The sequence below is a fragment of the Carassius carassius genome, chromosome 34, assembly GCF_963082965.1.
Source record: "Carassius carassius chromosome 34, fCarCar2.1, whole genome shotgun sequence".
NCBI classification, from domain to species: domain Eukaryota; kingdom Metazoa; phylum Chordata; class Actinopteri; order Cypriniformes; family Cyprinidae; genus Carassius; species Carassius carassius.
The window spans coordinates 17,304,350-17,365,297 of NC_081788.1; the positions used below are offsets into that span (position 1 = coordinate 17,304,350).

Below are 60,948 nucleotides of genomic sequence, written 5' to 3' on the forward strand. Positions count from 1 at the left end.
GTAATTACTAACGACTAGTTTAATAGATTATAATAAGTATAGGAATATGTTCCAGTAGAACCTATCGAATGAATAATATTATTGATCAAATGTCATATAAGTCAGTAGTCTACTCACTATTAGATGAAATCCTAGTATATATTAATAAATACTAATTGCTACAAATACTAATTTTACAGCATAAATGTGACATTTGCGTGCCATACTAATACCTGCTTTCGGTTTAAACAGTTTGACGTAGCTTCATTTTTCTCGAGTTTGCCCTGTAAGAGATAAGTGAGTCAGATAGAGATAGACAGAGAAGCCCTTGATCGATAATATCAGTGACCGGATGAGAGGAGCCATGGCGCAGCAGTAGAGAGATGATGAACGGCGAAAGTGTCTGTCCGGCTGCTCCAGACTCCAGAGGGGAGAAGTCTGCGATATAGCGGCGGCTGAGGTGAAAAGTTAGCGGAACAGCATTCCACATTCCAAAGCATGGCTTGGAGCACGTCATCCCGACACAAATGCCCGTGTTTCCAGCTCCAGCTCCAGTGCCTCAATTCGGATGATCTTGAATAGGTGTTGGTAGTAGCGACTGTGAGCCAGCAGGTGGATGTCGCCTCGCCCAATCAGAGCGCCGGTTTCACGGAGCACAGCAGCGTCAGTCGGAGTTTGAGCAGCGTTGTGCGTCTGTGCGCTCCTCCCTTCACTCTCGCCCAGACAGAGGCGAAGGGGTCGCCGAGAGGAGGGGTGGGGGAGCGGACATACCCCCTCCACCGGAGCCGTGGCGACCAATGGCAGGCGAGCAGAGAGAAAAGAAAGGACATCATACCTGAGCACGAGACCAACCTCCGTGCGCGAGGGGGATTTCCCCCCCTCAGATGTTACAGAAGCGCGCGTGTTAATAAAGGGCTGTGGCCGCTGAATAGGACCTTTTTAAACCCTCTTTTCAAATACCGCCAGAAAGCAGTTTCTTTCTGCTTCTAATAGTACGGGAGAGATATTGGGAGTGGAAGAGACAAAAAATATGCGTATGTGTGTGTGTGGCTACTCTTTCTTCATCTTCAGCTCCTTCATTCTAATGAACACCTCACCAGGACATCCTGCACTTGCTCTGTCTCTCTCTCCATCTTTGCTTTCTCCACTCTATGCATGTGTGGTTCCCATTTGAAGGCCTACTTTGTCAGGCGTCCGTTCCTGTTGGTTGTCCTAACAACACACTGTAGACTCAGACCCTTGAGACAAAAGACGGCTCCAAGTGTACTGAGAGAAGAAGAAGAAGGGGGGAAAACCTTTCCACAGCCATTTGGAGGGTTCACTGCCCCCCTCCTCTTTTCTAGCACATTCCACAATGTTTCCTCGTGCCCTCTCTCCCCTTGCCCTTCCACTGCTGTCTCCCCCGAGCCGAGCCAGGCACATCACTGTGGAGAGGAGAGGGAGGGAGAAATGGGGTCGAAGGCGTTTTTGGAGGCAGAGGGTTTCTTTTCTTCAGGCGATAACTTAGCCATTTGAGGCAAATGTCAAATGATGTCACTCTTCTTCCATCCGCCGTTGTTTTCTGTTGTTTTGCATTGTACCCACAGAAATAAATAAACAAATAATTATGTTGGCAAAGAGGCAGGAAGAGGCTGCCTTGTACTTCCACTACCAACTGGGAGAAACCTGATGCTTTTTTGAAATGAGTGGTTTTGTGGACTTTCGTTGTTGGCAAAGAAAGAAAGAAGAAAGAGAATTGCTGAGAAAAGCTTAAAGTAAATGAATGGTAAAATGCATCTTCCTAAAATCAGGAATTTTATTAGGAATCCTAAAGAACTAATTTAATTCAGCTAATTAAATCAATTAGCACCACAAAGATTAACCAAAATTATTAACCAAAAAATTACAATTCTGCCATTCTCATCTTTCATGTCATTCCAAACCTGTATGACTTTCTTTCTTCTGGAGATCACAAAAAGATACATTTTGAAGAATTTTGGCAACCAAACAGTCTTTGTGACCACTGACTCCTACACACACACACACACACACACACACACACACACACACACACACACACACACACACACACACAAAAATAATTTCCTAGGTCTGGAACAACAATAAGGTGAGTAAATTTAGACAATTTTCATTTTGGGGTGAATCAAAGTAAAACACAAGAAGACAAGAAAACCACACAAAAAATGTATTGGTGTCAAAAATAACAACGGCATAAATAAAGTCTGCAAACAGCAAAACATAATCCTATAATACTAACTACATAATTTATTCATACTGCAATGTATGCTGGGAGCTAGCAAACTCTAAACAAATTAGCAACATTATCCAATAAGAAACTATTTGTGCAGACAACTCTGTTAGGCTAGTTGGATCAACATTTGTTGGTCTAATATATTTTACACAGATAAAGTAAAGTATTAAAGTATTAATAAAGTCATTCTTTATTATCTGCAGCCTGCAAGTCAGAAAGTCCATGTGGATAAATGTCATTCCTTTTTATCATAACGCCAATAGAGCTCACAACAAATCTTCTTAGACTACTTATGATTATTTTAATTAAGTAAACAGAACCTAAAGAGGTAATGTATAATTTGTGCTAATATTAGATATAACTTTGAATGAACATTTAATTTGGTAAGAAGCTATAAGTTCATTTCAGCCTCAGAGTAAAAATTTAAATGGGAAATTAAAAATATAAAATTTGAAATAAAGACATGTTGTGACATAAATTTTAATTGTGAGATAAAAAAAACAATTACAAGATAATACTATTACAATTATGAGGTATACAATCATACAGTGAAATACTTAGTCACATTAAGATTTTTTTTTTGCCATTTTAATATATATTTTTAAATTGTTAAAAAATAAATGATCTCTGTGACATATTTGTGTGAAACATCACACACTTATCCACCCAAGAGACACTCCATAAAGACTACAGGATAAAAGAGCCCAGACACAATTGTGCATCTCTTTAAGGAAAATAGTGAGAATGATTAAAGTGGCTTCATGCTTGAATGCCCCTAAAATCATTCTACCAAAGAATGCAGGTGTTTGAAACATTAAGTATTCAAACAAATCTGAAGAAATGCAAGTGGAAGCAATTGCTGGGAAGAACAAGCTTCTGTAATAGTTGTATTTACAGAGTGCTGATCAGTAATTTGGTATCTGCCGGTTTACCAGGCAGAATAGTTTGGTTTCTCTTGTGGAAAACACTACCTGAGGTTCGCAGCTGAAAGTTGGGCACACCTGCATGTGCGATTAGATGGAGGGATTGTGTGAACAGCAGCGTCGGCCGTTGGAACAAAAAGAGGTACAGGAAAATCATGAGAGTCATCTGGTCTGCAGCGAGGCTCCCCGTCAGAATTCCACGCTCAGCTCTCTGGACGCCGCACCAGCACAACCACACAATGAACTGCATAATCAACTGGGATTTACCTAACAAAGAACAGCCGCCACACATGGGCACACATACACGCACACACCAGGAACAGACACGTATGGCACCTGAAATACACTCGCTCAAACACAGACACACAAACACACAGGCACAGCTGAAATAAGCATCTACTCACAGTTTTAAAACCACTGAATCAGCAGCTAAACCAGTGCCAGTAGTAAGTGAGAACACAACCACACGCGTCTAAATAACACACTCACAGACTTTAATTAGTGACTGGTGTGATACAACCCGAATTCCGGAAAAGTTGGGACGTTTTTTAAATTTTATTAAAATGAAAACTAAAGGAATTTCAAATCACATGAGCCAATATTTTATTCACAATAGAACATAGATAACGTAGCAAATGTTTAAACTGAGAAATTTTACACTTTTATCCACTTAATTAGCTCATTTAAAATGTAATGCCTGCTACAGGTCTCAAAAAAGTTGGCACGGGGGCAACAAATGGCTAAAAAAGCAAGCAGTTTTGAAAAGATTCAGCTGGGAGAACATCTAGTGATTAATTAAATTAATTGATATCAGGTCTGTAACATGATTAGCTATAAAAGCTTTGTCTTAGAGAAGCAGAGTCTCTCAGAAGTAAAGATGGGCAGAGGCTCTCCAATCTGTGAAAGACTGCGTAAAAAAATTGTGGAAAACTTTAAAAACAATGTTCCTCAACGTCAAATTGCAAAGGCTTTGCAAATCTCATCATCTACAGTGCATAACATCATCAAAAGATTCAGAGAAACTGGAGAAATCTCTGTACGAAAGGGACAAGGCCGGAGACCTTTATTGGATGCCCGTGGTCTTCGGGCTCTCAGACGACACTGCATCACTCATCGGCATGATTGTGTCAATGACATTACTAAATGGGCCCAAGAATACTTTCAGAAACCACTGTCGGTAAACACAATCCGCCGTGCCATCAGCAGATGCCAACTAAAGCTCTATCATGCAAAAAGGAAGCCATATGTGAACATTGTCCAGAAGCGCCGTCGTGTCCTGTGGGCCAAGGCTCATTTAAAATGGACTATTTCAAAGTGGAATAGTGTTTTATGGTCAGACGAGTCCAAATTTGACATTCTTGTTGGAAATCACGGACGCCGTGTCCTCCGGGCTAAAGAGGAGGGAGACCTTCCAGCATGTTATCAGCGTTCAGTTCAAAAGCCAGCATCTCTGATGGTATGGGGGTGCATAAGTGCATACGGTATGGGCAGCTTGCATGTTTTGGAAGGCTCTGTGAATGCTGAAAGGTATATAAAGGTTTTAGAGCAACATATGCTTCCCTCCAAACAACGTCTATTTCAGGGAAGGCCTTGTTTATTTCAGCAGGACAATGCAAAACCACATACTGCAGCTATAACAACAGCATGGCTTCGTCGTAGAAGAGTCCGGGTGCTAACCTGGCCTGCCTGCAGTCCAGATCTTTCACCTATAGAGAACATTTGGCGCATCATTAAACGAAAAATACGTCAAAGATGACCACGAACTCTTCAGCAGCTGGAAATCTATATAAGGCAAGAATGGGACCAAATTCCAACAGCAAAACTCCAGCAACTCATAGCCTCAATGCCCAGACGTCTTCAAACTGTTTTGAAAAGAAAAGGAGATGCTACACCATGGTAAACACGCCCCGTCCCAACTATTTTGAGACCTGTAGAAGAAATCAAAATTTAAATGAGCTCATTTTGTGCATAAAATTGTAAACTTTCTCAGTTTAAACATTTGCTATGTTATCTATGTTCTATTGTGAATAAAATATTGGCTCATGTGATTTGAAAGTCTTTTAGTTTTCATTTTATTAAAATTTAAAAAACGTCCCAACTTTTCCGGAATTCGGGTTGTATATTTAGGTAATTATAGGTATAGAGATCTGTGTATATTTGTGATATGGATGGCTGGGTAAATTGAGCACAGTGTATGTGTGTGTGTGTGATGTGAATGGCTGGCTGAGTTGTGTGTATATGTGAGCATGAGGTATGAGTCTGATAGGGGGTCCAACGGCTCTTTGATCATGACAGCCTGCAGAAGAGAAGTTCTGACTGAGCTTTGCAACCCCTCCCATCTCCAGCACATACACAGAGACTCTAATCTAGACAATATTTTCAGTACTTTTAACTTTAAATCAGCCATTTCATGTTTTAGTAATCAATCCCAACCTTTAGGGTGATATATGGATGAAAGTAAGCACCAGGGCACGTTTATTTAGAGCGAGAGGAGTATGACTAACATCAGCTGCAGATTTCTGTTAGAGGTTTTCTGTCAAGGTTGAGTTCCTAAGACCATCCCCTCATTCACTCAAGGGTGACATTTCTGTTTCTTATCTTTTTATCTTTTTGTCTCCTCTGTCTACACGGACCCTGTTAAACCAGTAGATATTGCAATTCCAGTTCAAGGAATTGGTGAGGTCAGTAAGATTTTGATCCAATTGCAAATATACAAAGCCCCATACATACCATCAAGAGAGAAAAAAACTAAATATTAAAGGGTTACTCCACCCCAAAATTAAAATTTTGTCATTAATCACTTACCCCCACGTCGTTCCAAACCCGTAAAAACTTCGTTCATCTTAGGAACACAATTTAACATATTTTGGATGAAAACCAGGAGGATTGTGGCTGTTCCATTGACTGCCAGGTAAGTTACACTGTCAAGGTCCAGAAAAGCATGAAAGATATCGTCAGAAAAGTTCATCTGCCATCAGTGGTTCAACAGTAACGTTATGAAGCGACGAGAATACATTTTGCACACGAAGAAAACAAAAATAACAACTTTATTCAACAATTTGTCTCCTCTGTGTCTCTCTGCATCACCATAGCACCATTCTGGAGAATATCCACTGAACACAAACAGAGTACGCTGGATATTCTCTAAAATGGCGCCACGGTTATAGGGAGAGACAATGAGGAGATGAATTCACTTGAATGTATGTCACAGTATGAAGAAACGGATCTGTCACTACTTCCATTGCGCATCTTGTTTTCAACACAATGCATTGCCACTTTTTCCCCACACTTTGAGCTCTGAAAATGGTCAGGATGTGTCTCTGTGGATAACCCTTCATTCTGGACTTACATTAGTCTTTAACGATCCCCTCCAGGATAACTTCCTTCTGTCTCACTCCTCAATTAAAGGAAGCTTCACTGCCAATTCACCTACTGGATAAAGTGTTGTCAAAGCTTTTGACAACAGCAGCAATGTGTAAAAGTGCCCATAGAATCCGCCAATAACATTAACAAGGTCATAATGCAACAATAAGTAATCACTAGTTATTATAACAGTGTGGTTAATACTGCTGCAAAAATAACAGTTGAATGGTGAGAGGTAATCAATACCATTCAAGGCCTTAGGCCACTGTCAACTATGTACATCTCTCTCCAACTCTCTCTGACCAGGTTATGGGGTAGCGGTGTGTGTGGATGTGAGTGTGTTAGTCACTGCGTGTGTTTTTGCGTGAGACAGGCAGCTCTTGCCGCTGAGTGGTTGTCATGGCAACAGCAGGGAGATGGAATGCGGTAAATATCTCAATTTCCCAATCAACCACACTTAAACACACACACACACACACACACACACACACATACTGTTGGTCTTTTGGGAGAAAGGTCAGAACATGCCAGGAGACCGGAAAAGGCAGAGAGGAGTAGGCAGTAAGTGTAGCAGTGGTCTACATTAAACAGTTTTGGTTTTTTTCTTTTCTTTTCATTCTTTTGAGCACACTGAACCTGCACAAGTTTGAACAACTAAAATGAAGCTTGAAATTTTAATAACAACAAAACTGTCTGAGAACATAAACCTCAGCACCTAACCTTCAGTCAGCTCTGATACTCGCTGGAAGAGCTACTGGAACAAGCCTGCTATAGTGCCGAAGGCATTTATTTAAAAAAAATCTAATTATGAAGCCAAACTAAAAACAACGCAAAACAGTGCACTGAGAAAAGCAGGGGAAAGCAAACATGCTCGATGACATGAATTCCAACCTTTTTTCTAATTTGATTTGTTGAAATGAGCCATTAAATCTTAAACATCATAGGTGAAGTATTTAAGTTTGGTCTAAGCTCGGGCATCCAGGCACTAGAGAGTTACTGATTGGACCAAATGTGTTGGTTAAGTACTTCCTAACCATTGTTGGTGATGTTAGCAGGCTGTGTACAATTAAGCAGCTGTGTTGCCAGTGTGTGCATGTTATTAGTCGCTAATGACTGAATTGGGGGTTGAAATCTGCTACTGGTAGTATCAGCAGAGAGCTTTATGATTAGGTTTATGAAATCCTGGAACATAATTAAAGACACTCAATCAAACTTTAGAGATTTTGCTAATTCCATTCCAAGCAATGAACAGCAGATGATTCCTACGCTGATCATACATGAGTTGCTTATCCAATTTTCTATGCTATAGACATCCCACATCCAAAATCACCTCTAAAAAAATCTGTCATGATGCAACCTTGATACACACTACTAAGACTTAATATACAGTACAGACCAAACGTTTTGAAACATTACTATTTTTAATGTTTTTGAAAGAAGTTTCTTCTGCTCATCAAGCCTGCATTTATTTGATCACAAATACAGAAAAAACAGTAATATTGTGAAATATTATTACAACTTAAAATAATAGTTTTCTATTTGAATATACTTTAAAAAAATAATTTATTCCTGTGATGAAAAAAGCAGAATTTTCAGCATCATTACACCAGCCTTCAGTGTCACATGTAACATCCAGTCTATCACATGATCTTTTAGAAATCATTCTAATATTCTGATTTATTATGAGTGTTCTGCTGTCTAATATATTTGATGAATAAAAGGTTAAAAAGAACTGCATTTATTTAAAAAAAAAAAAAAATTCTAATAATATATATTATATATATATATATTTTATATTTTCTTTACTATCACTTTTTATCAATTTAACACATCCTTGCTGAATAAAAGTATTGATTTTATTTAAAAAAAAAAGAAAGAAAAAAAAATTACTGACCCCAAATTACTGACCAGTAGTGTATATTGTTATTACAAAATATATTTATATTTTAAAAACATAGCTTCTTTTTTTTTTACTTTTTATTCATCAAAGTATCCTAAAAAAGTATCACATGTTCTGAAAAAATATTAAGCAGCAGAACTGTTTCCAACTTTGATAATGAATCATCATATTAGAATGATTTCTAAAGGATCATGTGATAATGATCCTAAAAATTCAGCTTTGCATCACAGAAATAAATTATAATTTAAAGTATAATAAATTTAAAAACAATTATTTTAAATTGTAATAATATATCACAATATTAAATTTTTTTTCTGTATTTTTGATCAAATAAATGCAGGCTTGATGAGCAGAAGAAACTTCTTTCAAAAACATTAAAAATAGTAATGTTTCCAAACTTTTGGTCTGTATATATATATATATAAGAGTATATATATATCAAAGAGTTTTCTTTATTTTCATGACTATGAAAATTGTAGAGTCACACTGATGGCATCAAGGGCTATTTGACGAAGAAGGAGAGTGATGGGGTGCTGCGCCAGATGACCTGGCCTCCCCAGTCACCGGACCTGAACCCAATCGAGATGGTTTAAGGGTGAGCTGGACCGCAGACAGAAGGCAAAAGGGCCAACAAGTGCTAAGCATCTCTCGGGGAACTCCTTCAAGACTGTTGGAAGACCATATTAGGTGACTACCTCTTGAAGCTCATCAAGAGAATGCCAAGAGTGTGCAAAGCAGTAATCAAAGCAAAAGGTGGCTACTTTGAAGAACCTAGAATATGACATATTTTCAGTTGTTTCACACTTTGTTGTTATGTATATAATTCCACATGTGTTAATTCATAGTTTTGATGCCTTCAGTGTGAAGCTACAATTTTCATAGTCATGAAAATAAAGAAAACTCTTTGAATGAGAAGGTGTCCAAACTTTTGGTCTGTGCTGTACATCTATATATATATATATATATATATATATATATATGTATAGAATTCTATTAAGCAAGGATTCATTAAACTGATAAAAGTTAACAATAAAAACATTTACAATGTTACAAAACATTTCAATTTCAAGTTAATTCTGTTCTCTGTTCATCAAAATGTATAATAGTTTCCACAAAAATATTAAGCAACACAATTATTTTTTTATTTTGACAGCTGCAAATCAGCATATTAGAATGATTTCTAAAGGATCACGTGACATTGAAGAATTGAAGACTGGAGTAATGGCCACTAAAAATTCAGTTTTCCCATCAAAATCCAAAATATATATTATATTATATTATATTATATTATATTATATTATATTATATTATATTATATTATATTATATTATATTATATTATATTATATTATATCATATTATTACAGTTCTTTTAAACAATATTACTATTTTTATTGTATTTTTTATTAAATACACTTATGGTGAGCATAAAAGACTATTTCAAATGCTCCAGCTCTGAGACTTTTTAGTTTGTTTAAGGTTATTTTGCATATTTTGCAATTATTAATTCTTCTAATCAGAAAAGTTGGCAAAAAAAGGAACTACCTGTAATCATGCCACCAAAATCTTTTAATTAAATGTGACAAGATGAAAGTGCAAGAGATAAACATACGGAAGGAGAGGGAAGGATGAACGCGATTTAAACAGGTGGAGGGAAAAACATGAAAAAAAAGAAAACAAATGAAAAGGTAAGAAAAGAAAAGAGAAAAAGCGTCACTGGTCACCTGGAGATCCCTGGCCTGGCCTGAGCCATGGGTAGGTGGTAGCAGTTGTCATGGAGAGGGGCTCTGGTTGCCATGGTAACAGCTGGGCCGGGGGTCAGCAGCTAAGGGAATGTGTTTGCACACAGAAGTGCATGCTGGGAGGAGAATCCTGCTGGGTGTGTGTTTAAGTGAGTGAGTTTGAAAGAGAGAGAGAACGTTCTTAGTGTCCCTTCAGAGCTGAAATACCCCTGTGTTGCCATAACAAAGAGGAGAAATTAGTTTGGGGCTGTGAGGTAATTGTTCAGGCATTTTGCGAAGTTCTTTTTGAGGTCCTAGATGAAATAATTTGTTTGATGAAATGGGAGGCAGGGGGCTGTTTACGAGGTATAGCAATAAAACAGCTCAAAATCTTCAGTTCAAATCCAAAACCTGTTACATATGACAAATATACACTAACATGACCCCAGTAAACAAAAGAACATTATAAGATTGATCTTCCTGAATGAGACCAGAATCTCTGCACACTCCAACTCTAGAGACCCTTAAATCGAAAGGCCATTTCTGTACCCACACAAACCTAAACTGGAGTTCACGAGTCACAGAGTGATTTCAGCAAGCCCGCACACATGGATGAAATCACGGATGAATGTTTCTTGATGTCTGTGGGTAGAATAATACTGGTTCAGGTGAACACATTCAGTACATTTAGTAATAAACGTTTTTTGTTTTTTTAGGCACTTGAATGGGACCAATGTTTTGAGGATTTCCATTCAAAATTGTGAAGTCAGTAAGATTTTTTTGCTTTTTTTTTAAAGAAATTCATATTTTACTTCAGCAAGGATGTGTTAAATTGATCAAAAGTGACAGTAAAGATATTTACAATGTTACAAAATATTTATATTTTAAATAAATATGTTGTTGTCTATTCATCAAATAAACCTGAAAAAAGTACAAGGTTGCTCAAATGTTTCTTCAGCACCATATTAGCATATTACAATGATCTCTGAAAGATCATGTGTCACTAAATACACAGCCATAACAGGAACAGATAACATTTTAAAACACATTAAAACAGAAATTGTAAAAAAAAAAAAAAAAAATACTATTTCAGTCCTTCTACATCAAAACATTTAATTCTGTTACTTTATATTTTTTTGCTGTTATTTGTGAAACGTGCTTGCAATTTTTCAAAGTAAAATATACTATTTTTGTGTGTAAGGGACTTCTTTCAAAAAGATAAATTATTGTATTGTAGTGTATGTAATTGTTGTAAAAGCACATTAATTCTTCTGTTAAGCTATCCACCTTGTTTTGACATTGGCCATTTGTAAATTTAATGTGTCTGGCTTCTTCAGATGTCATTAGCTTCCAGTAATTTTTAGCTTTACAAAACTACTCATTATTCTGATTGAAACTGCAAGCTGGTATTTTTTTACCATATTTTTACCATATTATTTTAATGTATTGTCTTAATTATAAACACTGGTTTGTAGAGTATATGGTACAGTTTTACTGTTTACTGCACTTTGATATGATATTCTTCTCGTTATTTCCCTATACCGACCAGCTAATGAAGCGAAAGTCTCACACATTTACAGAAAACAAGCTTACGTCCACATTGAAAAATAAGGTGGATAGCTGTTTAAATATATACCGTAAGTTTGTGATTTTGGGGGATTTCACGCTGTTGACATGGCAATGAAGTTGCAAAATTGCATATAACTTTACACGGAAAGGGTAAATTATTTTTTTTTTTACAGTAACACCTATTTACATCTTCTGGCTATACTTGAAACAGTGAGAGCTTAAACGGTTGGCCCCATTGACTTCCATTGTAAGTGTCTCAGTGTAACCTAGAAAAGGTTGGATAAGTTAAAATAAATTTTGTGGTCATCAGCATGAAGCCACAACTTATGCTTAATTTATACTGAACCCAGAATATTACTTTAATGTGCATTTAACTTACATGCTGAAACACTTTCCAAACTCCACCCACACTTATATTCAAAGCCATCAAGTTCACTGAGTTAAGCACACAGAAACACACACAAGCACATTCAAATGTTGCTCCCAGAGCCAAACTGTCTGCAAGAGATGCAGTGAGATGGAAAACTTTAATCGCATTAAAAGAAAAACCTTCTCCTTTCACTTGGAAATTCCTCAGATTCCCCCTTTCTCTCCCACCCTCATCCTTCTCCCTCTATTTTCCCAGTTGTCTCTCTTTCCGGCCTGCCCCCTCCTCCTCCTCCTCCTCCAGCACTTACAGCCACTTCTGTTGCTCCTGAACCCCCCCCAACCCCATCTGTTCCACCCGTGGAGGAATTACAATCTGCTCCCGTCTCTCTCCCTGTTTCGCCCCATCTCCCTCACTGTCTCTCTCTCGTTCTCTTTCTCTCTTTCTTTTCATCCTGCTCCTGTGATTCTGTTCCTCCTCTTTCAGAAAGCAGACAGATCAAAGGCTCTGCCACTCCTCTCTCCTCCAGGAGGCTTTGTCCCCATCTCTCTGTCACTCGCTCTTTGTGGACCTCTTTCCAGTTTCATGCCACATTCAAACTCTCCTTTTGTCATCTGGGTCCGAAACACATTTACACACGGACACACAAATACACACCGTCACACACTACAGGGATAAACCACCTGAAGAGTGAGAGGGACTATCAAAGTCTTAGTGACTTGGGGGATTTTGTACCTTAGGGGTCCTGAGGAAAGTTCACAGTTTAGGCTCTTAATCATACAAAAACAACTTCAGCAAGGTTTCATGATTCAGCTAGAGCTGAAATATGATTTTGTTGTTGTTGTCTTAATCTGAAGTCTTTCAGTAGTACTAGTGATAATTATAAATCACATGCTTACTAAATGATAGGAACATAACTAAACTCACAGACAAAAATACACAACACACTGGATCATTAACAAGCAATGGTAGCTGAGAGCCTGTCATTTCCTTACAACTCAAATAATAATCACAAGAGGGCAGTGCTGCACAATTTTAAAGGGATAGTTCACAAAACAACAACAAAAAACGTTTAATCACTCAATTTGTTACAAAACTGTATGATTTTTTTTCTGTGGAACAAAAAATAAGTGGTTCCATGCAACTATAAGAAACATGAAGAAACGGTTTCAAAACAATGCTGTCCCTTTGCTTTTGAAGTACACCACACTATAACATTAAAATATCTTTAGATAGCATTGAAATAAAATATCCAAAAGTATTATTTATTATACCCTTCCCCTCACCCTCACAGAAACCTTTCAACTTTTAAAGTAAAACATGATTTATGAGCCTTTCAAACTAAAAAAAGTGGTGAATTGATCACCTAGTTTTTCATTGAACTTCATAAACAGAAGCTCTATTATTGCTAACATTCTAGACACAAAATTCTAGTAGCTAACCATATTTAATCAAATACATTATTTAACATCACACCACTCACGCATTTTCCTGGTATGACACACATCCACATTAAAAACATTTAATGGAAAGCAACCACACAATCAAAATACTGATTAATACTGAGAAAGGTGTCTTGTTTGCTTTTTTTCATACCTGATACAATGATCAGGCATTTTTCTATCTACACTCATAATAGATGCCCACTGCCCACATAACAAATTGATGTAAAATACAAGTAAAAAATAGGTTTAAAATATCTTCATGTTTACTGCCTAGCAAGGAAACAGCAAAAACACATGAGCAGTGACTGTTTGAAAAGCAGGACTAAGAATAAATTGGAGTTAGAGGTGTTTGCAGTGGCTCAGTGAGGTGACCGAGGTCAATTCCAAGCCTCCACACCTGTTTCCATCTGCATAGACAGAAAGAGAAGGAAATAACAAGTGAGCTATATTTTCGACATATTCACATCCTTGAGTTCATGAGTACAATTTCATTGTCATAACTTAAGGCGAGTTTGTGTGTTCTGATCATCTGACTTCACAATCACTTTTCATATCATCAGTGTTCAGTCTAACTGTATATCAAGCACGATGACATGAAGGTCAATCTTAACAAAACCAACACTACACAGAGAGAGAGAGAGAGAGAGAGAGAGAGAGAGAGAGATGTTAAACCTGCTTTCACAAAACTGGATGTCCATGTACAAACCATCAACACACACACACACACACACACACATCCTTAACCCCCATCCACTGTCTGGGCCGGACTCATCTGAGCCGTTGCCATGGTGATGGACCTGGAGAGCAGGCATCACCTCAGATACCTCAAACAGATAATCTCAACTAAGCATATGCACAAACAACCTTGACCAGGTAAGACATCCACATGCATATGACACGAACATACACCTGATAACAGAACAACGTACTGTACTGAATATAAGCACAAGGGAATCTACAATTAGAGGCCAGTTCAGATGTTAAAACAGAGAATAGACAAAGCCGACCAGAAGTCATATTTTCACTTCAGATGTTACAAATGCTACAGTAAAGCTACCTGTAATGCTACCTGTAGAGTTCAGTGACTCATACAAGATCATATTTCAAAGATGCTGCTTAATATTCTTTGTTGAAATTGCACTATTTTCTTTTTCATTATTCTTTAATGAATAGAAGAACATTACAACATTTATTTAAAATATAAATATTTTATAATATTGAAAATGTTTATATTTCTTTCAAACACACACACACACACACACACACACACACACACACACACACACACACACACACAAACATTTAATTAATTCTTCATAAATGCTCAAGAACATTTCAACTTGGACATAACAAAAACAAACCTGGAATGACACCAGCCACAAAAACCAAATCCTTCTTTTATCTTATTTGTAATACCACCAGAGACTATAGAAAAGAACTGGATTATGCCAGATTATGTCTGGATGATATAATTGTGAATAATCTTGCCAGTGATCCTTTTCAGGAAATGGGATCAGACATCAGACAAATTGCCAGAGAAATGAAATAGACAGGAATGGGAGAGAAACCAGCGGAGATCAAGGAAAAAGGGATTTAAAGGGATTTAAAAGTAAAAAAGATATGAAAGGTATAGTTTGACAATGAGGGTCATTCATGAAACTTAAATGTTCCGTTTCATTACAGGTATGATGTTGAATTAAATAAAAACAGGAAGGAAAGAAACAGTCAATGCATTTGATAGTAGACATTGTCTCTTTCTTTTTAAAATTTTGTAAATTTGTGTCACTGTGACAGTTTTGTGCTTGTGTGTGCTGGGATGGATGTGTGTGTGTGGGTGCGTGTTTATGAATTAGGTGTGTTTGGTAGAAGGGAGTGGTGGATTAAGGGATTACAGTGAGTCTAATCATGTGATTGTCATGGTCCGTGGTGACCCTACTTACTAACAGATTACCCTGGTGAAGATGAGGTAGACTGATTTCTTCTCTATTTCCTCCTTCTGTCATTTCATCCATCCTTTTGTCAGGACGGGGTTCCATCTCATCCCTCATGGTTGGGCTGAAGTCTCTCACTTCTGTGGCTTCCTGTACTGAGCCAGGAGACACGAACGCACGAACCTGCACATAAACACTCATTTCTTATTATTCCCCATTCAGAAGAGCTCTCTTCATCTTGACCTTTCTTTCTGGATTTTTTTACCTGATCCAATGCAGAGGTGAGTAAGACAATCCAGCACTCCGATCCATCTCCTTAAGCACCTGATGAGGGAAACCTAACTATCAGTTAAACGACTGTGTTTTACTCCAAATGCTATAAATGAGATGGAAATCGGCATTTTGAAAGCTAAGTCGATTCCCAGCCACTTTCTCGAAAGCAGGAACTGGCCTAAAACTATCACACCCAAAAACAAAAGCTTACTTTGACATAGCCAAGTTTAACCGGATGGGAAACAACAAAACTTTTAAATGTGCCAGAATGATAACAGCTTTCAGGTTCTTCTGTTTCAATTTCAGAGAGCCTATTCAGAGAAAGGCACTCATTTGACTCAGAAAGGTGTCTTTGTGTTCAGCTCATTACACATATATAACTGGCTCTCCTCTGTATGTGTCGCAGCTATTATCTAGCATGGCTAAGTGGCAGAAATCACTTCAGAGTGAGCACTCCAGCATAAAAACGGGTACATGTTACATTTAGTATTGTTTCTCCCACATATGGAGAGCCACAAATCTGTCAACTCTACCGTACAGCAGTTATTGTTAAACCATAATAAATTAATAATATAGAATTAGTACAGCTTATTGATAACTGTAGCTATTGTGGTATAAACTATTGTTAGTTTCCATGGAGAAGGTTTCTTTTTTTAAGATGAAAAGGATGGATAGTTTAGGGATGGTTACAGCAGGCAGGCAGTATTTTCAAGGAATACACGAACAGCTTGATAAACTTCGTCAACCATTAATAAATTGTAACTTCCGAATAACGAAGTGAATTAGTATGCTGCGGCAGTATTTGTATTTTTTTTTTTCAAAATACATAGGTAAAGAGATCGTTAAATTGGTTTGTGACTTGTGAGCTGCAGACTCGTATTAATACACTTTAAAGATCGTTTAGCGCTGAATTTGGGCAGCACTAATTAATCCTGTTAGCGATTCATTATCCTAGAGTGTCTCCTCTGACGTAGCGTCGCAGCTCCGTCTTTTCAGTTGGTAAACAAGACTTGTGATCATTTTTTTTTAATTATGTCTGTCACAAATAGCTGTTGAAAATTTCGCCAAAAAAAAAAAAAAAATCTAAATTATATACAAATAATATCTAAAATGTGTTTAGGAAAAATATATACAATACATACACATTAATTGACCTTCTGTGACAACATGCTTGTCATGAGAACGCAGTTCAACATTTTGGATTAAAATTTATACCTTAAGTTATAATTAATGAGATAGAGATTTTGTGATAATTAGCCCTGGGCCTGGGCTCTCCTAAATTTAAAAGAGTGTGGGATGGAATATTTCTGTCCACAAGTTCAGTTGTTTAACCCGAAAGCTGCTTGATGCTTAATAAAACTGTGCAAATGAAGTAATTGCTGGATTGCCCCATGTTTCATTACAGACACAAACACACCAAAAATAAACCAATAAATTCCTGAGAAATTCCTATAAGATGTCTCTATGTCTTTATCTCCAGAAATTATCCCTCTCCAAGGAGGCTTTTGTGTGAGTTTTGGAGTGAGGGTCCCTGAAACTTCTTGTTCAGCTCCATGGCTGGAAGAAGACACACGTTCATCCTCCTCTCCCTTTCTCTTCTATTCCTCCTCCTCTGTCTCTTCACCCGTCCATGTGTCTGCGGTCCTGCCCGGTCCCCTCTTCTCGCTGGCCAGCCTTTCCTGGTGTTATGGGGGGTTCCAGACAAAGACTGTTTGGGTCGGCCGGACCCATCTGCATTTGGGATGGAGTGGGAAGGCCGTGTGGCAACATTTTATGAGGACACGCTAGGACTTTACCCATATTTCACTGCACAGGATCGTCCTGTCAACGGTGGCCTACCACAACACACCAGCCTTGACATTCACCTCCAGAGAGTGGAGGGCGACCTGACGGCCTCGTTACCCCAAGCAGGAGCACCTGGTTTAGGAGTGCTGCGCTGGCAGGAGTGGGCGCCTCAGTGGAACAGGAACAGGGGAATTAAAAATAAGTATCTTGTGGAATCGAGGGCACTTCTTCGGGGATTTTTTCCAGACTGGAGCACAGAGGAAGTGGAGAAATGGTCTCAGGTGATGACAATCATGACATATTATGATATTTGAATGACTATCATTCTGCATTATATTGTATAAATCTATCTTATGATTTAATTTCTTGTCAGGTTGACTTTGAAGCAGCAGCACAGTCCATAATGATGGAAACCCTGCGGGAGGTGAAGAGACTCCGCCCACAAAGATTATGGGGAATAGCCCCATATCCTAACTGCTATAACTTTGACTCCACCCAGATAGCATTAGCCAATTACACGGGAAGGTGCCCTGCGGCAGAAATGGCCCTTAATGATGAGCTGATGTGGCTGTGGAAGCGAAGCGGTGCCCTCTATCCAGCCCTCTTGCTGGAGAAGCTGCCAGAGGGAACTAAAGGGGCATGGCTTTACGCAACCAATCAGATCAGAGAGGCTTTACGAGTGGCGGCTCTTGCAGGGACTACCTTTGATCTTCCTGTGTTTCCACTAATCAAGATTGTGTACACCTCCTCCAACTCCTTTCTCTCAGAGGTAATGAACAATAGGTTGCCATCTGCTGAGTTTAACAAAACCAATGGTTACCAAAGACACTATAAGCAGATATTTAAAGAAAATATAACATACAGTATCACACGAGTAACCACTCTATATCAACATCTTTTCAACTGTTAATGGAGATTTCTGACGACAGTGTTATTCAGTGCATTTTTTGGTTGCGTCTTACAAGGTGTTGTTGAAATTAAAAAATAACATCAATGTTTACAGCCACGTTTCAGTCTTTTTCAATATAAAAGTTCACAAACGGTGAAAAGGTTCCCATTGTGATATGGGGTGAATATCTGGAAAAATTACCTTTCACCAAATCAAATTTGAGGACCAGAAAGAACTGTTGTATTAAGTATAATATAATATGAGGGTGCACCTTATAAGGACTTTGTTGTTACTCAGTACAACCTCCTAATTATGTCTGTATTGTACATGTATCAGATTGATCTGGTGAACACAATTGGAGAGAGTGCTGCTATGGGAGCATCTGGAGTCATTATATGGGAAAAATCCTTAGCAGTTAAAACACAGGTAATCATTCAATCATTTTCATATTGACACTACCATGCAAAAGTTTGAGATCAGTAAGAATTTTATTTATTTATTTTGTTGAAAAACTTTTATTCTGCAAGGACACATTAAATTGATTGAAACTGATAATAAAGATATTTATAGTGTTACAAAGATTTCTATTTTAAATACACTGTTCTTTTGAATTCCTGTTTGACTGATATTATTTACATCTGCATATGTGTCTCCTACAGAAATCCTGCTCAGAGTTCAGCTCGTATGTTCGTCAGGTTCTTGGCCCATATGCTGTTAATGTGACCACTGCAGGACGTCTCTGTGGAGTCTCGTTGTGTCAGGGCCGTGGACGGTGCGTGCGTAAGAAACCTGAGGACCCCACATACCTGCATCTTCCTTCAGCCCACTTTATGCTTCTCCCAAATGGGGCAGAAGGTGTCCGGGCCATGGGAGATCTTCCCACTGCTTACATAGACCTCTGGAAGAAGGACTTCCGCTGCCAGTGGTTCGAAGCCTTGGAGGGTACAGCAGCAGATCAAGAATCTGGCGTGGTGCTGGAAAACCGAGGGAAAATAACATCACAAGCAGTAAAAACGGTGGTTGGGATAAGCCAGAGTCAGAGTACAGTGGTTCCAATGATTCCAGTGACAGCAGTGCCTACCAAGCAGCCAGTGGACAGTGGAAATTCTGTACTTATTACACCCACCATCTTTCTCTCCTCACTGGTTCTTCATTATGTTTGACGAGTAGAGAGCTGGAGTGTAAAGGAACTTTTGTGAACCTCAGTTGGCCTTGATTTTGATTTTTGATCACTAATTGCTAAAAGAATTTTAATATAAACACCCAAAGGAATATCTCTGAGAATAGCTTCTGTGAAAGACAATCTCAGAGATTTAAATTCACAATCTGAAGACGACTGAATAAACAGATATGTTCCGCATCACCTGCACTTGAAAATGAACTGCATAACTTATATTGGGTACAGTTTTTTAAAGGGATAGTGCTATCATTGATCCTCCACTATGAAATTGTTCTGTTGAACACAAAAGAAGATATTTTGAAGAATATTGGTAACTAAAGTTGAATGTAGACACTGACTTCCATAGGACGGGGAAAAAACTCTGCACCATCAACTGTTTGGTTACCAACTTTCTTCAATATTTTTTGCATTCAACAGAAAAAACTCATACAGGTTTGGAACAAGTGGAGGGTGAGTACCCTATCCCTTTTATCTTCATACAAAATGACCCTGAATGGTTTTTGAAACAAAATGATCTACCTTCTAGAATATTTTTTTCCCCTGACATTTTGGTGTTATATCTTTTACTTGGATGTTATTAAAGGGGAGCGATTCTTCTCTATAACCACTTTATATATTATGTCAAACCTGCGTAAGACTTGTGACGGGACCGTGATAGCACAATCATAAAATGTCCTGAATGCAGTTGGGCCGGGGTGTAACTGGCCTCTATCTGTCTAAACTAAAATCTTATCAAATGTTTAGTTTCCGTTTGAAAGAAATCAGCCAAGTTTACACTTTATCTGAGCAGTCTGTCCCAAACAAAACCATCCTCCATAATGAAAATGTAAAGCCTTTCCAAACATTCTGTGACAGATATGAATAACTAGTAAGCAAATCTGCTGGTTTGTTAAATTAACAAATACCAACTAGAGGAGGATAAGAACAACTATAATGTCCAAATAAAAAACAATTAAAAAAAGTGTCCATCTATGCATTTACATATCTGTGAATTCATTATTGATTTTAAGGGGAGACAAAGCAAAAAAAAAAATTCCTCCAGTGTAAATGAATCCAGCTAAGGCCAAACACTCTCTCTCTGTCAGTCACTTACACACACAAACAATATGCTCCATAATTTCACTGATGGTGGTATAATTTCACCTGATCAATAGTGCCAATCGAGCAATGAACAAATTCACCTTAAATGTAATGAGAAGAGGCACACAAATCAAGTATCATTCTAGCAAATTTATTTTGTTATATTATATAATTTAAAATATACATTGATGACAGATTGTTGGACAAATCTGGGTTACAGTTAGCAAGACAGAGATAAAGAAAGACGTTTCAAACAGGAACAAACAGAGAAAGGTAAAGATCATAAACTTTCATCCATCCTGAAATTTTTCAAAATCTTTCCTGACCTTCCTCATATTTGTGAGGTTCTTGTGATGAATACTTGCAGACAACAAAAGAATGAATCAAATTACAGGACATTTTTCATGACTCTCAATAGAGTTCCATCAAGAGTCCAATATTTGTAGGCAATTATGGTGCTTGTGTTAGGAATAGTTCATCCAACAACAAAAAAAACAACTAAATTCTGCCATTATTTACTCACCACAAAATAAGATATTTTGAAGAATGTCCTGACCACTCTTTTCCATGCAATTAATGAATGTAGATTATGAATGTAGACTGAAGATTTCAAGCTTCAAAAAAGACGCAAGTGCATCACAACAGTAGTTCATATGATGTGCGCACAACTCTTCCAAAATCATACAATATCTTTGTGTGAGAAACAGATTGAAAAGTCATTACTCATGATTTATGGTGATTGTATGAACATGAGCATCAAGCACAGTCTTCAAAAAAAATAAAAATCTTCTTTTGCACTCCATGGAAGAGAAAGTCATAGAGGTTTCCAACAATATGAGGGTGAGTAAATGATTTCAGAATTTGTTTTCAGGTGAACTATCCATTTAACAATGGTCGCTGTGAAAAGAAGAACTGATCTGGGATGCATAGCATCCATGCTGCAGAAACAAAGACGTCCGGGAGGAACAAGTATACACAGAGCATGGCTTCCATACTGGCAAATATTGGTGTTAAACTACTCTATGTTTTAAATTTGAGGCCATTACAGATGGAGTATTTAACACCAATGATATTTTGAAATACCCGCCAAAAGTTCCAATCACACACACTAACTTCATAAACAGGCAACAGTAAAACCAATCAGTCGTCCAAGAGCCACCAACAACAAAGAGTGCTTCCTGTAGTCACGTGGAAGATGCTGGACGGCATGAATCAAAGGGAGGAGTTAATTTTGTCGTGCGAACGCTCCAGAGGGAAGGAGCCAAGACAAAAGGAGGTGATTAAAGATGTGGTCTCCGAAGAGAAGGGTGAAAACCAAGCTGTCTCTAAGGGGACGAGAACTTCAAGAGCATTGCTAGTAAACATTATAATTAGCAAAATGCTTCCATTGCACTGAGTGTAGCAGAATGAATGCAGAAGGCGGAGCCACTGCTTTTCTCCAAGGGATGGAGTCTTCATTCGGACAGGGGGTGTGGTTTGTTGCCATAGTTACTTGCAGACGGTCTCTAGGGCATCAAGGGTTCGTTTGATGTCTCTGATCTGAGCAGCAAGAGCATGTATAGGTTGCATGGAGCGATCTAGCTCCTCACACCGGGCCATGAGTGTGTACATTCCCTGGAAACACATATACAAGCACACACAGATCAAAATAGAAAATAAAATCTAAATGAAAACTCGCCTGACTAAATAAATGTAAGTCACTCTCATCTCACCTTTATACTCATGTCTACTGACTCTCCCAAACTGTCCACAGAATCTCTGTATGTCTGGATATAACCCACACTCAAAGCAGTCATCTGGAGAGACACGTTATTTAAATTTATGTTCAAAGCAATATGTGCACTTCACGGTCCGAATAAATTAATATATGGAATGAGTGGTTGCATGCATAAAAAGTGAAGCCAAAAAGTTAGTTCTGAAAAAAGGAACAGCACCATTTGTTTGCAGAATGCTTGGTATTTTGAAATGCGGCTTCAGTGTCCAAATATTTTTTTGGGGTGGCTGTATATGAATCAGGGTAATACTCACATTCTGTATAGTTCCATTGAGGCTTCGCAGCATCAGTTCTACACTCTGAGCCACATCCTGTGTGTGTTTGTGCAGGTCTACCAGCACTGACGGGTCAATGGGCGGAATATCAGCAGGCCGAAGCAAAGAGCCAAGACCACGCACCACAGGCCCAGAACAGTCCGCTGTAGTAGTCACACACAGATCAAATATTACTGATACATGACTTAACAAATCAAAAATATTTTTTTGACACCCCAGGTACTCACAATCCGTGTCCAGACTTAGCCGCGAGCTCATTTTAATCTTCTGTTCAAGATTTTTGGCGATGAAGTGCGTGAGATCTCCATCATGGCTGACAGTTCCCTCCAATTCGAGGGCACTGGATATGGTAGCTCTGCGACCTTCCACCTGGCCGCCTCTAGCCCCGCCTCCTCGTCCCCCGCCCCCACACGCCCCACTGATCTCATCCAGACTCTTACTGTCCTGCATGCCGCGTACGACTCGCTCTCGCTCTGGTACTGACCGCACACGCACCTCTGCCATCACGTGAGCCGGGCACGGAGAATCGGCCAGGTCTGGCAGCAGAGGGGGTGTGGCCTGGTTGGGAGGAGGGGCCGGAACAAGGGGAGGGGCCTCATCAGGAGAAATGGAAGCATTTGGCTGGACTTCGTCAAATGAATCAATATCAGCCCATTCCTCAGGTTGAGAGCAAGTGGAAGGGTGTTCAGCTGAGAGCAGACCAACTGGCTGTAATTTGTGCAGATCAGATAATTCAAGATAAGCAGCAACAGATATTTGAGTCACACAAATTGGACATAATGTTAAATTATTTTACTATTAATTAATCAATTAAATTAAATGTATTAATTTATTGGAATTATTGTAACAAATGTAAGATTTTATTATCAATTATTGTCCTCATTATGCTAATTTGGGCGTTTTTTTTTTTTTTTTTTCCCAAAAGAAATCATGGAAAGTTTCCAGATGTTTTCTGCATCTTTGCAACCCTACCAATAATATTAAGTAAAGTAATTAATGTATTATAAATTAGTATTTAATCAAAAGAGAACCAGCGCACATCCCTGATTTAACACCTTACCTGTACAGAAATTAGGGTTTCCTTTTTTGGCTTGATCTCTCTCTTGTTGACATTGTTCACCTCTCCATCACTTGTCTTTCTCTCATCCTCCTCCCCTCTCCATTCTTCCAGTTCTTTTTTATAGTGGCTGTGTATTAGTTCATTCTCACAGGAGTGCGTGTCCTTGAGTGAGCTGTCTTCAGTTAGAATATGTGCACATTGGTGGTGCTGAACCAGTGACTCAGTAGGTGTGGACTCGGAGCGATCTGTGTGTGTGTCTCTACATGAGTCCATGTGGTGAAGTGTGTGTTTGAGAGTCTCTGACAGGGCAGGTGACCCATCGTGAGCCTCAGCCCCATCCCTGAGCTTTAACCCCTGGGTGGTGAATCCATGAGGTTCTGACCAATCTGAAGCTTTGGGACAGTCAGATGTGTCCACACCATTGTTCGCTTCTTGCGCATCCTGCCCGGTCACAGAAGAGCTGCTCATCCCTTCATCTGCTGCAGCAAAACAAATCTTCATCATCATCATCATTATCATTGAAGATGTACAGCTAAAGGTAAATGTGATGCAAGTCATAAATTATTATTAAAATGTGTAAAATAAATTAATGTTTATAATTTATATTTCATGCCTGAGTTTGCATGATATTATATAGTAAATTCACCGTACAAAAGAGTTATTTCATTTGAATATATATATATTTTTTTTGCATTTTTGAGTAAATCTGTTTATTCCCCCAAAAGGAAGAATAAAATAAAACATGGCATTGCAAATGATCTGTTATAGCATCATGAAATGTTTCCACTCAAACTACACCATGAGAAAACACTGCATATCTAATCAATTTAAGACAGCATTATTTTAACATCATTAAGATAATATTATAGTTTTTAATAATATTAAGTTTTTACCATTATATTTTAGGTTTTGGTAATTTTGCCTCTGTCGTTTTTATTTTTATTTTGTACTATTTCTATTTAGTTTTTGTGAATTATATTTATTTATTTAGTTTTTTAATTTTAGTACAAGCTAAACTAAATGAAAATGAGAAATAGTTGCCTTGTAAGCTGAAAAAAATAACCGATTTTTTATTATATTTTATTTCAGTCAACAAAACAATAAAGCCACAAAAAAAGTTATGGTTTTACTATCAGTTAACTAAAATAAAATAAATGATTTAAAATAACTCATTCGTTTATTCTTTCTTTTATTTAAAATAACATTTTTTTTAAGTTTAAAAATTAAAAAATTAAAAGCAAAAGCTCGGTGATCATGAACGCTCTTGCAGGTTTCACTTCACATATGGAAACACTCTTGAGGCATTATGCACTGACTCGATCCGTTTCCTGAGTCTGTTTTGACAGCTGTCAGTTCGTTCGTTGCTAATCAGTTTAGTGGTATATTTACTTACTGACACTAAAACCTCAAAAGATTTTACCTAGTGACGAAGTGTCTCTCTGTAAGTGTCTTCAGAGAAACTGAAATCATACGAAGCTTAAATCTCCAACACCAATGATTCGCGGGTCTCAAAATACATCAAGTACAAGCGACGACCATTTCACAAACATTGAACATCACAACCAGACAAATCAGACGCAGATCAGCCGAACAATAAATATGTAAATAAAGGATCAAGGAAGCGACGGTGGTCACCTGACGTTAGCTTCAGGATAAGCATTAGCTGTAAATCAGGCCTCTGAATTCGCAGCCTTTATGCGAGATATCAGCAAAAATCCGCAGCCTTGTGGCTACTACTGTTTGAGTTTGGGCTGATTTGTCATGTTTCAGATGCGTGTAATGCAATAGTGGATTTGAGAAGTTAATTATTTACCTGTAGCTCTTCACCCAGGAAGAAAGTTGCCAACTGAGTAGTGATGGGTCGTTCGCGAATGAGTCGATTCTAAGAGCCGGCTCTTGTAGGTGAACGACGGGAGCTGGCTCGCATATCTGAAGAGCCGACTCTATTAAAAAAAAGATATAGCCTATAGAAATTAAATCATTATGTAATAATTAAATAATGGATGCATTTTATTTTATTTAAAACAATTGACTAATTCAAAGAACAAAAAAAATATTATATTTCGACTGTCTGATCAGCCTCACATTCTGTTCCTGTCAATCATACATGAGGTGTCAACCAATTATACGGCATGAGGGAGGGGCCGAGCCATCACACACACACACACACACACACACACACACACACACAGTGTCAAACTCGGTGGAGAGGAGAGGAAAAACACAACAGCTTTTGAAAACAAAACAAAATCAGGAAAATGAGTCGGAAGCACAGCAGCATTTGGAATAATTTTAATGATCATTAGCCCCTCGATCGAAAGTAAGGCAGCTTGCATTTCTGAATGCAAATCTCTCATAAAATAAAAATATGATCAGCATTGTGTGTGTGTGTGTGTGTTCATGCTAGTTATACAAAACATAACTAGTGAGATAGTTCATGCTGACTATATAACATGCCAAAAAAGAGGGACCAGTTTAATCCTTTCAGTTATTTATTTTTCTTTTTTAAATATGGGTTTTTATTATGTTGTTCAGATTCAGATTGTATTTGTTTTGTAATGTTGTTTCTTTACATTCAAAAGTTGTAATTTAAATGCAAATGTTTAATAGTATTCTTTTTTCATAACAAATCAATGCATTTTTAAAGAAGTTGTGAGAAATTGTGAAATTTCATTTAATAATTTAATTAGAATTGTTTTCACACCTATCATAGTCAAAACAGTATTGTTTTTTAAAGAGCCGTTTGTGAGCCAAAAGAGCCGGCTCTTTTCAGTGATCTGAGTCAAACGAGCTGGCTCACGAAAAAGAGCCGAAATGCCCATCACTACAACTTAGTCCGCACTAAATATTTGTCGTACGGAAATACAACGTTGACGTTATAGTTCCGCATAACATACAGAAATAAATCTCATGACATAAAACTCATGTGAAAAATTTAATGTAAACGCATTCATTTATTTAATCATACCTTTTAGTGTAGTTTATCAGAGGATTGTGTTATAGAATTAATAAATAATAAACCTGTGGTTAATTATTCACTTATTTGCACGAAGAGAGATGTCTAGACAGCCTGTCCAGGTCCAGACAGACAAGTAGTACACAGATTGCACCACAGAGGGCGCTAGACGCCGCCGATTGATTTTACTGGCGTGACTCTGCTCTCTCCCGCGTCCTGAGCAGGAGGCTGTGTGTATTTTTACCCTGCTGCCATTTTATAGGCTGGAATTAAAGTAATTGTCAACCTAGTTCAGCTTTGACCTGTTACAAAACGCTGTCCAAAACTAAAACCTCTAAGAACCTGTTATTATCCAAAAAACCACCCCCTGTAATAAAGCCCTCTAAAGTAGAGCCAGAGTAATGCTGTGAGTCACTGACCTACTCTCTTGACATCTTTAGGGGACTGTAGTCAACATGAAACATTAACAAGTCATTTTACAACAGTAATTTCATATATTTCTAAGTGGAACAATGTATTCAACATTAAAAGTGTACTGTAGGGACTGTAGGGTGGGACAGTTTTACATCACCTTTGCCGAGGCTTTTTCACCACGATGTGGAGTCTGAAGATCAATTTCACCTTTGGTAGTATCTCTTGATGTATCTAAATGGTAAATATGATGTTATTTGCAAATAACTGCCGTGTGACCTTCATTACATTATTACATTAAATGACAGAATTAACTATTGGCTTTTTAGAAAGGCTAAAGCAGTAGCCTAAAACATATCTAAATAGCATTTTGCTATTGGTTAACATTTACATTTTACAAAATATTTTATGCGGCGTGGCCTAGGTGACATCACATTTTTACGTTTTGGTATAATTTGTGCGGAGTGATTGTGCTATTTAAGATCAGGAAATTCTCTTAATACAGTAAATTCAATAAAGTCTTGATTTCTTGTCAGTATTCCACAACAGCAAGACAGACATTTTCCTTAATACAAAATAATATCTCTCTTTCCTTGTGTTTCTCCTCTAGTCTATCCCCTTCACTTTGTTATTTGCATCGCCGATCTCATTTACTCACATATAGGCTCTCCAATATTTGGTATTCACTTCTGGGAGTGTTTTAAGTGGCAGCTGTATCCAAGGAAACCCGCCTAGTCATTTTCCCAGTGTCCTGTCATTTATATAGGATGCAATATAATGTACTCATGGAATTCAAATGCTTGTCACACAGCAAGAAGTACCAAGAGAAAATTCCAGCACATGTCTGTCCATGTGAGAGTGTTTCTGTTTATATTATACAGACCAAAAACAAAAACTGTTTGATTATTATGATATATCAGTGATCATTTTCTGCTTTAAGCAGGTCGGTTTCATGGCTCGGATTAAAGTTCGAGATGTGTTAGATGTTGGGATGTTGTATTATACTAATGCAATAATTTTTTCTGGTACTGTATAAAGCAGTATATGTGAATTTTATTAATATTACAGAATGGAACACATTAAGTAGTGCAATGTTGAATTCAGTTATTATTCTCAAAATTCCATGACAGTCTTCCAAAACACTTTATTCAAGGTTCAAAGTCCATTAATGAAAACCAGATTTACAGTTTTAGGTAAGAAAAAGTCACGCGATTCACAAGATTTAAATTATTGAGAGCATGAAAACATATATTCTTTTTTTTAAATGTATTTTATGACTGTTAACAACATTTACGTTTTGTTTGAGTCTCTCAGTAAACCGATCTGCTCCAACATATACAGTCTGTCTCTGACATGTGGTGTGGGTCTGACAGCATTTTAATCTGCTCCTCTTCTCTCTGTTTTTGTATAGTACTTTAAAGCCTTTATATCCATTTTGCCTAATTTATTTTTCAATTTTCCATCATTCTGAATGGAGGCACTTCAGGGCGGGTGCCAAACCTCTTGGCAGTCGTGCATCTGTCCGTGTGCAGGAGAAAATAGCTGCTGTTTTAGTCCAGTAAAATAACACACCCTTTGTGCCTCTATCGTTCCCCAGAGAAACACAATATTCATCATCCCACGAGACTTTTGGGACTTTTGCTGATTAATTGAAATAAATCTCTCGAAACCTTAATGAGTGGCGTCAGAGACAGAATTACACCTTATTCAAATATGTTTTTAAAATAATATCATGTACAATTTTTACACTTAAAATGCAAGACAATATACACACAAAGCACAAGAACACAAGGAAAATAAATACCATGAAAGATAAATAAGGAAATACATTTCAACAGTCTTTTTAAACAAAGAACATTTTAAGATGCTCCCTAACTTTGGAAGATTTTTCTTTTGTTCATCAGAAGAAAATTTGGGGACACTCTCTTGCCCTAAAAGGTTTGTTAAATATGCTTAACACAGTCCTCAAATAATCAATTAGTTTTTAATATTAAAGTAAACACTTCTTCTTGACCACACCTAATTCAGATCATTCTTGATTCGCTTAGCAACAGTCCTTCACATGATTCAGATAGTTGCTTTGTTCCGAAAACCTAGTGAGCTGCCTCATTGCCATAGGCATCCTTCTACTCATCAATGAACTCGTTAAGAGATTAGAAACACTCTACAATTCTGGCAAGCACACAAATATTCTTGACATGCTATCAAGTTTCCAATTAGCATGACAAAACACACATGAACTTTTTGGGGAAATAATATGTTTTTAATTGCACTACTGTTCAAAAGTTTGGGGTGAGTAAGATTTTTTTTCATGTTTTGAATAAAGTCTTATGCTCACCATCAATTTGATCAAAAATACAGTAAAACAACTAAAATAACTGTTTTCTCTTTTAATATGTTTTTAAAATGTATTTTATTCCTGGGATGGTAAAGCTGAATTTGCAGCAGCCATCACTCCAGTCTTCATTTTCACACAATCCTTCAGAAATCATTCTAATTTGAAAGTGAAAAAAAGTGACATGACATACAGCTAAGTACGGTATGTTACTTGGAATTTGTGCTCTGCATCTAAACCATCCAAAGTGCACACACTTTGTATTGAGGGTGGAGACAGTGCTGTACATTCACTTACCCCACCTACAATTCCTGCCAGCCCAAGACTCAAACTCACAACCTTTGGATTACAAGTCTGAATCGCTAACCATTAGGCCACAGCTTCTCCAATATTTCTTGACCTGGTGCTCAAGGAACATTTCTTATTACTATCAATGTCCAAAAAGGTTGTTCTGAATAATACTTTTGTGGGAACAGTGGTACAATTTTTTGATGAATAGAGTTCAAAAGAACAGCATTCGTTCCTGTCACATTTGATAAATTTAAGGCAATTTTACGCACAACAGATGTATTTTTAAAAATCTTGCTGAGCCCAAACTTTTGAACAATCTATACTGATATACTTCTTTGAATTAATTGAAAGAAATGTAAGTTTATCAACATTTTTCTCTTCTCATCCCCGATCTTGCATGTATATTTTTGAGCGTGTTGCTTGACAATGCTGCCGCATACAGACAGCTCATTAGGATTTGAAACAAAGCAAATCTCTGTTAACATGATGCCATGCATACTTGAATGTACTGTGAATATACTGTCTATTGCAGGTTTTGTTGTATTCTTTTGTTTTGAGCAGCTTTGTAAACACCTGCGATTTGTTCTATGCGCTCCTTGGCAGCCTCTGCGCTGAACTCTGCATTTGGCTCCGGTTCTTCCGCCCCTTTCCTTTCTCCTTCTCTGCCCCTCCTCGGTGCCTGTGCTGGTCTGCTCTCTTTCTGTCTTGTTTGTTATGTTTGTGATTCCCTGATTCCTTGTTGTTGTGACGCTGACTCAGTTCTTTGCAGTGTCGCTCCAGTTTGCCGTGGTTGATCAATGCCATCACATCCTGGTACCATGGCTGAGAGGAGACAAATGTGGGGCTCCACACAATTAAACGAATAGTAACGGCTGTCCAGCGGAATCCATGTTCTTCTAGCTGACAGTGATAAACGCCACCGTGATTGAGCTCAGCCCGGGGAATGAGGATGCCCCTGTCAATGAAAACCAGCTGCTCCCCAGGTGTGACCTGAAAGACAGAAGGTTCAAATTTACAGACATCTCAATATTTGATCATGTTTTGAGTGTGCAGACATTAGTGTGAATGTACCTTATGTTGCTCCAGGCTGTTGTCGCCTATGTCTTTAAACCAGGTGACTGTGGCATGGTGAGATTTGGGTAGGCACTCCAGGTAGGTGCTGTTACCCATGGCCACAACTAATGTCTTCTCCTCTAACTCCACCTGAAGACCAGCTGAATAACAAGAAATAGAATAAGAAAAAATGTAAAGAATTTCAATTACATTTTAAATGAATAATTGTATAGTATTATTAACAACTCTAACAAATATTATTAGAATTACTACTACTATTATCATTACTATTATTATCATTACTACAGTTCTAATTAATTGCTGGCCTAAGTGCACATGAACACAGCATTTTTCACATAATAATATTTTACTACTACGTTTTTTAATGAATTAATTGATGGTCTATGTGCACATACACATGGCATTTCACAAATAATAGTAATATTTTACTATTATTATTATTACAGTTTTAATTAATTGTCGAAACTTCTCATATATTATTATTATTATTATTATTATTATTATTATTGCACTTTTTGATTGTTGGTCTGTGTGCACACAAGACATTTCACACATAATAGTAATATTTGATTATTTCTGTTGCTGAAAATATGATTAATAATCTTTTATTTCTTCTTCTTATTATTATTATTAAAAACAAATTTTTAATTTATTGTGCACAAACATGCCATTTCACACCATGGGCACTGCACAATGCAGGTTTTTCTAAAGGAACAAATGGTAAAAGTTTATTCAACCTTTAATAAGTTTCCAACCAGATTTAACAAGAAATGAATGAAATTAACATGTAAATAAGCACAAAAATGACAGTACTGTCCCAAAGCAGGATATTTAGCAATTGAAATTGCAATAGCAATTGTCTGGTTGTCTGTGTGTCTTACCTCCCTGTTTGACACACTGGTTCAGCGGGTTGCCATCATCGTTAACCTGACGAATGTTTCTTCTACAAATAGGGAAGAATGTTTCAGATCAGATTTATTTCAGATATACCAAATACCAACACGTTTCGGTTTGAGTGTATTGGAAACAGCTGATGAAATGGATTCTATCAAACAAGCTGCCCATACAAGTGTGAGATGTGTGTCACCTGTGTGCAGTTGGCATGTAATGGCTGCAAGAATGACCATCCCAGGTGCAGTATGGGTCTCTAGCAAGACAGCATTCAGCGCAGGCTTGGCCGTACAAATCGCAGTGGAACAGACCCAACTGAATCACACCCTCTGCTGATCCAGCAAACAGCCACTGCTGGAGACCAAACACACACACATACTGATATCAGGCTGTGATCCTGTTTATTGCTTTTCTTCAGTAAGCAGGAGCGCTGGGCCAGAAACACCGAGATCTAAATCACATTCTTATTTCCAGCTCCAGAATTACAGAGCTCTTTCCATCACAGTTCTTCAGGTTTCAGTGAGTGTTTCATGGAAAAATTTGCAAAACAAATAACAATCACAGTTTCATTTTAAATATCTTCCACCCTCTTGCGTTGCCATGGTGACAAGATGGGAAGATTTATATAAAAGTGTGTCAGTGTATCTTACATTTATATTCATGTATGTTATGTGTGCTTCCACTGATAAACATGGTACCTTTTTCTTGGACAGCGTCATGGCAGTGATTGGTGACTTGTTCTGTTGAGTGACAGGAGACGAGCAGTTCATGTTTCAAGTTCAAAAGGTCATCCCAATGAATCTGGAACGTTAAGCTGGAGAAGTTTTACCTTAGAAACCTGCAGCTGTTCCAGAGTAATCTCCTGATTCTGTCTGTTGGCTTTAGGGAGGTGAATCACTTTCAGAACCAGGCCAGAATCTGAATACACACATAAAATACACACAGTATTTAAAACGAACTAAATGGACATCACATAATTTCCATAAAAGTTCAGCAAACCTACAGTTTACTTCAGTATTCACCACAAACACACACCTGTGCCAATGAACAGCACGTCATATTGGCCATCCACCGCCTCCACTTTGTCCACAAGGAGGCGGGTCAGTTTATAAGGCACGCCCACTTTGATGAGCAAAGGATGACCCCCAAGTGGTTTTACCACTTCCTGCATTAAAGGATGTGTGCGGCTAAAGAAGATGACATCATCAGGATATTCCCTTGTTGATTTGAACCCTCCATATGTGCTGCTGGGACACTGAATTTTGACAGGAAGTTCAGTATTATGGTCCAAAAATAATAATTTACATGATTTTTAGAATAACCTTTTTATACTGTACATTATACTGCTTTAATGCCTAATTGGATTTGAACACTCACTGTGCCGGGTCTGGGATAGGGAACTTTGCCTGTATACTCCGTCCACTTGTACTGTCGACCTTCCCTATGAAGGAAATTTCCTTTAAAAGCTCTAATAATGTCTTGCATTCTGTAAACGCACACAGCAGATCCATTCAAGACATTGCTGTTGAGAGAGGAAACAAACGCACATGAAAATAGAAACATATTAATTGATTGAGAGATATAAACAGACAGCATCAACTAGCAATGAAGACGAATTAATCACAATGTATCAAAACAACAGAATTAATCTTATTCGGTTCCCCTTCATGTTTTTGGCCAGACTTAAATCCAATTAAACCAAACTCTGGTGGCACAAATGAAAGTGGCACTTCAGTTCAAGTGTGAAGCTATTCGGCAATTGAATTTGGGTCTGCAGTGAAAGCGACAGTCTGGGAGATTTAACACTCAGTGGAACAGCTTAGCAGAGAGCAATAACACTGTCACTCTTTCCATGCAGCTTTTTCTATATCCATACTTTATTGTGCACTCCACCCTATGCAACCCTCCCCAAAACACACACACACTTTCACAAACAAAGAGGAGGGCATATGCTATTTGAGATGGCTGATGTAAAATTGGTTCAACTTCTAATGTGTTTTAAACATCATGCGTGCATTAATAATATCATCTTAGACCAGCTGGAAAGTATGACTCAGTAATACTGCAATTTTATCCACACCCTCAACCACATAGGCACACACAGAGTTGTCATGATGACAAAAAACAAATAATAAAAAATACAGTACCATTACAGTAGTAAACTTGACTTCTGAAGCCCACAATAGCTTTGTGTGCAGAAATGTAAGTTGTTGTTATTTACTGAAAATAATAATATATTTTTACAATTTGCATATTCAAATTTAATGACTCATGATTTAATACAAGTAACATGTGAGCCAATTACATCAGCATCATCAACAACAAAAAGCTTTGAAGATTCATATTTGAATATACACTACCATGTAAAAGTAACCAAGCCTGCATTTATTTAATAAAAAATCAAATAAAACAGTTGTATTGTAAAGGGTTTTTTTTTTTTTTTTTACAGTTTAAAATCAAAAATAAACTCTCTCACACACACACAATTTATTTGTATATATCAAAGCTTAATTTATTACTCTTTACCATTATTAGAAATCATTCTAATGCTGATCAGATGTCATTTTTGATACTTGCTAAATAACATTAATACAATACATTTTGATTTTAAAGTTTCTAAATGTATTATTCATATCTATCAACATATAACAACTTGAATTTCTTGTCTTTTTGTAAATAGCTTTAGAAGACCTGAGATATAGCACATAAGACATGTGGACAAATATGATGGTGATTTTTGTCACTTTTGGAGCTTGACAATCCCTAGCCACTATTTAGGTTTTTTTTTTTGTTAGTTTGTTTTGTTTTGTTTCTTTGTTTTGTTTTTGTTTTTTATGAAAAAGAGCAACACCAGCATTCTACTAAACATATCTTCTTGTGTTTTTTGTAAAGAAAGTCATATGAGTTTGGAATGACTTAAAGCAGAGTAAATTATGATATTTCAGCTATAATGCATGTCTCCAAATGTGATATATTACAGTCAAATGTTTAAAAATTGATACCAGGTCAGTGTGTAAGACTCACCTGGTTGTGGTGAAGAGCCCATAGATAAGGGGATTCTTTTTTTCCTTTCCAGGCTGAATAAAAATATCCTCTACAGAAAAACAGAAAACAAATTTAGAATTTTAAACATGCTTTGTATGCCTTTTAGTCAATGCTAATGATAATGATTGAGTGTGTATGGTCTCTGGTTTCATATCAAGGCTGTATAAACTCATGAAAACAATTTTTCTGTGGTCACACTCTCTTTCTCATTCAAAAATACATGTGTAACTCAACATGTTTGTTGTTTCATTTCTGTTTCAACCATAGACTGTATAAAACCCATAGGTTTCCGAAAAGAGTTTTTGAAACCAAAAGTAGGCGGAGCCGGCTGTCAAACTTAGCTATATAGACCAAAATAATTTTTTGAACCAGGCTGTAAACATGTTTTTTCTGCTGTAAATTTGAGCATTTTAACATGGGGAGTCTATGGGATTGACTCCCTTTTGCAGCCAGCCTTTAGCGGCCAATTGATGAATTACAGTTTAAGTCACTTCCGTATGTGCTTCACAAGAGAGAGCAGAAGATAGCTGCTTGGTTTAAACACACACACACACACACACACACACACACACACACACACACACACACTGTATATCTTCACAAAGAACTTGTACCGTTGGGGGTAGGCTAGTTCATTTCTGCATTCCAGCCATGTCAGATATAATCAAACGCCTTATCATCTCAAACATGTACGATAAGATGGTGGTTCTCAGATCCATATTTTACAATGGACAATCTGTGATGGCCCAAAACAACATTGTTTTTTTTTACTATAAAAGTAAACAAAAGTGTAACATGTAAATTCAAGGTCATAATTTATATATTTAGCCAGGAGACATTAAACTGATCAAAACTGACAGGAAAGAAGTTTACATTTTTAGAAAAAAATTCATAACTGTTTTCAACACTGATAATAAAAAATGTTACTTGAGCACCAAAACAGCATAGTAGAATGATTTCTGAAAGATCTTGTACTGTATTTTCAATCAAATAAATACAGCTTTGGTGAGCATAGGAGACTTTCTTGAAAAACATTCAAATATCTTAGCGACCCCAATCAAAAATGCAGTGGAGTTTGATCAAACACGCAGCCCTTGGCGACAATAAAAGATACGGGGCACAACCCGCCAGTTAGAAACCACAGTCTTAAACATTCATGCTACCGCAGATACGCTTTTGAAACATGAGACAGATTTACAGACTCTCACAAACTGTTAAAAACTGAGAACATAAACTAGATCAGAACTATGAAATGGGTAAAACCTTAATTACACACCACTCTGGGCTAAATCCACACATATAAACACAGATGCTCTGTTTTCCTCTCTTATTTTACACACAAACCAAAAGAATCCTTTTAATTAAGCATTCACACTCCCTCTTTCCTTCCGAATCCCATTACTATCCCTCATTTCTGCCCAACCCCTCCTCCCTCTCTTTCAGATTGTTTTCACTACCACCCCTTCCCTGTTTCTTGTTCTCTTTCTCTTTTGCGGGGACGCTATAATTGTGTCAATTTCATCCAACAAAAGCTTTTGTTTTCTTTGAGGACAGAGATAGTTTTGTCTGCCCTTCACTTGTTGACACTTCTCTATCCTACCCCTATCTGTCCCTATCCCTCCTAACGTCTAACTCTCCTGCTCTCTGCTCTCCTCCCTCATCCTCATCCCGAGTTAGCCAATAGATTATGTGCAAACAGGATGGGGGTGCCACCGTAGATGTGAAAATGCACACACAGAGATACTGGCGGCCTTCAAAACATTCAGCAGACCACCAATACAAATAGCATAAGCACTGTCTGGCACACTCATTTTAAGATACGTTTTTCATCATGTATAAAAAATGTAAAACATTCAGGGTGAATTAGTTCAATTTGTAACAAAACTTTTAGATGGGGAATAAAATGTATATAACCATAAGAAAATAAATCCTAAAGTACTCAATAGGTGTTAAACATTACACTTTTTAGAGTCATAGAGAGGTATAAAAATATCAGACCAGACACAACACAAATTCAGCTTAGCTTCCAAATTAGAGCCACAGAAACTGGCAGCATCACCTCCGCACACACACACACACACACACACACTCACACTCACACACACTCACACACACACACAGACACACACAGACACACACACACACACACACACATACACACAAACACACAGACACACACACACACACACACACACACACTCACAGTCACACACACACACAGACACACAGACACACACACACACACACACACACACACACACACACACACAGACATTATCTAAACTCATTTACACCAGACCGTGACACATTCTGGAATACTTTCAATCTCACATACCAAAACACAGGCCAGTCTTTTTTTTCTTTTCTTTAAAGACGTAAGCTTCATCTGTTCCATATTTCACAAGAACAGAAATCACATAATTCTAACTCTACTCTTCCAGCAACCTGGCAGTTCTCAACTCGTATCATAAGTCTATGCATGTTTCTTTATACAATCTATAAACTCACAATTCCTGACAAACATTCACTGACTGCAGTGTGGTCTGGCCCTTCAGAACTATGGCAACATGAGGGTCCCTGCTGCAGGCGGAGATTATGGGAGATGTAGTGGTTTAGCGGCCATGGAGCACAATGTAAACAAGACAGAGAAGGGAATTCTTATAGATTACCACCATAGGGCAAAAGTACAGTTAAAATGAGATGCATATTAGCATTAGAGCATGTTTACATTGTAGAATCATCAGAACATTTTTATGGCACAAGTTAAGATGAAAATGTTAATCAATCAAAACAAAGCTGTTTTGCATGTTCTTAATACTTTAGTAGACCAAGAAATAAAAACATTTCACAAGATTCTCTAAAACTTGAACTTAATGCACTGTTGAGAGTCTGTTCGGAGCCGCTTGCAGATTTGATGAAGTTGCAGTCAGATATGGGAGCCATTCTTGATACAAAGTTAATGCTGGCTGTGTTTTATATCGTATTTGGGTGGAATAGTTTAAGGGGACATGCTATTTTCAGTGCAGTTGTCACCGATAACTAAGACGAACATTTCAATATGTATACACTGTAATGTGTATATCTTACAGATATAATATATGAATTTGAGACTACAGTAAAACTTTGGTCAGATTGAGGATTTAAGAATTGTTTATTCTATGCAAGGACTTTGTTTACACAGACTGATTGATAAGAAACTGGTTTCTGTCTGAGTCTGTGTGTGGTGTGTGTGTACTGTATGTGTTTGTGTGTGAGTCTACTGATAAACCTTGTTCCATAAATCAGGGAAGTTTTGGCATATGACACACACACACACACACACACACAAACACACAGAATCAACAGTATAAATGATATTCTAAAAAATGTACAAGGTTATCTCAATGCCTTAGTTAATGTAAGAGATTTGCTCAAACTTTGGGTAATCAAGTGGGAGTGAAATGTTTTTTGTGTGTGGCATTTATATGAAGTTGTTTTTATTACTCACGGAGTTTATCAAAGTGTGTCTGTATGCCGTCAGGTCCTGGTACTGAGCAAACAATACGAGCTTTCTAAAAGGTGCTCCATTTATGAACCAAACTACGCTGACCACCAATATCATTCTAAAAAAGAAAGAAATAGAGATAAACACATGGATGCAGTACCATAATATCAGTTTCCTTCTAGTTTTCGCTAACAAAAACTAACATGATACCATTGTATAATATATACCATGGATGGTTTGCATATTTTTGGACATGTACCATGATAATAACATGTTTTTTTTGCACATGTACTCTGTTAATACTATATATTTTTAACATGTACTGTACGATACTAATATATATATTTTTTGGGATTTGTACATAACTTTTTATTGTAATACAAATGAAGTATATAGGAACACACTATTAGATACCTTGCAGACGCGGGCGATTCTAGAATGGAGGACCTTCCCAGCAGTTCCCTCTGCCTCCTGGGCACGCTCAGTGAAGAACAGGTAGACCTTATCATCCTCCTCATTATCACTCTCTGACATCGCTGCAACATGAACAAATTCAGCGCCTGGAGAGAGCGCGAAAGACAAAAATACAGTTAACTAACACATACATCTGTTACTGTGTAAACAATATAAGCATCTTTAATTGCTGTCAACAACCTGGCGTCTGTATTTTTGTATGTGTGAGTGTAAGTGTTAGAGCTAGCTCAGGAGTATGTGTGCTTGTACATGCACATGTTTCACCTTGCAGCCACGTAGAGTCATATTGTTCAGTACGAATCACATGTCGCTCCCCCAGACTACGAATAAAAGTGGTATCATGACTTAGAAAGTCAGATGAGATGCCAGCGTACAGCTCTCCGTCTGAACAAACATGCACAAATATTTAGATCAGAGTTACACCGGTATGTTTTCACACAAACAGAAAAATGACACACAAACTGTAAACCTGCAGTCTTACCTATGATGGCCGTAGCTGTTCTCTGGTGAGGGTCGTAAGGACATTTTCCCTTCCCTGATTCTGTGTCCTCATACTGCAGCATTTGTTCCTCAGCCTGAAAATCCAATTACATTATTTACAGTTCAAATTATTGATTTTTGCCTATACATAATAATCCTTAAAGGATGTTTTGTTCTGTATGAAACTTTTTTTTTTCAATAAAAATCTATTTTTTTAATTAGTTTAATAAAACATTTGGATATGTAACAATTTGTTTGTTTTTTAATTATTATTTTAGTTATTTTAATAAATTAACATTTAATTTTAATTTATTAGCAATTTATTTATTAGTAATATAATCCTCACAAAAATGTATAATCTGACATATCTATTCTATCACCTGCAAAGCATACTATATTCTAAGTACACAAACACAACAGGAAGAGTTTATGTGAGAGAGGTGCATGCTGGGAAATGTAGTCCTTTACCCTGAGGAAGAGGTTGGTGGGGATGAAGGCACAGCGAGGGTTGAACGCTCCAGTCCCACAGGCGTAAAGATGTGTTTGGTTATACAGCTCTAACACACGCAGGAAGTTTGCACAGTCCGTCTGTGACATGAAAAGGACACTATTACAATGAGGATTGAATTGATTTTGTTTGTGATTAAACACTTCAAGAAAAGCTGTCTAAACAAGCCGTGTTTCATAAAATCATGTTCTACCTGCAGGTTTTTTCCAGCCATGATACAGTTCTGGATCCAATCTGGACTTGCCGGCCAGTAAATCTGAAATACAGCACACACACAGATGTGAATCTCATCTGGTGCACAAGTGTGTATAAAAGCTCCTCTTAGTCATATTAAATGTTGATGCTTATGCTGATTTCATAATGTATCATGTGAGGAATTACAGTTGGATGCCACCCTGGCATTACTCAGATGAAATCATAATGAATACACACTAAATTATGTAGAAAAGCAAGGATGGGCTCACACACACACACACACACACACACACACACACACACACACACACACACACACACACACTTACTCACACAGACATCCACAAATACACTCACAGGGTCTAATTCATGCAACAAATGTTTATTGAAAACCAATCATACATAAAGTTTGTTTTTCAACTTGTTGTTTTTTAGCCTGAGAAATATTTCATAAGACCTACTAGTAAAAGCTTTCTTGTTTGATACTACAGTGTGTTTGGGTGAAATAAACTCTTTAAAATTCTTGTTAGTTACTACCCTCAACTTGCTTTCTTCTGTAAAATAAAAGTGAATGGTGACCAGGGACTGACTAGCTCCAAAAATACCATAAAAGTACTATGACATCAGTTCATGTGATTTATGTATGACATATTCCAAGTCTTTTAAAGACTTGGATGCAATGTGATAGTTTTGTGTGGAAAAAAAGTTGTTTATGATGGTTTTATGGTGACTTTTTGACATTTTCTGAGCTTGACAGCCCATGGTAACCATTCGCTTTCATTGTATGCAGAAAAGCAGCATTAACGTTTTGTTAAGCTTCTTCTTTTGTGTTACACATAAAAAAGACAGTATATAATGACAGAATTGTACTTTATGTGTAAATTGTCCCTTATTTAAGAATATGTAAAATATATATGTGCGCATGCATGTTTGGGCGCGTACATACCTTGCAAGGGGTTTGAGTAATATCATCCAGGCTGGTGGACAGTAGATGGTCTTTCATACCAATGTAAAGACGACGGCCATCTTCATCCGGCAGCAGAGAGTTCAGATCGCCAGTAGGCACAGAGAGAGATTTGAGCCTGCCGCTCCGCATCAGCTCTAAGTAAGAGAGAGAGAGATAGAGAAAACATGAACAGATTATTTCATATATTTCTGTTATGACTATATTTCCCCTTGCGGCTGAGTTTTACATATATGCAGCATTGTTGTTTTCCATCACAAATCTTTTATTTCTGACAGGCCAATACAGAAAATGCAATTCAGATTTACTGAGGGCGAATTTCAGAAGAATATCCTGGTCAGTTTTTTTTTCAATTTTATTACAATAAATAAAAAAAATTACAATATCATAAAATGGTCTACAGCTTGTGATCTATGTCCCAAGTCTTCTGAAGTCATAAGATCGTTTTGTTGGAGGAACAAACTGAATATGAAATAATTGAAAACTCAATGGCACAATGATCCAGTTCCATTAGTTAAAAGCCCACTGGAGGAGAAGAGTATCAGGGAATCAACATCACTTTCTTACACAAAGCAGTCATATGACTTGGAATAGTGCATCATTCAGATGTACTATTTCACAAAGCTCCAGAAGCAACTAGTATTGTTCAAAACATCTCTTTTGTACTCCATGGAAGACAGAAAGCCAAGCTACTGGTTTGGAATAACATGAGGGTGAGTAAATGATGATAGAATGTTTATTTTTGTGGATTAACTATTTCTTAAAATACATTTAAAGCTGTCATCCAGAGTAACACTGTATTCTGTACTTTTCCTTACGACAATGAACTCATATAAACTCATATATGGACCAGACAGACTCACCATTGTGCAGAATAACCTGTTCAAAAATATGAACAGTCGAGACAGACAGAGATAAAATAACCCGTGAGATGAATGGAATAGACAAGAAGATTGAAAACATGCCATGAGAATCATAGGAAATGAATTAAATGCAGTGAGAGTGCAGCAGATAATATTATAATACACCAAAAATCCAATGCAGATATATCACATTAGTTGTTCTATAAATTTACATGTGTATGACTCCTTTAAAAAATTCTCTCACTCACCCACACACACTAAAAAAATTCAGCTGTCACGAGGGACATGCACACAATCTGTCACAGCCTGAAACCACACACATGCATTTCTGGCACCTTCTTAGTGGCACCATTGCACCCTTTCTTGGGGGCAGTTGCTGTGGCAACAAGGGTGTGTATGTGTGTGTGTGTGTGTGTGCGCGCGCGTGCTCAGATCATTTAGATGGATTACAGGCTGGTATTCCACCTGTCTCAAGTGTGTTTAACAGGAAGGGAGGGAGTTTTTTCATAGGTGGTCTAGAATCTGGTAGCCCCAGACTGTAATCAGTCTGACTCATGACCTTTTAAGCCATAAACTAAATTAGACAAACAGTGAGACATTCTGATGGCCTTAAACAATTAGTACAACTACAACTGTTGTTGTTCTCTCTTACACACACACACACACACACACACACACATGATTATGAACACAAAGTGAGTCAGAGACCCTTCTATCCATCATTCTATGACCAGGGTATATTTAGCAACATACAGGCCTAGTGCTGTATATTTAACCACACACAAGCTGTGAGTGCATATCTGAACATTAGATTACCACAGTCATGAGAGAGATGGATGTGGGATTACACGATTAGTGCAAATATGTAGCTTGTAATACAGCTAAGAAACATTATACATATACATCTACATGAGGGCAAGCGCGTCTTATAGCAACAGCACAATATTATATATTTTGTTGTTGCTATAGGACTATACATATATATATATTTATATATATATATATTAGGGATGCACGTGGAGATAAGCGTTTTTCTCTGTGAGCCTTTGATTCCTCTTAGAGAGCACCCTCTTCAATGGGGGTAGACAAACCAGCAGTGATTTCCACTGCTGGCAAAAACCACAAAGATCAACCTCTGTGTGCCACCAACATCTGTGCCCAGTGAAAGACTTTTCAGTACTGCTGGGGACATTCGTTCCCACACTCGCATCCAGCTGTCACTTGTTAATGCAGAGCATCTTGTTTTTTTGAAAGGAAACTCTCATTTCAAGTGAAAGGTTAGAGGTTTTACGTTAATTTAATTATGATGGAGGAGATGTGTGTGATCTTCCGTAATATTTTTCGTAATATTTGGCTACTGTTCTAATCGTAGTCTAGACTACTGTTATAAACGAAAACTACCTACTAATCATGTTTATTGAGTAAATGTTCAATAACATTCATTTCAGTTAAGTCACCAAACATATTCTGGTTTAAAAAAGAAAAGAATAACACTTTTACACACATATATATATATGAACACAGCGGGAACCATCACCCGAATATTAGTTCCGCCCGGACTCTTTTCTCACACGGACCCAGTACTTTTCCGTCTCAGCTGTGGCTTATCATCTCATTAGTTATTGCCTTTAATAGGCGCAGACTTTCTTTGTTCATTGCGAAGTCTTATCGTTCCCTATGGTCGTAATTCTGAGCGTTTATCTCTGTGTTGGATTTTCTGTGTATGACTCTGGACTGTGTACCCCATTGACGATTACTGCTGCCTGCCATTGCGACCATTGCCTATCTATTGAACTGTGTTCCGGATTACCTACGTTGTTCCTGTTTTCTGGTGATTATTCCTGCCTGTTGACGATTCTAAATAAAGCCTTGCGGATGGATTCGAATGTCTCTGACTCCGTGTTACAGAAGACTTCGCCACCTCAGGATCCAGCGGCTTTAGATCGAGTGGTTACTGAATTGACACGACAAGCCTCCCTGTTGACTGTGCATCACCAACAGTTAGATCGGCTGACCACCATGACCGAGGAATTGGTGCGGTCTATGCGGTTGCTCCCACAGGCTGTGCCACAAGATCTCACTGCAGGCCCCACCGCGCCGCCTTCCGCGGTCTTCACCACGGGAATCCACGCACCCCGCTTGGCACTTCCAGAGAAATATGACGGCTCCCCAGGCAAGTGCAGGGGCTTTCTTATGCAGTGTGCCATCTATGTGAACTCGCTGCCGCCGGGCTCAGTGACAGAGGATGGCAAGGTTTCCCTCATCTGCACCCTTCTCACCGGTAAGGCCTTGAGCTGGGCAACGGCTTTGTGGGAGGGCCAGCAGATGGTTTTTCCGTCGTATCAGCACTTTCTCACCAAATTCCGGGAGGTGTTTGACCACGCTGAGGATGGCAAGGAGGCGGAGGAGGAACTATTAAACCTTCGCCAGGGATCTTCCACCGCAGTGGATTACACTCTCACGTTTCGCACGCTAGGAGGGAAAACCCCTTAAGACCATGTTCCGTCGAGGGCTTCGCACAGACCTGCAGGCTGAGCTCGCTTGTCGGGATGAGAGCAAGACTTTGGAGGAGTATATGGAGATGGCGATCAAACTGGACCATCTGCTCCGCTCTCGCAGGAGTCGTCAACCACGATTACCTCTCGCCTCACCCCAGTCTTCGGCTCACGCCCTGGAGGAGCCCATGCAAGTGGGATTTTCCCGCCTCTCTGATGAGGAGCGCGAGAGAAGGATGAGAAATCGTCTATGCCTCTACTGTGGTCAGTCTGGTCACTTCCGAGCTCAATGTTCCGCTCGTCCTCCTAGAACCACCAGCACTCGGGTAAGCCACAATTCCTTGTCACCCTCTCTCTTGTTGGATGTGTGCTTGATCATCCACGGCTGCCACATCAAGACTAAAGCCTTTATTGACTCAGGGGCGGCCGGTAACTTTATTGACCAAGACTTTGTTAATCGCCATCGCATATCTCTTGTTCCATGTGACCCTCCTATGGCGGTGGCAGCCCTGGATGGAAGACCACTAGGTGCTGGAAAGATCTACCACATCACTGAGGCCATCACACTGATCACCAGCTCCCTGCACACCGAGACCATCCAGCTCCATGTCACTCAATCACCTCACCACGCCATTATTCTTGGCCACCCCTGGCTCACCCTCCACAATCCACAAATTTCCTTGAAGGATCAGGACATCATCCAGTGGTCCCAATCTTGTCTCCAGCGGTTTCTCAAATCCCCACAGAGGAACCATCATGTGGTCCCAGTTCCCCAACCTGAAGGTCAACCCCCGCAGGACCTTCCCGAGGTTTACTGGGATTTCCACTCGGCATTCGGCAAATCCCGGGCCACCCAGCTTCCACCTCATCGGGACACGGATTATGCCATCGAGCTCTTACCTGGAGCCACGCTCCCCAAGGGTCGTGTATACTCCTTGCGTCCCTGCATCGACTACCGAGCCCTCAACGAAGTAACCACCAAGTACCGTTATCCCCTACCCTTGGTACCCTCAGCCCTGGAACAACTCCCCACTGCCCGTATCTTTACCAAGCTCAACCTGAGATGCGCCTACAATCTCATTCACATCTGGGCAGGTGACGAGTGGAAGACGGCCTTCTCCACGACGACTGGCCACTATGAATATCTGGTCATGCCCTTCGGTCTGTCCAACAGTCCCTCCGTCTTTCAGGCCCTTATCAACGATATTTTCCGAGATATGCTCAACAAGTGCATCATAGTCTACATTGACGACATACTGATCTACTCCGACACCCTGTCTGAACACGTTCAACACGTACGAGCTGTGCTCCAAAGATTAATCCAGAATCAGCTGTACGCCAAACTCTCTAAGTGTGCCTTCCACCTCTCCACCGTCTCCTTCTTAGGATACATCATCTCTGCTGAGGGAGTCACGATGGATGACAGCAAGGTTTCCGCCGTGCTACACTGGCCTCATCCCCAAACCATCAAGGACCTCCAACATTTCCTGGGGTTTGCCAACTTCTATCGAAGATTCATCCAGGGTTTCAGTCAAGTAGCAGCTCCTCTAACTTCTCTCACTCGCAGTGGAGGTGGATCCAATAAGCTGGCATGGTCTACGCTCTGCGAGAAAGCGTTCCAAGATCTGAAGACTTGTTTCACCTCGGCTCCCATCTTGAAACACCCAAACCCCCGACGTCAGTTCACTGTGGAGGTGGACGCCTCCAGCACAGGTATCGGAGCAATACTGTCACAACGCCAGGGAACCCCAGAGAAATTGTTCCCAGTGTGCCTACTACTCTCGCAAACTCAATCCCGCGGAACGTAATTATGACCCTGGAGGAATGGAGACACTGGTTGGAGGGCTCGACCATGCCCTTTCTCATTCTAACCGACCACAAAAACTTGGAGTACTTGAGAACCGCCAGACGTCTCAATGCCCGCCAGGCCAGATGGTCGTTATTCTTCTCCAGGTTTCTCTTCACTATAACCTATCGGCCCGGGTCCAAGAACGGTAAGGCGGACGCACTCTCCCGCCAATACGACTTGTCCCAATCAGACACCTCTCCGGCTACCATCATTCCCATCTCCCAGATCGTCTCCCCCGTGCAATGGGACATCATGGCCGAGATCACTGAGGCCCTAGAAACAGACCCTGCTCCTCCGGAATGCCCTCCTGGACTGACCTACGTCCCCGCTCCCCTACGGCATCGCGTACTGACACTGATCCAAGAGAATCCCAACGCCGGCCACCCCGGCATCCAGGCGACCAGGGAACTCGTTCTCAATAAGTTCTGGTGGCCTTCCATGACTCAACAGATTCTAACCTTCGTCAAGGAATGTGTCACATGCAACCAAACCAAATCCCTACGCCAGCGCCCTGCCGGTCTGCTCCAGCCTCTCCCTATCCCAGAAAGACCATGGTCCCACCTGGCCGTCGACTTCATGACCGACTTGCCCCCTTCTCACCACAACACCGTGATCCTCACCATCATTGACCGGTTCTCAAAGTCATGCCGCCTCATTCCGCTTCCCAAACTTCCCACTGCATGGGAGACGGCTCAAGCCTTGCTCAACCAGGTCTTTAGATTTTATGGTTTGCCCGAAGACATAATCTCGGATCGGGGACCCCAATTCACGTCCCGTGTGTGGAGGTCCCTCTGGTCTCAGTTAAATGTCAACGTCAGCCTCACGTCAGGGTACCACCCGCAATCCAATGGACAAGTGGAGAGGCTGAATCAGGAACTCTCCCGCTTCCTACGAGCTTACTGTCACCTCCATCAGGAGGACTGGAGCGAATACCTCATGTGGGCCGAATACGCCCAGAATTCCCTAAGGAAGCCCTCCACCCAACTTACCCCGTTCCAATGTGTGTTAGGCTTCCAACCTCCACTATTCCCGTGGTCCGGGGAGCCTACTAACCTCCCCGCAGTGGACACCTGGCTATGGAGGAGCGAAGCTACCTGGGACATGGCACACACCAACCTACGACAGGCAATCCAACGAGTTACCCGCCAAGCCAATCGCCTCCGGAGAGCCGCTCCTCCATACCTAGTCGGGCAGTGGATCTGGCTCTCCACCCGGGACCTGAGACTCCGACTCCCCTGCAGAAAGCTTAGCCCAAGGTACGTGGGTCCGTTCAAAATCCTCAGACAAATCACTCCTGTGTCTTTCCGTTTAGATCTTCCATCTCATTACCGCATCTCACCCACTTTTCATGTTTCCCTGCTCAAGCCCGCTGTGGAACCGAGAGGAGAGGGGGACCAGGACGAGGCCACTCCGGCAGAGACTCCTCCCCTAATGGATGCAGAGGAGAACATTTATCAGATCAACCAGATCTTGGACTCTCGGCGCCGAGGCGGGGTTCTCCAGTATCTCGTGGACTGGGAGGGATACGGCCCCGAGGAGCGGTCTTGGGTCAATTCTAAGGACATGCTCGACCCCCAACTTACTGCTACATTCCACCGGGAACACTCGGAGAAACCCGCTCCTCGTCCTCGTGGTAGACCTCGGCGCCGAGGAGGAGCTCACGTCGGGAGCCGTTCGCAGGGGAGGGGCTCTGTCACTAATAGCGCCTCTGTGGCCCTTTCTGACCGAACACAGCGGGAACCATCACCCGAATATTAGTTCCGCCCGGACTCTTTTCTCACACAGATCCAGTACTTTTCCGTCTCAGCTGTGGCTTATCATCTCATTAGTTATTGCCTTTAATAGGCGCAGACTTTCTTTGTTCATTGCGAAGTCTTATCGTTCCCTATGGTCGTAATTCTGAGCGTTTATCTCTGTGTTGGATTTTCTGTGTATGACTCTGGACTGTGTACCCCGTTGACGATTACTGCTGCCTGCCATTGCGACAACTGCCTATCTATTGAACTGTGTTCCGGATTACCTACGTTGTTCCTGTTTTCTGGTGATTATTCCTGCCTATTGACGATTCTAAATAAAGCCTTGCGGATGGATTCGAATGTCTCTGACTCCGTGTTACAATATATATATATATATATATATATATATATATATATATATATATATATATATATATATATATATATATATATATATATATTTATATTGTGTTGTTGCTATAGGGTGCACTTGCCCTCGTAAAAACTATAAATATTATATATACAACACAACACAATAAAAATAAAACAGAAATATTAGATACAAAATGTAAAAAAAAAAAGAAAAAAGAAAATGAGATATTACCTTTGCATATAACTAAAATTAATGTTAAAGTATGAAAAAATTACAAAAAAAATAAATAAATATGAAATAAATATAAATGGACTTTATAACTGAATATATTGAAATATGGAGTTGGAACTGAAAAATTGAACTTATTCCAACGAAATTTAAATGGGCATGTGAATCGTAAGTGAATTGTGAAATTTGATTCAAAAATCTGTTCACAAGCAAACACCTCTTATACAATAAGTGTGGACTGAAGTATGTTAGGGTGTGTTGGCCACAACTTTTAACATATGCTACTGGCAGACAAGAACAAACAGTACACACTTCCGGTGCAAATTGAGTTATCGCCTTTATTTCTGCTCAATCCACCAGCTGGCATGTTCATATGTGTGCGGTAGAAATGTTAACAGGTGTGGGGGAACACAAGGCCCAGAGATCATGCATAAACACACAGACAGCTAAAATAAACTGGGTGAACACACACGGCTGTGTTCTGGAATTTCTCAACTCTCTGTTGGTTAGATCTACTAAGCATGACCTATGACCTGGCCTGAATATGAGTATACATCATAATTATAGCACTCAACTGCACACACACATACTTGCCAGAGCTAATTGATTGATGCTGTTGGTTATAATCACCAGACCAATCAACTGCAAAGTAACCAATCAACACAGACCAGCTGGAAAATACATTTTATAGAACAGTTGGACATTAATGGATATATAATTTCACTTTTATCCAGTAGCACAAAATCTCAGGATGTGTATGTGTGCTACTTAAGAGCCGTCATTTATCATCTCATCAGGGAAATCAAGCCAAAATGTGCTCAATAATAATCAACCACCAGCCGTTCCCTTACACAAACACACACTTATGCTCTACCCTTTGGGAGTCTGCGTGAATGAAAGGCTAATTGGGTAATTAAGAGATCCACATAAACAATACACACGCATTGATACAGATTGACATGGATTTATTAAGATATGTTTTACCCCTAATACTTTCTAAAAGCATTTCACACACAATAAACACATACACACACACTCTCTCTCTATCTGTCTTCTCTCACATTAACTCTCAGTCATCACTGATATACAGAATTAATCTGTGCTGTATCTGTGCAGGGTTTTCTAGGTCATGGAGAAAGACACAACCAGTTTCAGTCTACACAACATAATATTCCCCTTTCGAACCACGACTGATTATAGATGGCATAAGGGTAATTGGGTTTAAAAGCGAGAAAGAGTTTGGGTGTGGAGCACAGAAAGACTGGATATTTGTGTGATAGTGGGTCCACAAGGATTATAAAATCTGAAATCTTCTACATAGTGGGAAGAATAGCTTAATAAACATACAAAATGATATCTGGATTAAAATATTAAATGTAGACAAGCTCAATAGAAAATAGAATTCAATGGAAAGTCAGTTGTCTCACCTGAATGTTTCACTATAAACTATGCAGACCAACAAAACATTAATTCATAGTACTGCATAGTGCACGTTTTGAATGACCTTCTTCATTATTTTAAAATTATATAGTATTTACTTTATAATAATTGTTATCTGTATGCACCGCGGGTCTGAGAGTAATGCAATTTCGATTCTCTGTATGTATGCACTGTACATGTGGAAGAATTGACAATAATGCAGACTCGACTAACATGACTTGACATAATATGAATTATTATTATTTTATAATGACAATTATTAATATTATTTAAATGCCAATAAAATGCCAATATCTCAACAGAAAAGTCAATAGAAAGTCAGTTGCCTCACCTGAGTGTTGGAAGTGCAGTCGTGGTTGAGATGGTCTCCATGCATCCGTTAGAAGTGCTGCCAGTGAAATTAAGCAGAAGAGAGCCAGCATCCTCTTCATGGCTGTCCGACACACACACACACACACACTCATGCAGTTCTAGTACGGAGTAAACACACACTCTCTCTTTCTGTGTGCTCTGTTCAGAAATATCACACACACAAATTGTTTCTACCTGATGTCAGCATCAGCGCACGTGTGTGTGTGTGTGTGTGAGTGTGTGTGTGTGTGTGTGTGTGTGTGTGTGTGTGTGTGTGTGTGTGTGTGTGTGTGTGCGCGCAGTGCAGTACAGTGTAATACAGTATAATCCTGCTCAGGTCAGTGTTGCAGCAAAATCCTCTCTTGGTCTGTCTTCTATGTCTATAATATTTCCGGCTGAATTTCTCTTCTTCTGCTCCGTTCTCTGTTATTGTCTTTCCCTTTTCATCTCTCTGCATCTTTTAACTCTTTATTAACTCTCTCTCTCTCCTTCAATCATCTCTTATCATTTACTCCTTTCTTTCAAACACTCCCCTGCTGGAGGGAACTGTCCCAGTTGTGCCCAGCCTTCTCTCGCTCTCTCTTTCTTTGTATCCATCTCTCCCTCCCTCCCTTCCTCCCTCCTTCTCTGTGTATATATATTTTTAAAGAATAAGACAGCTGCTGAAAGTGACTCTCCCTTGGGCTTCTTTTGCTTAATGGGTGTTTTAATCTAATGTTGGTTTTCTCTCTTTTCATCTCTCACATTCACTGCCTTGTTTATGTGGACACACACTCAACACACTCCAATTCAATCTAACAGCATCAGAATTAATGGTATCTGAATCAGGTCACATAAACAATTATTAAAAGATCAAAAGAATAAGAAAATGAGAGAGCGAAAACACGTATTGCCCCATGGCAGACTTCAGAGCACTCTCTCTGACACACACACACACACACACACACACACACACACACACACACACACACACACACACACACACACACACACACACACACACACAAACTCTGGGAGATCATAGTTCTTTGCTGTATGAAAATATCACGGAGATCGAGACAACTGTGTGGATTTAACGCCCTCTAGCGACAAAACGAGGATTTTTTTTTTTATATAGCACCCCTCATTACAAGTCAAATTAAGACAATTATCAAATCACTTTATATTAAAGTGCACACAGAGCAACATTCCACAAACAGAGCAACAACTTTACAATATTAGTTGATATATTTTATTTTATAAAGACCTTGCCATTAGCTTACAGGAATTTATTTATTCTGCTAAAATACATAAGCTACCAATATAACAGTCATTTTTATATTCCCTCTTTATCCGTGTCTCTTACCAGTTTCTTGTTCTTTTGATGTTTTCTTGCTTTTCTACCTCAGCTTCTATCCAAAGTGTCTAATTATTACCTTTTATTTAGCATGGAAGTATTGCCAAGGTATTTAAAATAACTATTACAGGTGCATCTCAATAAATTAGAATGTCATGGAAAAGTTCATTAATTTCAGTAATTCAACTCAAATTGTGAAACTTGTGCATTAAATAAATTCAATGCAAATTCTAATTCAATCTCAACAAATTAGAATACTTCACAAGACCAATAAAATCTTTTTTTGTGAATTGTTGGCCTTCTGGAAAGTATGTTCATTTACTGTACATGTACTCAATACTTGGTAGGGGCTCCTTTTGCTTTAATTTCTGCCTCAATTCGGTGTGGCATAGAGGTGATCAGTTTGTGGCACTGAGGTGAGTATGGAAACCCAGGTTTCTTTGACAGTGCCTTCAGCTCATCTGCATTTTTTGGTCTCTTGTTTCTCATTTTCCTCTTGACAATATCCCATAGATTCTCTATGGGGTTCAGGTCTGGTGAGTTTTCTGGCCAGTCAAAGACACCAACACCATGGTCATTTAACCAACTTTTGGTGCTTTTGGCAGTGTGGGCAGGTGCCAAATCCTGCTGGAAAATCAAATCAGCATCTTCACAGTTTTATTTTCCCATGTCCCATAAAGAAAAAGGGTCAGCATCACAATACGGCTGGATTGAGCGGTGTCTATCATTTAAATGAGAATGCCACTAAATACAAAGTACAAGCTAATATATTTAATTTAATATCAAAAGTCGCGAGCATTAACAGTTTATTACTACAGTTCTAAATCGATTTTAGAGTTGAAATTAGAAGTAGAATTATGATGACTGGCCACCAGGTGTCGATGTTGTTTAAATCTAGTTTCTGAGATATTAACTGTTAAAAAGTTTTTTTTTCACAGTGTTATTTACAGTGTAGATATTGTAAGCATCATACAGTACAAACAAACAAACAAACAAAAATCTATATGCAGACTTACATACATTGTGGGTAGAAATGGTTGTTTCATGTCTCAGTGGAACACCGGTCTATGAAAGGAAAGTGAAGGTGCTCTTACTGTATTGGATATGAGGATGTATTGCAGGCTACTGCATTGGATGTGGGGATTCTTTCATGATGTTGACGAGTTTGCACAATATCTTCCTCTTGGTCACCATCTTCAGTGAGTTCAATTTAGTCCCCGGTACAGAGCCAGAGAGCCTGCCTCCCTCAGCGTTTTATCTGTTCTTTTGGCATCTTCCCCTTTAATGCTGTTTCCCCAACACACAAACAGCACTTGCTACCACAGACCGATAGAACAATTTTTTTATGGTACCGTGGAACTGCATAGTGCATATGTAGAATGACCTAAACCTTCTTCTTATTATAATTATTTGTTATTTTATCACTGTTATCGTATTGTGTTTTTATCACGATACTTGTTAATATTTAGATTATATTAATTGTATAAAATAATAATATATCGTTTAATAATGTATTATTTTATTTTATTTTCAAATTTACGACCCTGAGAACGCGCCTGGCATTGCGCGCTCCCGTACTTCCAGCCCGGTTTCCATCAGCTGTCCGTTTACTCATCTCTTTCTCTCTTTCTGTGCTTCCCGCCCACGCACGTGCTCACCTCTGCGTTCTGATTGGATGAGCAGGAAAGCGATGAGCTCATATTGGTTAAAAATAGCTTCACGCGCTGGGGCTAAAAATAGGCGCGTATATAAACCCCGGCATTTGAGCAAGGCTAGCTGCACTTACGCAGCAGTAGCGGGGAAGGTTGAAGCTCCCTGGGAGATAGAGAGGGAGCGGGAGAGAGAGATTGCGAAAGGGCGGCGGCTCCTTTTCTCTCGGTCCCGTGTCACGGCGCAGTCTTTCACAAGACATACAGAAAATGGCAAGATGTCGAGTTTTTCAGCCAGCCCGGGTCTGGGTGTTGCCCGCTGGGGGTGGGGGCTGCCATGAGCGTTTCTTTCCTTCCTTCCTTCCTCAACAAGTGGGCTTTTTTTCTCCATCTTCAGTTAGATAAAAGAAGGCTGTGTTATATTGCATAATATCCGAGAATTATCCAAATACACTGTCATTAATCATATTGGTAAATATGGTTTAGGGATTTCATCAAGCTGTTCTGAATCCCGGATTATCCAGTGGGTGGCAACTCAAAATAATTCCAGCTCCTCTAAATTTTGAATTAGAAAGCTCTCTCAGTGTTAGCTGGAGTGCAGAGGCTTAGTCATCAGAGTAAAACAGAACATACTGTTCACTAAGAAAACGAAAGCAGGATTTTCACTTCTGTTAAAACTTTAATTCCAGTCATGTGAAGCAACTGTCTTGTCACCTATTAAGTCTTCATGACCCCCTAAGGCTCATTTTCCAGAAAAATTCTATGATGATCTATTATGATGTCACCAATCTACAATTTGTTGGTGTGTAAATGATTTTACACCAGGAGCTAACTCGAGTTCTTTATTGTATGCATGTGTTCAATAATTGGCGATTATGAAACAGCATAAATATCCACACTTTTGCTGAAAAAAAAAGTCATTCACTTATAATCTATTAATATGATGAATTATATTGTACAGACTTATTAACATTATTCATGATTGCTTCTGCAATTAGCCTCAATGATCACTGCAACATCCAGTGCAGCACAATGTTTGGAAATTATGAGTAAACTAAACAGAAAAATGACATCTCAAGGATGTGTCACAACACGACAGAGACAATGTTGATGCAATCCTCCTTTGCTCTAAAAGTATTTAAAGCTTCTAGATCTCATAACTAAAATGTTGTTTTCATATAATATACAAAAATATCACATTTACTATAGTTTAACATTTATTAAAAATATAACAAATAGTTCCCTACTACTAGTTTGCTAGTGATAATACTGTGCCAAATTTTAGCAGAAATACATAGGCTGTATGTGTGCATGGAGTCCATTGATGTCTCTGATTAACACATCCTTTATTTCATAAAAAAAAGAGAGAAGTGTGAACATTCTTTAAAATGTCTACACTTTAGGAATAGCAGGTTTGTAGTAAGTAAATAACAGAAGTGTATTGTTTTGGTGAACAACTTTTTTTTTGTTAGTATCATTTACATTCTGCTAGTTTCTGAAGATTTACACATGAATCTGATCATTCTCTCTCATACACACACACACACAGGGTAGCTCTTTATAGAACATCTTTTATTACACAAGATTACCAAGTCTAGTTTACAAATAGTTTCCAGTCCTGAATGTGTGTACATATAAATACACACGTTCATATATATACAGGTATGTATACAGCTCAACCCCCTACCCACCCCATGCCCCTTTTTTGCTTTAAAAGAGCTATTTTGTACTTTTGTTCTAAAATCCCAATCTTGCCCTGATCTAAAAGAAAACCTTAAAATTATTCATACATACAGAAACAATCAAGTTCAGCCCTGTTTCACGTTGCAGAAAAAAAGCCCAGCATATGAGGGATGGGCTGAAGTATTGATTGGCAGCTCACAGGATCACACCTTTCCAATCAGCCAACAGGGTCACATGACAGCATTTGGCAGATGGGCAAGCTTGAATGATACCACAAATTCAGGTAAAGTATCAAAAAAAGTCCCATTTGTCCAAGTTCTCTTAAATACTGATAAACATTTCTATGACTAAAAATATAAGACCAAAAGGGGGGGGGAGCCTTTTTTCCTTCTGGGATCCGTCTCAAAAGCATTTGGCGAACGTGAGGGGGGTGTATGACTGTAAATAGGAGTGTGTCCCTCACACACACACTCTTTCTGAGGCCCAATACAGGCACAGAGTCCAATGGCGAGTTTTCACAGCAAACTGCATTTGTTGCCCTTCTTTCCCCTGCGTGCCTGCAATGCTGCTCTAGTGGCCATTTCAAACAACTCCCGTACACCATCATTTGTTTTGGCTGAGCACTCCATGTAACCAAATGCTCCAATCCGATTGGCCATGTCTCTCCCTTCCTCTGCTTTAACAGGCTCCTATTGGATGTCAACACAAAAAAACACTGTCAGTACAAAATATCTGTGCCTTGATTTTGTTTATCCCAATAGTAAAAATTATCTTATATATAAACTAACAACTAATCATCTTAAAACATCCTTTAGAAGAGTGACAGTAAACATGTATTTCCTGTGCAAATACTCTGTTTACCTGCTTCATCTTGGTCAGCTCCCTGCGTGTGTGTTCATCATTCCGCAGGTCCTTTTTGTTGCCGACGAGGATGATGGGAACATTAGGACAAAAGTGTTTCACCTCAGGTGTCCACTTCTCTGGAATATTCTCTACACAGAGGTCAAAGATCAAAGGTCAATTCTGAAGTTTTAACACAGACTAGAAGTCAGCTTCATTAGAAAATACTAGAAAAGAAAGTGTCATGAGAGCATGTCCGTGTAAGAAAGGAACACAAACAATAGACCAAAGAGAGTATCTTTACCTAAACTGTCAGGACTATCAATAGAGAAGCACATAAGAATGACATCAGTGTCTGGGTACGAAAGAGGACGGAGCCTATCGTAGTCCTCCTGTCCTGCGGTATCCCAAAGAGCAAGTTCCACCTATTGGACAAAGAGACACACTGAGCTTAAATGCACATCAGAACACCCAAACCATCAAAATGGACACAAAAAGAACAGATGGAGGTGCCATCAGGATCTTAAGCTAAATAAGGAAAGTGAATCAGGTCAATATTTTCACATTAAAGTCACTTCCAAGAGCTCCAAATACTTATTTAGCTTATTAAACTAGGTTTTGGGGCTTACTTGAACACATGGTCCTCCAAAAGCCAATAATTTGACCTTAAATGAGCCAAAATTTATTGAGAATCTGCATTTAACAATCCATTATTTGTTTAACAAGCATAAAATGACCTTAGTGAGTGAAACATAATTACAAACAGCAGGAACAATGATATTTATGCACACTGTATTTCTCAAGTGTGTTTTGCTCACCTGTTTGCTGTCAACCTCAATGTCGGCGACATAGTTCTCAAACACCGTGGGGACATAGACTTCGGGAAACTGATCTTTACTGAAGACGATAAGCAAACAGGTTTTACCGCATGCTCCATCTCCTACAATCACCAGCTTCTTGCGAATTGCTGCCATACCTACAAAAGACACACAAACACGGTTTAATACTGCAGCATTACACTGGCAGTCATCTTTGCAGCAGCAACTGGAATAATCGCCATAGCCATAATGTTGGAATACTTCATTTTTCAATGTCACTTGCTGCAGAATAAAAACTATAATATGAACGATGTCATTCATGGTAGTCCTCTACCATTATAAAGTCCTGTAGATACACACCAACCCATCCCTCAGGCCCAGTAATCAAAGCCACACAGGGTTCAGAGACTTCAGAGTCCTCAGTGGGCTCATCACAGCCAAAGGTGACATCCGACAAGCCTTCACCAGAGTCATTTCAACATGACCACTGCAGAACCAACCCATCCGATCACATCAAAATGACACACCACTTCATTTTCTGATCCAGAACAGCCGTTTAGATCTGGAAGTGTCTGTTAACTGGGCCAGATGTCTTTGAAGTGCAAGCTGCACCCCAGTGGCCAAGATAAAGCTGGCAGCTACAGAACAGAGCCCACATTATTGATGAACAGGCCCGTGGTGATGAGAGAAGCTCAGATGGACAATAGATTAAACACTGACACACACACACAGAGCAGCAAAGCTGAAGATCAAAGTCTAAAAACCAGCAGAAAAGACAAAGCCTCCGCACTAAAGATCAACTGTTGGTTCTGTCTTCCATTTGACCCACTATATTAACTTATATCGATGTAGTATATTCTCACCCCAACTTCATCGCGTCTACCCAAAAAGAGACACTGTGCATTATTAAGAGATGCTGTGCAGGCCTGGGTAACAGGCAAGAATACTCCACCCCTTAAGATAAATTTTGATGTTTATCAGCACCTACTAAACTATTATTCTCATATCCTCATGGAAGTCAAAAAGTCAAGACTTCATTGGGTTGTCTGTGGGCACATGATTTTGGGACCTCCTGCCAACTGCATGACAACAGTAAGGTTAGTGAATTATTAAAAGTGTTACAGATTAGTCTGGGTGGCACCTGTTGACTCAATGAAACTTAATTCATGAAACAAGAACTTTCAGTATAAAATGTCTGTAAAATCACTTGATACAAATATTGCTTTATGAAAGATTTACCCCGAAATGTCTTCTGCTCATGCTGTCATGGAAATTGTAAATAAGGCCCAATGGGAATTTCAAACCACTATATGGGATTATAGACCCATATTAATAGTAACATTACTCACTATGACTTCTAACAGTCACTGGGAAAATTTAATGCATCAAACCAAAAGACTGTTACTATATCATAGCTAACTGAAAAAAAAATTGCTTGGGTCATTATATCTGACTGCCTGTACTGTTGTTTCCAATAAATAAATAAATAAATAAAAACACCATTTCATGGTTCACCAAACATCTCACCTGAAAACAGCTAAACGCTGTTTAAGACGGAACTAAAGCAAATCATGGTAAATAATCAGAATAAAAAGATAAAGTTCTTTGTGCTACCAAATAAAACAACGCCAAAGATGAAAGTTCTTTGTGCTACCAAATAAAACAACGCCAAAGATGAAACGTATACATTTCAAATGTTCAATAATCATATAAATCACAGGGGTTAATAAAACATGCACCAATAAGATTACAATCTCAACGATTTACATTAATCACAGTTTATGAATCATATACTTATTTTAGATTACTAATATTGTTAATTTAAATAAATATTGAAAATCACTTAAGAACAATGACAGTTATAGGCAGATAGAATCAATAATCTTCCAGTTACGTCTAAATCTGAGATTATCCGCGTGTCTGGGTCGAGCTTTAACGTTAGCTCTCCGCTTCAAATCAACAAAGACAAACAGCTTCACCACATATATGACTGTTATATGGAATATCGAATATATTCAAGACGAAACACTTGGGTGTAAACTTTATCGCTTTCTAAAATACATTTCAAAAGTCTCTTCCATGTCTAAATACCTGGATACATTTCTTAAACGGTTTTAAAAATCTGGACGCCTAGGGCGAGTTGCTACTCCCGGCCGGCGGTTGCTTGCGGAAGCGGCGAATGGTCAGTCGCTGAGCGATTACCTTTTCACTTTATCAAAAAAAGTAGTTTTAAAACAACCAATCCGCATCTAATTGGGTTAATAACGTTTATGATATCCGTATAAACACAGAGACGTGAAGAAAAAGTAATCTTACTTGCAGTTTAGATGGCTAGCCGTTTTGTTTTATACCAACGGTGGAGCTCCGTCGCCTCCTCTGTCCGATACAATAAACCGTTGACGAGCACGCGCAGAGCGCGGGCATTCAGAAGGGGGAAGGGATTGCGTGCACGAGCTCGAGCCACGCCTGCGCGAGCACGTTGAAGAGAGTTTATTTGGCGGTGGATGAATGAGTCATTATGAGTGACGGACCACCCTAACCTCCACAAGTCAAGTTTTGTGTTATATATATATATGACATATATATATTCATATATATATATATGAAGTTAAAAACTATCCTGTGTGCGTCGTTCATGGAACGAAAGGGGACCATTAACGTTGTCTAGTCAACGCCCAACTTTTTCCAGCCTAAAACAACCCCAAACCGTATAAACATACTGTTGAATACAAAATATATCACCTGAAATGTAATGAGCATAAAATGTGTCATTATGTTACATAGGACATCCCTCAAACTAGATGAGCTGGAATGAAGAAAAACGATGGCGCGTGTTTGTTGCTCCATCTATCGGAATTTGTTATACATTACAACACCTTCAGTCCACAAACAAACTCACCCGTTATAATATTTAACCCAACAATGACAATTTTCATTTACCCACCATTATGTTGTTCCAAACATGAACGACTTTCTGTGGAAGACAAAAAGAGATGCCAATCAGAAAGACAGCCTCAGTGACAATCCACTTTTATGGCATCTTTTTTGCTTCACAAGACAATTGTGTGCTGCAGTAAGTCAAATGGCTCAGTGGTTCAGGGTGAATAAATGACAGAATTGTGGCTAGTTACATATATTTTCACACACACACACACACACACACACACACACACACACACACACACTACAATACCTATATGTTTGGTGTCAGGTTTTTGTGTGTGTGTCATTTGGTGTTCCTGTTCCTTTGAATTTTGTATTCATCAAAGAATCCTGTAAAAATGTACAACTGTTTTCAACACTAAGAAATGCTTCTTGAGCCACCAAATCAGCATATTGATTGACTGAATGATTTCTGAAGGATCATGTGACACTAATGTAATGCCCAACCAATATGTTTTTTTTGGGGGGGGGGGGGGGGGGTTACCTATATTAGGAAGTTAGAAAAAAGAAGTAAAATATGCTTTTCATAGTACAGTACCAGTCAAAAGGTTGGACACTTCCATTCATGTGTCCAAACATTTGACTGGTACTATATATAGAATACAGTACATACTTAATTAGAATATACATAAAACACATCTCAAATGTGGTGATCAAACACTTATAATGACGTGACCGAGATATGTAATGTAATTAAATTTTAATTAAATTCAATTCCATTCAGCTTTATTTTGTTGAAGTTTATTTCACTTTGGAACATTCATTCACGGATTTGCGCTACTGTCTTCACACATAGACTAAACTTACTAGAGAAGTGTGACATAATATAGAAGAGCGTGGGGCACAAAGTAATGCAGGGTTAGTTTTAACACACATTTATTTTACCATGATAAAATGTAAATTCTGGCTTAAGAAAATTTTCATCTGTTTTTATTATTCATTTAAAATAAGACAAATCTTCTTTACTTTAATTTTAATGAGAAACAGGTGAAAGGATGACAGTCAAAGTTTAATGTTTAAAAATTATTATTTCAAGACATGTTAAGCATTTTTGCTCATTTATGTGGGCCGTCCCAAACATGGTTCCAATGTGTTCATTGTCTAACTCCAAAATCAGATTATTTTTAATTAATAAAAAACACCATTATTTTATTTGACAAAAAAATAAAAACAATTTATTAACAAAATATTTAAGTTTGTCTTGTAAATATATTATTTTCTTCATTCGATCAGGTAAGATTTTTGTGACATATTTGTACTAGTCAAGTGTAAAATTACTGTGGATAAAAAAATATTCTGAACCCCATGTGGTTTTACACAAACTGAGAAAGTCAAAAAGTATTACTTTGTGCCCCACTCTCCCCTACCGCTGTAAATAAACATTATGAATTCACATCTCACACACTTTAATGCCCTTTGAATGCCCTAACGCATACGTTCCCTTGGAACTGGAATCGTGAATGTGAATTACA

At 38.7% G+C, this 60,948-nt stretch overlaps 3 protein-coding genes and 1 pseudogene across 7 annotated transcripts; 1 reads left to right on the plus strand and 3 right to left on the minus strand.

The window, feature by feature from the left end:
- Positions 1-15,482: 15,482 nt before the first annotated feature.
- Positions 15,483-19,755, plus strand: LOC132114534 (hyaluronidase-1-like). Of its 2 annotated transcripts, XM_059522697.1 has the most exons (6): positions 15,483-15,729; positions 17,202-17,787; positions 17,880-17,930; positions 18,006-18,275; positions 18,732-18,821; positions 19,055-19,755. In XM_059522697.1, exons 2-6 carry the CDS (start codon positions 17,275-17,277, stop codon positions 19,556-19,558), a joined length of 1,428 nt encoding a protein of 475 aa, XP_059378680.1. In that variant the 5' UTR covers positions 15,483-15,729; positions 17,202-17,274; the 3' UTR covers positions 19,559-19,755. The 2 variants fall into 2 exon arrangements, with proteins under 2 accessions (XP_059378680.1, XP_059378679.1); XM_059522696.1 differs by having other exon boundaries at positions 17,880-18,275.
- A 1,506-nt stretch (positions 19,756-21,261) lies between these two features.
- On the minus strand, positions 21,262-25,554 carry LOC132114535 (BLOC-1-related complex subunit 6-like). Of its 4 annotated transcripts, none has more exons than XM_059522698.1 (6): positions 25,400-25,554; positions 23,765-24,243; positions 22,932-23,412; positions 22,684-22,847; positions 22,368-22,451; positions 21,262-22,269 (listed from the first exon to the last, which is right to left on the minus strand). In XM_059522698.1, exons 1-6 carry the CDS (start codon positions 25,422-25,424, stop codon positions 22,144-22,146), a joined length of 1,359 nt encoding a protein of 452 aa, XP_059378681.1. In that variant the 5' UTR covers positions 25,425-25,554; the 3' UTR covers positions 21,262-22,143. The 4 variants fall into 4 exon arrangements, with proteins under 4 accessions (XP_059378681.1, XP_059378682.1, XP_059378683.1 ...); XM_059522699.1 differs by having other exon boundaries at positions 23,765-24,240; positions 25,400-25,550; XM_059522700.1 differs by lacking the exon at positions 25,400-25,554 and adding an exon at positions 25,185-25,338.
- Positions 25,555-29,966: 4,412 nt separating this feature from the next.
- On the minus strand, positions 29,967-50,430 carry LOC132114537 (semaphorin-3ab-like; annotated as a pseudogene).
- Positions 50,431-55,246: 4,816 nt separating this feature from the next.
- On the minus strand, positions 55,247-59,004 carry LOC132114538 (rho-related GTP-binding protein RhoA-B-like). Its single transcript, XM_059522703.1, has 5 exons — positions 58,850-59,004; positions 56,534-56,691; positions 56,020-56,140; positions 55,737-55,867; positions 55,247-55,564 (listed from the first exon to the last, which is right to left on the minus strand). The coding sequence occupies exons 2-5, from the start codon at positions 56,687-56,689 to the stop codon at positions 55,391-55,393; spliced, it is 582 nt and encodes a 193-aa protein (XP_059378686.1). The 5' UTR covers positions 56,690-56,691; positions 58,850-59,004; the 3' UTR covers positions 55,247-55,390.
- Positions 59,005-60,948: the final 1,944 nt, after the last annotated feature.

What these genes read in the sequence shown, in the direction of transcription:
- LOC132114534 (XM_059522696.1), top strand. Translation starts at nt 17,275, where the DNA reads ATGGCTGGAAGAAGACACACGTTCATCCTCCTCTCCCTTTCTCTTCTA. An exon ending in CCAACTCCTTTCTCTCAGAG is followed by an intron (nt 18,276 to 18,731) that starts GTAATGAACAAT and finishes TACATGTATCAG; the next exon opens with ATTGATCTGGTGAACACAAT. An exon ending in CCTTAGCAGTTAAAACACAG is followed by an intron (nt 18,822 to 19,054) that starts GTAATCATTCAA and finishes TGTCTCCTACAG; the next exon opens with AAATCCTGCTCAGAGTTCAG.
- LOC132114535 (XM_059522698.1), bottom strand. Translation starts at nt 25,424, where the DNA reads ATGCTTATCCTGAAGCTAACGTCAG. An exon ending in GCTAAGTCTGGACACGGATT is followed by an intron (nt 22,848 to 22,931) that starts GTGAGTACCTGG and finishes TGACTACTACAG; the next exon opens with CGGACTGTTCTGGGCCTGTG. An exon ending in TCAATGGAACTATACAGAAT is followed by an intron (nt 22,452 to 22,683) that starts GTGAGTATTACC and finishes GTGTCTCTCCAG; the next exon opens with ATGACTGCTTTGAGTGTGGG.
- LOC132114538 (XM_059522703.1), bottom strand. Translation starts at nt 56,689, where the DNA reads ATGGCAGCAATTCGCAAGAAGCTGGTGATTGTAGGAGATGGAGCATGC. An exon ending in TGATAGTCCTGACAGTTTAG is followed by an intron (nt 55,868 to 56,019) that starts GTAAAGATACTC and finishes ACCTCTGTGTAG; the next exon opens with AGAATATTCCAGAGAAGTGG. An exon ending in AGCTGACCAAGATGAAGCAG is followed by an intron (nt 55,565 to 55,736) that starts GTAAACAGAGTA and finishes GACATCCAATAG; the next exon opens with GAGCCTGTTAAAGCAGAGGA.